The sequence below is a fragment of the Ischnura elegans genome, chromosome 8 (assembly GCF_921293095.1).
Source record: "Ischnura elegans chromosome 8, ioIscEleg1.1, whole genome shotgun sequence".
Taxonomy (NCBI): Eukaryota; Metazoa; Arthropoda; class Insecta; order Odonata; family Coenagrionidae; genus Ischnura; species Ischnura elegans.
Window position 1 is genome coordinate 69,912,318 of NC_060253.1, and position 72,089 is coordinate 69,984,406.

The window sequence follows — 72,089 nt, forward strand, 5'->3', positions numbered from 1 at the left end:
CTATGTTTAGTTATATTTTTGTACCGTAAATTGCTTTTGTTCTAAGAGGACATAAGTCCTAGAGCAATAAATATCTTTCTAAATTTAAATCTTTTTAAAATCAGAGCCTAGCGGACTGTACTGCTGGTGTACGCAATAGCTTACCCGCAACCTTTAATTTTTCTACCTCTTCGCACTGTAAACTTTAGCGCAAAAGGCGATTTCCCCTTTTATGAGCCCTTTATGGATAAATTGTTTTCGGCACTTCTAAGAACATGTTAAGTATTTTAGCTAATAGGAATATGTACTATGCTGGGTGTGACACGAAATTTAATATCCTAAAAAATACAATATAATTAAAAAAGAATAAAAAACCGGTAAAACTCTGTATTTAATCAAAGAATCGCAATAGAAACTTGTGCTCTACATCATTATAAAGAATATTTAGAAAAGTTTTTTTTTTTGTTCACTTGAAAAAAAAAAAGTTCACTAATTTTCAATATCTGCTTCTACACACTACCACACAAGCCACCTAAAAGGCGAGTGGCACGGGTTTTAATACACTAGTCGTTTACACAGAAAAAGGAAATGCGAAATTGCGATTAACAAGTGCTTCGGGGGAAAAACGAATTCTCATATCTATCCGTTCGACTAAATATCTCTCTTAATTTATCCCTTCTGTCGGACCTGGAAATATAGTGCGACTCTAATATTATGTTCTTCATGCCACTCTTAAAGATACCTTTTCTCAATTGTTCAAGCAATCTATTCCGTAGCGCGCAGCCTCCGAGTCTCCTGCGGCTCCCAGCCTAATTCGCTAAACAACTGGGTAACGCTGTCTGTACGCCCTCGAAGGCCGTCAACAGTCCCTCGAATGAACACTAAATGGAACTTTACAACAAGAGCTTGGGAACTTTAGAGCATCCGTAATTCGATGACAGAGAGTGCATTGCTCTCCTATTCATCTAAGCAGAGTTATAGATTGTTAAAGTTGTGGTATTCTTTTTTGATCGCACTGTATTTAGTCCCAATATCCAATCATCGTATGATTTTATTTTCAGAAATTACAATTCTCACTTCAAGTTAAAAATACGTTAATTTTGCAATCGAAATAAATTTTATGCTTCCAGTTACTACTCTCACTGACAGCTTCATCACACATTTACGTTGACTCATCCTATTACCTACCCAATGAATATTTATTTGTATCATTATAATTTATTTTTAAATTATTCTCATCGTGAAATCATTTACACTGAGTGTTACGTATTTTCCCCAAATATTAAACACAAATATCTTTAATACTTACACTTTTGACGCGTAATCAGGAATAAATAATCATTATGCACTCATTCTGACGCCCTTTGTTAAAAATTCTCTCAATACAAATTTTAAAAGGCGGACATGTTCCTCCATCAGGATGATTCTGGCATGGCTACAGCATTGCAATAATAATACTTCTGCCAGTATCCACCTTTCCTCAATCTAGGCGAAGTGACTCATTTATTTCGGCCGGAACGGTCGTGAATGGTTTTGAGAGGGTACGTATTGGATAATATAGAACTAAATAGGGTTTGATATTTAGGAATCATTCACCTATAGCTTCCTCTATGCATTGGTATGATAATGATTGTTAAATAATACAACTATAGCGGATGGATGAATTTTTCACGAGTTAATATGCGAGTTTGCGAAGCCACCATTCCGTTGACAAGCTTCTTTATCGTTATTCTGGATTTGGTGGAAAATCGCTCGATTTTTTTATCAAAATAAATGTCCTAAGTACCTACTTCCTCTTAAAACTCTCTCAGTGAACTAAAATATGAAATGCTTTGATATGTTGGCAAAGGACACTCACTGCAATCACCATCAATCTGCCATGAAAAATAGCGTGGTGAATTCTTAGGTAGTCGCGAATGAATGAATATAGTTTAAATTTAGTTTATTTAAAAACCTTGCATGCATGTGCTAAGGTCTTGAGAAGAAATTATTTATTTCTTATAAATAAACTTATCATGGTTATAAAAATTTCTGGGTTTGGCAGTTTTCAATGGTATATTAAGCAAATTACAGCAAATGACGCGGTTTGTAAAGTTCAATGGCAACTCCGTGCTTTGAATACATATAGAATAGAATGATATGTAAAGGGTACAAAGGGACAACTAAAAATGGAGTTTATAGTACTGTTATCTTATTTGGAAGAAATATATCAATATAACTCCCATTATTGCGTGAAAACGTATATTTTGCGAGCTAAAAATAAAAGAAATAAAAACTAATAATCCACTTTCAAAGTAAAATGATATAACCTCACAATCAGACTCAAGTTGATCTCTGCAGTTTATTCTGAATGACACTCACCCACTAACCTTTAACGCCGTTTTCCGTGTGTCTGTATTAAAGCATGCGTGGTTCATCATCCTTCCTAGAGCGGGGAGCCGTCTTGTCTGAGAAATAATGAAGTATCAAACCCTATCCTAGAGACAGCATTGATCACCGATGGCTTCAATGTAATTAATGGGTATGAAGAGGAAGACAGTCAATGTAAAGATACGTGTCGGATGGATGTTAATTAAAGCTCCCTTTTTTGGGTATAAAAAAAGGACATTTCCTATTCTCTAGTAACCCAGCAAAGAATATTGTCGTAATGTGTGACATAAATCATTTTATTAGTTGCTGAAATTTCCGGTACAGATGGTATGTCGATATGGCCGAGCACCACCAAAATGGTTAAGCATGATTTATAAAATCGTGCTTAAACACAACGGTCATAGGGAATCAATTGGAATAGAACACATGCTGTTCTAATCCGCATATAAACTCTTCTAACCCCACCGTGAAAAAGTGATTTTATAATTTTTTTTACCCTTCTTTCATTTTTACGTAAACACTTTTCAATTGAACCGGGAAAAATTTTCTCGCTCCACACACATTGGCGTAGGCCGGCTTTCTATGTCGAGGACCACAAAAATAGTTGAGTATGATTTTTAAAATCATTCTCAAACGCTACAATCATATTAAGTCAGTTGGTATTGAACACATGACTTTCTAATTAGCAAATAAATTCTTCCAATCCTACCGTGAAAAAAGTAGTTTTATAATTTTTTACTCTTTTCTTTCGATTATATCCCACTGTGTTGGAAGGAAAAGTTCATCTAAAATACGCTAATATACTTTTAAAGTTCTCATGTGATGATTATATCACCCAAAATCTTAAAAAAATAAGTGAAGCTTATTTTAATCAACCATGAATCAAAAATACCTGTGTCTATAGTAACACTCTTAATAACATATAATTAAATCGTTTCCGGCTGGACGTGGTGGAAATATAATATATCCATGATAAAATATGAAACACCAATAATAATTTCCACGATCTACCATGGTTTTGACACTTTTGAATTACGCTAAAGTGCCGACATCATGTCCGATAATTTAATTGTGCATATAAGTGTGAAAATTACTATTGGTGTTTAATATTTTATCATGGATAAACTCTTAAAAATATTTGGACACATAACTACTAATTAATGCCCTACCCACTGGGTAGCTAGCAGGCCTACACCACCACGGAGGAACACAGAACCCAAAGCCTGCTCAGTTTTCTTTTTCCTATCTCCCCCTCCCCTTGTCCGTCCTCTCCACCCACCCTTAACACCCAACCCACCCCCTTCGCACTCATCCCCGCCGCCGACGCTGTCTGACACAGACGATGCAACGATAAATAATTCAGCGAAAGAAAGTCTTCCTTCCCTTCTCTTTTGCTCCCTGCACAGCCCCCCGTTTCGGCTCACAACTCCTCTCGGTTTTCTTCCTCCTCACTCCTCACCTCGTCACACGCCGTGAATTGCAAAAACCAAGTTTCGACGGAATGATGAATGGCGGAATAACAGCCCCGAGTGAAGGGGAACATTAGATTTGACCCAATCATTTCCGTGAACACTTTTAAATTGAACCAGGAAAAATTGTCTCGAACCACATACGTAGGGGTAGACCGACTCCTCAAAGGGGTGTAAGGATAGATAACCCTGTTATTTCTAGTTCACAACAACCTAGCTGGGAAAAAATGGAGTTAAAATTTTAAAAAAGCCTTTTTAGTACAAAAATAACTTTAATTGGCGTAACTTTGGGTAGGGTAGTTAGTAATTTAAAAAAGCTCAGATTCATCTAATAATTAATTAGTAGCAAGGGAAATACTTATGGCGATCGAGAGATTTAAAAGCTAATTATAAGTCTCATTTATATGTCCATTTTGGCTGCTATTGCAATTCATTATTATATAAATGAAATTAAGGACTCACATCAAAATAACCTACATATTTTGAGTTCAAAGCATATTTCACTAATTTCAAATTTTGATTTCGTAGTAGCCCGTCCAAACTCAATATCTAATTATAATTCGTGGAATTTCCAATTTAAAAAATCCTTAATCAAGAAATCAAGTCATTTAATCAAGAAAAAATCCTTAAATTCCCGCGGAAAATATTATTTTCTTGCTTTTTTTGCATGTGAAAATATTTAAAATATTTTTGTAGGTAAACTTATTAAAAATATAAGAGAGAAAATATACCTACGCGTATTTGAGAGGATAGTTGAGAGGAGGGTTGTATAAAGTCTTATAAATTTATGCCTTCTCTATACCCTAATACCTGGAGACTGAAAAAGAATGGAAACTTTGTTATTTGATTTCACTGTATTTATGCATCCAAACCAACCCACAGATTAAAATACTTAGTGATATTAATGTCAAATACCTACATTTCAACTTGGGGTCAAGGTGTTCTGGAGAGTTAGCACCTTTCACACACATGATTGTGGGCTGTAAATCCACCAATTAAGCACTATCTCTCTTTCACAGAACATAAAAATGCAGAACCCATTTTGGTACTAGCACTGTGTATTTTAATCACAGTATCTTCGTCAGAAAAGAATATGATGATGAAATTTTGCGCAGAACACATGTCGCTAAAACAGGCTTGAAATAAAGTTACAAATCCAAAATTTTTCACTAACAATGATTACAAAATTCGAAAAAAATCAAGTCTGAAACGACCAAATTCACCCCAAAATTACACCGCGCTTGACCTTGAGCAGTGCACCTAGACGGCGAGATGATTAGAAAAAACCAAGTCGTCCTGTAGTCTGGCGACCGGGACATCCCACCCATGCGACGACGTCACAGACTGGAAAAATATGGCACTTGGACGGATTTCCACGACGCCAATCGTCAGCAACGGGGAGACAGACGGACATCCAGCCAGCCAGCTGAAGAAAGGGGGAAGAGGGTTGAATCCGCATCAATTTCCTTTTTCGATCCCGAACTGTCTCGTCACAACAAACCGCACTTTCACTACTTACTTAACGCTCCATCCTCCTCGCCTCCGCTGAAGCCTCACATAGTGCTCGGCCCTACCCTTAATATCGCGCCCCTGTGCCGTGATGACGCAAGGGGTAAGCTGGGAAAACATGATGAGAAAAACGGTGTTTCCCCTCATACTCTGCCTGCACATCTCTAATGGACTCGCGTATATCTACATCTACATTTACAATCTACTTGTAAGCCACTCTCCCACTTACAGAGGTAAAATATCGTAGGCTTTCCCAGTGAAGGCTATAGATAAAACCCTCACGTGTTTGGCACCGGGTAAGGTTATTTAAGACCTTAACGCTAATGTTTCTCGTTGACGTTTGAGACCTTAAATGGTTGGTGCCCTTAGACAATAAGTAGAAGACCTTAAATAATAACTTGCTTGGAGCACAATGCATGGTCGGTGAGAACTCACTCCGCCTGTTGGAATGTTCATGTGTTACGACCTTTTTTCAAAGAAATCGAAGACGTTGCTCGCTGCATGTTGGCGTTTACTCAACCCTTGCAAAATATACTTGAGGTGGCTTGCAGGGTATTATGTAGATATACCAGAGGTAGTAGTGGCTTCACTCCCGTCGCCGAAAACCAGTCCACACATTGCCACTGACACCTAGTGTGTTAAAATAAGATTGAGAGTCTCCAAAAATATAATTGGAACTAGGATGCATTCTCAGCATGCATAAATTGCTCTTCCAAATTCTTGAGACTCGATCTTTAGTCGCAAGTTGCCTATGCGAGCCAGGGTAACATAGGATCGAACACCGTAACAAAATATTAAAATAAACAATTACCATGCAAAAGGAATTGAAACTTATACTAAGTAATTGCTTTTTTTCTGAATTTTTACTTTCTATTCTGAAAGACGGGAGCTTTTCCTTTAAGAACTTGAAAATGGGGATACAAATATATCTTCTAAAATAACACCACTAAAAAGCGATATAAATGCTCGTATTTTTACATCATGGCTTTGTAGGTCTGATTCAGTTATCTGAAGGAGAGAATGACATCCAATTAATTTTGAGAATTCCTAACATGAGGCTAGTTTTCCTTTTAAAATAGACAAAATTTAATGCAAGAAAATACTAATCAGATTTCCAGAAAATTTGCCAAAGGTCATTAAACAACATTCATATTTTATACATCAGGTCTAAATAAGGAAAGGTAAAGCAGGTTTAAGATTAAGAAAGATTAGACTCATTTGAAAGAAATGCATCTCACCCTACACACTCATCGAATTTCTCATGGCATTTAATAAGTCATGAACTACCTACCATGCAATCTAATATTGTAATTAATTGTAATTGTCTAAACCACATCGCACATCAGCTTATGTCGAATGAGCAATGAGTAATAGCTTCCTTATCTTTTTACGAGAATTGATCATACTATTTACTTTGTTTTTATTCCATCGTAACTTCATCAAAATAAATCAAATAAATTACATTAGCCTTACTTTTTGTCATTGAGTTATAAATAATGCTGGTGAAAACTGATAAATTTATATAGTAATTACGTAGGTCACGCAAACGCCTCACATTAAGAGATTGTCGCATTTGCATTTTCTTGGAATATTACGCGAAAAGATAAAGTACATTCTTTATGTAATAATATTCTGATCTTGCTTGCCATCTCATGAAATTTTCCGTGGAAAAAAGGGAAACGGCGGCGAAAAAGTAAGACTCAGAAATATAATTCCTCTTATTCTAAATTTTAACTAATTTTCTAAGCTTTAAAAGAAGCGGAATAACAGTCGAGTAAATTACTCCCTTTCATTAAGATAAGAATGTCAACTTCTCCTAAATTAATTTTTCACGACGTAATAATAACATTGTTGCCGTTGTACCTACGTGACAAGCAATTAAACATCGTGTCATGCTGGATTTTTTCCATCCACAATTTAAGTATGTACCCTCTTGATAAGTTTTTGGAATCCAATGCACGATAAACTATGATGAGAATGATCAATTTGGCTCTTCTGGTCATTGACAATACATGTTACAAAGCTGATTATTCTCAAATTATTTAACTTGTATTTTCACTGAAAATTTCGTTTGCCACCTACGATTTTATTCTATAGAAAATTTAAATTATAAAATTTAAAAAAGGTATACCTCTAATGGCCAGCATAAATTTGAAAATTCGTTTACAAAGTGCAAGCCAAACATTTGAAATCAAGCTATAACTTAGAATAAGAGGCTGTAGAAGGCGATAGAAAGCTAAGGATATAGTTCCCTAAGGGATGTGCCTCCTCCTACTGCGTCAAGATATTTGTTACATGCAATTAAAATAGGCAATAATACAAAAAATTTCATTGCTAGAAACAGTGGTAAGATAATATTCAATCTCTTTCTTATCAGGGTATGAAACTCGACCGAATGCGATGTGAGGCCAACATTATTGCGACCATGCTATCCGATCCCTGCTATCTCTCTGTTTTCAAAGCAATAATTACGACTCTTTTCCTACCACAGTACGTTAATCTTCCATTCCGTAGTGCGTTGAACCTAATACTGTCATTTGAATCAAAATAAGGGTCCATTTTCCAATATTTAGCCGATAAAAATAGGAAATTTATCATTATACACCACAATAAAAATGGTTCATAATCCTCAATTCCACATAATTAAAAAAATATATCAAGGTTGAGAGTGATTCTTAGTAGCTATAGTCTTAAATACATATAAGTAGGTAATTATAATGTCAAATCCCACAAAGACATCACGTGAGATCTAAAGCTTCCAAATTCAACCAAGCAATGAAAAACCTACATTTCCCGACGGCCACCTATAAATAAATTAGAAAACAAAATGAAATATGCGGGTAGAGAATTTCTTGGAAATCCTAGACGTGACCATCGATCAATACAATGAATACTTGAATAGCCTTGTAACCCAGTGAATGGCACGGAACGTTAAAAGAAAAATGTCGCTTCAAACGCGGATCGCATGATAAGTAAAGCAATGTAAGAGATACAGATACAGGCAGGGTGAGAGAGAGAAGAAAAAATTACCCAATGGCTAGACAAAAAGGAAAGCCGCACACGAACGTCCAAACGTCATCCCTCATCACGAAAGCCTACACAGTCTTTGAGAATGAAGCAAGGGAAATAGCGGAGGACTGCGTTGGTTGACTCATTTCTGAGGATAGATAAGGCTATTGAAGAAAACCAGTTTTCTTTTTGATGCCAAATTGCCACAAATACGTTTATGAAGCTTGCAATAACTAAATGCACTCATTAGTTTATTTTCGAAGCAAGTTGAACAAAGCCCACTGACGGAAAGAGACGGGTGCATCAATGTAATTCAATATGGATGTAAGTTGGATGAAAAAATCATAAAACAAAACAGTAAATGGCATTGTACACGATTATGTTAACTTTACTTCATCCAAAATTATACGTTCTCTGAAGATACATCGTTCCTATCAAGGCCACTCGTAGAAATTCAATAACATTTGATCATGACCTCTTTACCACCCAGTGGAGCTGAATGGCTACAGGTCATTTTGAAGAAACAAGTTGACTGATCTCCAAAATATTTCGATAGATTAACAAAGATGACCAAGGGAGCTAAATATCTAATAGGGCTGTTTCCTATATTTTTTTATTGCCTAAATCGAAAAATTATTACTCCTGGTGTACGTATTAACGCTTTAAGATTTTTAAATGACGATATCTATTTTTCGCGATCAAATAAAAAGTTAAAATTTTCAAAGGCGCGAAAACACGACGGCTAAATACGAATGCTGGGAAAACCCCGTGCGATGTCGTTCTGGTTCCCACTGCAGCAAGTGAGGTGACCTAGGGGCGGGGCTTTGAGCACTGATACGACGCAGGATGCTAGCAGGTAGATGAGTACCCAGCTAGCAGGTAGCGCTTGGCTTAAATAAGGATTATTAATATCTTATCAAACGACGGAAACTTTCCGACCTTAGCCAGTTTAAAAGGTGATTATTAAGAAACGTTTCCCTGAGCTCTGTGCCTCATGCATGCATTGGTAATCTCAGACGATGTAAAACTCATATCCACTCGTATAGAAACTAGGTCCCTCTGACGTAACGTGGAGTGGCATCGCATGGTCGCCAATCTGGCCGTTATCAAATACGGTTAAAATTGACCATTGCCATTCATCTGAACTGGGATTTCTGAAACCAAATAATTCGTATATTATGAATACACTAATGGTGGGTAACGAATCGCAATCAATGCCTTTTGTTTTCTTTGATGAAGGAAACTACCCTATTATCATCAAAATGGCAAGCAGAACGTTTTCTGGGCGAAAATGGGTTAAGGTATTGAGATACTAGCTGGACTCAATTACTTACATTTACTTCGTAAAAAAACGTAATGAATTACGAGTGTAATTAGTAATTTTAACGAGTAATCGGTGACATTATAGTTGTGATTACATCAAGTAATATTATCTACATTTCTCTCTTGTAATATTATCTATTATATAGAGACCACCTGGCAAATGTCGAATAGTGCAGTAAGTATGTGGAATATTTAAGTAATAGCTATTGCTAATTGCAATTTTACTTGTTTTACATGCAATCATAACTGGTGTGACAGAAAAGGGGTTTTATATTTTGCACCCATCATGAGTAAGCTGTGACATAAGAGAGACTGTGAACCTAAACAGGCAAATTATGATACTCAGGGACTCGACGTTATCTGAATGCCTAAGTAAATTAGATGGATCAGCAAAGTAATTGTCAATTAATGGATAAGTGAGGATAGAGCCAAAGTTACGATTCATCTTTACCGTAGAGAGTAAATAAAAAACATTACATTTCGTAAAAAGTAATCTTTACAAGCAAAATTTTCTGCAAAAGTTATCGTGTAACATAATCGTTTACTTTTTCTCGATTACTTACCGGCTCTGGCGGAGGATACCAACTGGTGGGGGAAGAAAAATACTCAAATAGCATGTCTCATGAAGCATATAAGATTCACCCTCGTGGAAATCAACCAGGCTGAAAATTCTTCCATCTCCGTGAGATGAAAACTCACGCCCGCTCGCCGCCGCAGCCGTGCCGACTTAATAACCTTTAACGCTTTACCCACAGACGCCCACCTCCCGTGCGGGAAAACCTTGAGTGTGATAGTGTAAGGAAGTGGAGTGAAGGGTCGGCATTATTTGGTAGACAGGCGTCTCAAATTTTATGAGAGGTAGAAGGGGATGAATCGGTAAGAATGAACAATGATTGCAAAATATTGGTGTGTAGGGTAGGAAAATTTTGGAGATGTGGGATATTCTTGGGCTTATTGGGATACCTACTCCATGAGCGGTGTTCATCATCATACCTGGTCAAAAATCCTAAGATTGGTTTGACGCAGCTCTCCACTCAACTCTTCCATTAGCTAATCTTTCCAGACACTCATAATTATTCTCTTTCGCATCCTTCTTTAACTTTTCCATAAATTTGGTGTACGAAATAGTCAGTTATGAATTGTCGGGTTATCAATTATAGTGGTTACGAAATGTCGTGGTTACTAACTGTCCGTTTACGACATTTCGGTTACGAAACAGCCGTTTACGTAATGATGTGATACCATGTATTTTATTCGAGGTCTTCCTTTCCCGTTTTAGCCATCTACTAGTCTCTTGACGATTATCTTCATCAAGCCATCATGTCTCAAGGTATGGCTTTGGTGATATGGCTACCAATTTTAGGCCAGTGCATGCCTTGGTTTTACGAACTCCATCATCATCACAAGTGGTAAAAAATCCTAAGATCCACCTCTTCACTTAATTCTCTTATTAGCTAATCTTTTCACGCATAAGTGTTTCTTTTCTTTCAAATCCTTCTTTACCAATTCCATATATTTTATTCAACGTCTTCCTTTTCCGTTCTTTACAGACACTTGTCCCTCGATGATTGTCTTCATCAGGCCATCATGCCCCAAGAAACGGACTATAAGGTTGTTCCGTCTTCTAATCAATGTTTTCACGAGGCTATCTCTTCTCTCCTACTCTTCTTAGGACTTCCTCATTTCTTACTCGGTCGATGTATTTGATCCTCATCATTCTTCGTTAGCACCACATTTTGAAGGCTTTCATCCTTGATTTCTCCGCGGCTGTCATTTTCAATACCTTACTCCCATGCAGAAACATACTCCAAATGTAAGATCTGATATACTGTTTCCCTACTTTTAGGTTTAAATTTCCAGCTGTAAGTAGACCTTTTTTTGGTGATGAACAGTGTTACGTTGGATTAAAGATTTTATTCATTACACAAGTCATGCTTGCTTGCTAAATGACGAGGCATGAAGAGACTGAATTACAACACACAAGTGTTTTTAGTGTTCTATGCAGCATCCAGGTCTGCTTATAAGACTCGCTCTACGGCCGTTGTCGTCCACCAATCCAACTTCTTGGCTAGCAGGCAGGCCTCGAAAAAAAACGGGCAGACCCAGCTTGTAACGAGAGAAGTTCCAACCAAAATTCAAAGTGCCAACAAGGGTTTTCAGAAGATTTAATACATTTAAATATGAATTATTCTATTGATGTTGCTAATGCATTTAGCGATGACCGTAAATTTCAGGTTTTCATATTTTACACCAGGTTATAACTTCGTATTTGAAATTAGACACTAAAATATCGCACTGCCAACTAATTTTAATTTCAGAAATCTACCACCAGTGTTTTTTAAATTAAAATAAGTAGACAGTGGGATATCATAGTGTAACTTTTCACTATGCTCTTCTACGGTATCTCACTCGAAAAAGTTGACTTCATTAGCACATGAAATTAAAGAAGGCAGTTAAAGGCTAAGAAATAAGTGACTAAAGGTACGCGTAGGCAAGTTAAATAACTTAAGAGAAACCTCCAGCTTCGTCGTCATAAAATTTTTCAGATGAAATTTTAAATGGCAATCATAGATAAAATTTCATGGTGAGAAACTGTGGAAGGATAATAATAAATCTTTTTCTCAACTTATTCATCTAATAACAAAGCCTTCGGACAGCCAAAATAAAGCTTTTCAGCAAGGAATGTGGCCCAGGTTATCCAAATTAAATTTCATATAGAAACACTATTAATACCAGATTAGACGGAATAATACCAGACAGAAAAACTATTAATATCAGACAGAAAAACCACTAACTAATAGAAAAAATATTCATCGAATATTTTATAACAACGAATCACCTCAACGCTTATTACCCCTATTGTTGATGCAGTTGATGCAGTGAAAGAGGCGCTCATAGAAAAAATACATATTTGGGGGAATAAATATTTGGTAGGCTAACTTAAAATGGGAGGGAAAATGAAAAGTTTTAAACATGGGAGGGTGGAGTAATGGCTTTTTAAGGGAAATACAACGTCAACTTCAGGTGGAAATGGCTACCACTCCATAGCTCAAACGTTTTAGCAACCATGAAATTCTCATTGAACATCGTAACCACTTGATCATTTTATCCCAGGTATTTCCGAAAGTGTAACGACTCATTTGAAATAATTTCTATTGTAGATAATTCTAAAATCCTCAGTCCTAAAATTGACTACGAGGTTATTTACCATTTTTTCACATAAATAATTATCCATTCAACCGAGTAAGGACAGCTGCACGATTGAGTGGACAAAATTCCGAAGAGTGAGGAAGAAAAGTAAACAGTAAATGCTAAATTTGACGCAAAACTAGGTCGGCTGACGTAGGAAAAAACACACCGAGTGCTCGATTCTGATTCTGCTCGAGCGGCTGAGTGTCCCTCATGCATACACTTCCTGCCCTGACTTACTCCTAGGTACCATCCCCCTTCGACGCTAGACACAACCTCTTGACCCCTTTCAACCTCACTAGAAAGAGAAACCACTGTACATACTAGTTTGCTGCTCCTTTTCGACGCCCTACTTCCATTTTCCTACCAGAATTTCACGCTAGCTGAGAACAGAGACTGGTCGAGGAAGGTATTAAAATAAGACTATTCATCATGGGTCGGTGCATGTCGCTGTCCAACCATCTTTTCGCGTATATGATGATGTCAATATTTCGTGTCACCTAGCTGTCCCAGAGGAGACTCAAATATGATTTGCCTTACCGCCACTTTATTGGATTATGAACGGGAAGACTCTTTGCTCTCCCTTAAGCGGTTGTAGACATGATGTTTTCATATTTTCTCTATTTAATAGTGTATTAAATTGAAAAAATAATGATTTTGTCTTTCAAGAAAAGGGTAAACAATGTTTCAGAGATAAAATAGTAAATACTGTTTGCTATAATGCATAAAAATCAGGAATTATTTTCATTCTCATGTACAGAGCAGATTCCTAAAAAAAACACCAAATCATTCTCTTACCTTGATCTATACGCCTATGTGTGTGTTTTTTTAAAGAAAACTTTGCTAAATCGTTCTCCTAAAGCTAAATGCTTTTATGTGCAAAAAAGATAACTTTTCAAAAGTGTCACTGACCTCACTCACTCTACCAACGTATTCAGTCCACTTTTAACGACGAGAAATTGATCCAATAAATGCTACACTAAACCATCATAAATTCCTAGTATCTTACGAATCTCTTTTTCTCCGATTTCATTGGAAATACTTTCAATTCCATAGACGTATTTTATTTAGTTGCAGTAGCCTGCCATGGCAAAGAAAATTGGATTGTCTTCCGTATTAAGCAAGGCAATGAAGAAAGCACAATTGATTAAATTTACAACAATCTCGTGGCCATGACTCAACGCACGTAGGTCCCATTCCTCAACTAGATGAAACTCTTGGGCTTCATGCATCTTATTCCCGATTGGAAGCCACTAAGACCTCCTCTACTACTCTTCTTCCCCCTCCTCTCGCTTGATGCTCTCAGACATCCTTTCCCATTTCCTATTCTCTACTGAATGCAGAATATTCTACTCGTGAATTCGTGATAGAAAGGAGAGTGACACTTATGTCTTTTAGAGGCACGTACTTGTTTGAATCAGCGATATAAAAACACGCAAAATGAGTTTGGCTTGATTCTTGCTAAGATGTATTTTACAAAGGCATGGAACAGCGTTCATTGATTATCGTTTAAAAAATCCTCTTTTACGATTGAAACATAAAAATAATATTCAACTAAAGGATTTGATCTGGAAAACCTGGGATAAACCCAAACCATTGAATATTGGATTTCTACTATGAAATGTATAAGTTCTTCACTGACAAGGAGAGAATTAAATAATTGATACGAATTGTCACTCCCGCAGAAGTGGTCACATTTTGGATACATTTAGGATATATCAATCGTGTTTTATTATTAGTTTAAATTTTACCTTTTCATATTAAAATTTTCAGATTACATTAATTAGACCTATTTTAATGTTGCCTCGTAGTCTTCCGTGGCTTTCAGAATTCGTGTAACTCTCCATTTCACGGGTTTTCGCCGCGTTTTGTTGTCAGAGGTGATTTTCGTTAATTCTTCGTTTAAACTTTCGCGGGTACTCGTCATGTTGAATAAAACATTTTGGACTATGACGCCGCGTCATTCTTGGGTGGCCCCAACATTTCCCGACCGATTCTGGGATTCTGTTCGCTTTCTCAAGGGATTCTGATGAATTGGGAACTTAAATACATACTTAAAAATATACACAATGTTTAGGAAAAACGAGATGCACGTAGCACTTAATATAAATAGTTTTAAGTCAATATCAATAAACATAGCAACACAAAAAAGAAAGACTCACACGGGAAATTAACTTGGAAATTCATCGTTCTTACTCAGGTTGAGAAAGAAGTCAGTAGTACTTCGAAAGCTTCCAAGGGCATATAAATATGTAGGCATCTGTGTCAGGTGATGGGTGGAGGGGAGCGGTAGGTTGGAGGAGTGGGTTGTTGATAGCTTCTTCTGATTACGGGTTGCCAAGTACGGCTAATTTTAATGCCGGTGTCCCTGTTGAAATTTTTTTCCTCTTATTTAGATATTTCAATGGCCTCTCTGACGATTTTCTGTTTAAAACCTTTTACTTTGGCAACGATTTTTGCTTCATTAAGGTTGATTCTGTAGCTCAGCGCTGCGTATTGGGCTACCGCGGACTTAGTTGACTGCACCAGTCAAATAGCTCTCTCCTGCTCCTCTGGGCGTGTTTAGACTGATCTAGTGACTCGTTTGGTGGCCTGAGGAGCAAAGGTGTTATCACCTCTCACAACAAAACGCGGCGAAAGCCCGGGAAATGGAGAGATCTATTTCAATATTTGCCTGTACTTCAAGTACTATACACATTTGATATCAGGGAAAGCAATGAAGTAATCCCTTTAAATATAAAATGCTGACAAATGTTGACTCTGCAAATTCTGAATTTTCACAATATGATAGAATAGGTTACTTGGAATGTTATGTGTCACTTTAAGATCGGCCGAGTTGGAAATATGCCTCATTATAATCAGCACTAGCCTAGTACAGATTCTCAATTAAAAATTACTTCAACCACAAGGTACTCTAGGTATCAAATTTTGAATTAACCCTAAAGAAGATCACTCAAACACAAATTCAACGAAGAAATGCGCTTGGCAATCTTACATTTAATTCGCAGAAGATTTTCCAACATAGGCATCTAATTTATGAATGGTCCATGCATAGAAAAGTTTACCGAATCGCAACGTTCAATTGTTTTCAACATCTTCACCAATCCGTTTAAAATTTAAACGTATCCACTACTGTATTTCCTACCTCTTGAACTTTGGACGCATCTGAGGAGAGCACTAAAATACTTTGAACTGCAGACTTTGGGATCCTACAGAGAATGGAGGAAAATTTGATGGGAGCTCAAAAAAAAAAGAACGTGATCCGATGGCTGAATGAAGCTCCATTCTCTCGAGCTGCATAGCAGAATATAGAGGCGCACAAAAAATATATTGTTTATATCGTAAAAACGTAGACTGCAACAATTACGGGGACAAGTACATACCATGGCAATACAGGGTGAAACAGCCAGACATAAAAATTGGCCCACCCATTCGGATGCAGGAGGACATATATTTTTTATATTTGTATGTATAACGCGGGACCACATCGGAGCACGTTATATCTGTCGTCTACCACTTTCAGTATATCCCCCAGCTCTCTCATGTAACATATAAAATAAAACGGTAGGAACAAGAGGCGACGACGACTCTCACCAATGAATTCATTGCTACGCTGAATGAACGGAATTTCATTTGTTTCGACTGTGCTATGCGCGCCGACGGAGCAATAAGGTAACAACGGCCCATGTTTCGGAATCGAAATGGAAATTATTAGGGGAAATTTATTTTCCCGTTTTGCATATTTCAAAGGGAATTTTATCCCGGCGTACACCTACTTACTGGAACCACTCGAACAAACGCGAAAATTGATTGGATTTCATCGCTTATTGTAATTTATTTTCTCCATGATTGCTCGGAATGTTCAATTTGAGAGCGGTTCCCGTGGCTAGCCTATGAATGCAAATGAAAGTATTCTATCGCGACAATAGGGCCACTCAGATAGAGAATTCGAACAGTCACCTAAATAAGCTGATTATACAGGTAGAATACGACTCAACTACATTTTTCCATAGTTAAAAAATTATTCCGCTATGGTGTAAAATGGTATTAATCGTCCTAATGAATCTATAGAAATTTGCTCGCTATATTTTGAAACGAACTTCTGCCACCAAATCACATTAACAATAAATTTTCTCCCCAAATTTTTGAGAAGTATTAAATATTTTTGGTATCGGATTACGTTATGCAACTAAAACGAGTACTTTAGCCAGTGAAAATGGCTCGACAAATTAGCAATTTCAGTAGTAGACCTAAATTTATCCATGCGTATATCCACAGTATTTTTGAAATCCCAGAATATATGGAAAAAAGTGAAGCTGAAAGTATAGGCAGCATAGCGCAGTTACGTGGACTATCCTATTGCGTTAAATTCAATTATTTTTCTGTTTGATCAAGATCTCTATTTTTTAAGGATCAACTTATTTTAATGCAAAGTTGGCCATTAATATCAATCACTAGCCCTCTTTATAGGAAAATAAAAGTAATCCTAGGTCCTCAGAAGTACGTGGCACAAAAACCAGATGTAGAAGCAATTTATCAGGTTATCCCTATTAAGTGAGAAACAGCATACTTTTTGTGGTGAGCTATTATGGAGTAATGATTCAACTATAATTCAAAACAATCTACGAGTACTTACGACAATAGAATTTAGCGTGACCATTAATTTATAAATAAATTCTTCCCACCAAAATTAAGTTTATGGCGTTATCAAGCCATTTGATCGTAAATTAGCGGACCAAAAATTTATCGAGGAATTGCTTAGTGGTTTTCGCAGGATTTTTATCAGTAATTGAGAGCATAATTAAAGGCATCATCCATCATCAACGTATAATTGTGCAACTCTCAGAGAAAATAAAAATGTAAGAGCTCATAGCAACAAATGCCTTATATATGAACTAATGCATAAATGTTAGGTCTGTATGACCAGAATAATTTGTCAGATTTAGCAAAAAGTGACAAAGCTTAGACATAGGTTGAAAAAAAGCTAAATTATACTCAATGCAAGGATTAATTTTCAAATGAAAAAACAATTGGGCTTTCGAGTATAAACATTTCTTGAAAAACAAATGATTTCCTACCTTACAATCACACCAGAAAATCTTTCACGAGCGAAAAATGTGCAAGTTGACCAATAAAGTAAAAATGTCAAAACAAAAATATTCAAATGAGTAACCCGACACATTGTGAAATAACACGGCAGTTAGAATATGAACAAAGAAAATGATTTTTTTTAAATCCATTGCATGGTGATTAAGAACCCTGTGAAAATAACCTCACATTTAGATTTCCATCCTTGCATGCAGAAATTCCACTATACTTCGGAGTCCTGCTGTTTTGCGTGTTCTTGTCACCTCATTAAAAAAAACAAGAGTAATAATAAAGGGGTTGTCAAATGTAACCAAAGAAGGGAAAACCCTTGAACATTCCAGGAATTGAAATGATACCGCCACACCGCTCTCTCCAGCTAGGAGCCCCTTTAAAATTATGGATCCGATTCAAGTCCTTTACGATCGAGCTATGAATAATGAGAAAAAGAGATACTGAGTTGGAACCGAAAATGCTTTACGTAGGTATCTAAAAGAAATATCAACAAAATTTCCGTCAAATAATATTCCTGCTGGTTATTATGACTGCTATGTGTGCATCCTATAAATTTACATTACATCAATTTTGGCACCGAAGTCCCAATGAGATCTACCTGACATTGGAAAGTAGCATTCATAAAATTTTACATAATTTCCATGTACTAAAATATATTACTGACGTTTCAAGGCCTCACTCGAGTGCACGATACAAAAAAAAGCTGATGGAATCATGTAGCGGAGAAGCCCTTGCTGTGGCTAGACGATATTGATTGCCGAGAGTTGGAGCGAGAAATAGTTAACTTTAACCATTAAAAAAATCCTAAATAATAATAATAATAAATCTAGTATTATTTAGGATTTTTTTAATCGGTGGCTGGAGTTAAATATTTCTCGCTCCAACCCTCGGCAATCAATATCGTCTAGCCACAGCAAGGGCTTCTCCGCTATCGTATGCTATCGCTTTTGCAAGCGCAAATTTCTCTTTTAAATTAAAATTACGACATTTTTTATTTATACCAGTATATCACCTGAAACATTTGGCCCATTATATCCCAATGTTGCTTCTAAGAAACATCAAAAATCTATCCATTCTCAGATCAATTCAGGAACGATTTAAACTACGTGTTCTTTTGCGCTGTAATGTTTAATGGCGAAATATGTAGCTGTCACAATAATTTTGATTGAGTAGAAAATTTTCAGACTTTAAAATGATGTTCTTCAAATTTAATTTCTCCCAGAAGCAGCTCCGGGTTAGAAATCGTTAGGATGGAAATTGACAATCACCAGAGTTTTTTTTTACGAAAGTGTTTTTTTCACTCACTGAAAGCCATATCCTCTTGCCATATTTCGGCTTCGTTTGTCGTCGTTTTAACCTACGTTGACGTACCAGTAACAACGCAAAACAGAGGAAGACTGAAATTGGAATAACTGCCAGTATAAAAGGTATTCAGAATAGAACAACGATAATGTATACGTAGAAATGGCAATCAGGAATGATATCTGCCGAAATAGAAAAATTACGTTTTTACTCTCAAAAAGCAACGATGCTGATTTAAATGACATTTAGTCAATAGAGATACACAGAAGTAACGAAATTTTCGGAATAGAAAAGTAAATAAAGAGAAAGATGGCCTCTGGGGAAAATTTATCACCGCTACGTTGGCAACGCCGCTGCGGCTGCACAGCTGCGAGCAAGGGTTCGGAGAAAGTGCCCGAGAGATAGCGAACATGACATAGGGAAAGAGAGAGAGAGAGGCGGATGAAAGGGGGAGGAAACGGGTGGGGAAGGGGAAAGGAGGGATGATAGGGGAAGGAGAAAGGAGTATGGGGAGGGGAGGAGTGAGGGGGAGAAAGTTAAAATAGGGATGGACTGGTGAACAAAAGGGGAGGGGGAGGAATGTGCTACACAAAGAGAAAGGGCAAGGAATCAGAAGAATAGATTGGGGTAATACGTTCATGTTTATTAATATGGAGTTTAGGGCCAACTATTCATTCCTTTCTCCGTTTCCGATTGATAAATTGGCTGGCATAGGTAAATCCGGATAACGAATACATTTGCGAGGGTAAAAATAAAAGTCAAAGCTTTTTTACTAAATCAGTCCGTGTTTGAAGGCGTAACCAAAATTTCACATCAACAGACATAGCGTAATAGCATCGATAATCGTTTCAAGATTGATTCTAAAATCCTAAAATCACCATCAAACTCTTCAAATGCAAGGTCAAACCACCATTTTGCCAAAATTCACTTGATGATTCATTCCGTAGGATTATATGGTTACATGTGGAAAGAACTCGCCTCAGATAAAACCAAGAGCGTGTGATATCACACATTCAGGTTGAGGTAGGGTATTTCCCTTCCCTGGGCCAAATCGCAATGCGAGCCATTATGGTCAGAAGAAAAAAAAACCCGAGACCCGAAGCATGATCTGTTCACACAGCCTCCTGACAGCATAACTGATCTGTTTACTTTTAATTGACAGCATGACTAGCATTATTATGGCATCTGCTGAAAGGATATCTTCCTCGTTTCATTCCGCATACAAATAAAATGGAGTGTATCCTCTAGCTAAGCTACGGCACATAGAATAATGACCGCGATGGACAAGTCGAAAGGTCACATACTTAAGAGGAACAGCTAATGAGATTTGCGTGCTCATGTCGTCATCCTGATATCGCAATGACATCAACTGGAATAAGTGCAAAATCGTGCCATGAAATGCGGAAATAAAAACAAAAAGCAGTATTATTTCATGGCCTGTTACGGAATGTCAAGTACACATGCAAATGCTTCCTCGGTGGGTATGGTGAATGGCCATCTACAACAAGACTTTACAACAGTCGCTGTGGTTTGCATGCCTGTTTTCATCATAACACACTACTCGCTCTAAAATACAGTTATCACGGTCGAAAAGATACGACAAAAGAGCCGAATGGAATTTCTGTGACTCGCCATCGGTAACAAATTTAAACTTAGCCGCAGTCACCGACGAGTGGAATCACGAGGCGTCATTTGTCTATGTATATCTTAATCCTTACTTACTCAGAGCTACCTCTCGGAGAAATTAAATTTCAAGACTTCTTACTATTTTAAAAATGTGAAAAATTTTCTACTCGAATAATTATTGCGGCAGTAGCATATTTCGCCATTTAACTATACGGCGCAAGAGAACAAATAGTTTAAATCTTTCCTGAATATAACACAAATGACAGGTTATTTTTGTTTACATTTTGATCACTCAGTAATACAAAACGTGCATTGATTTGGATTGTTGAGGGTACAGCTCACCCCGGACTAGGTCAAAGGCGTTTGACCTTCACATATTCAGGGCAGGGTAGTTCCTTTCTTTTCGGCTATCTTACACCTCGAGAATTTTGATTTGTGGTGTCCGAAGTATTCACCCAAGATATGAACCCGGGACCCCTCGATCAGCAGGAAAATGTTCTACCCACTAGATTTCTACACTCCCTATAGAGAAAAAAATGTCATGAAATTTTTACACTGATTGCTTGATGCCAGTGGATTCGAAACCCTAGGGCGGGCCCGCAGGGTTACTCTCCTGGGCCGAATTCTGAAGCTATAAGCTTATCACCACTGCACCACAGAAGGGGGAGGACAGGAAGGAAAAAGGAAGGAGGCGCCGCCGCAATAGGGGCCCGACGACGCCTCCTGGGACGGGATAGGGAACGAAGAGATAGGACGAGGAATCCCGCACCGTCACAAAGGCGGGCGGGTCCTACCACTAGTGAAACCAGGAAAACCATTACTGTGCCAGCGATTTTAGAGGGTTATTCTATGAGGAAGAATAATCCAACGATCAAAATGGAACCAAAATTACCAATGATTTTTAGGTCGAAAACGCGACATATTTAAACTACTGAAACTAAGAGCAAAGTGCTTTGATTGGCCGCGCCTTTTCCTTGTTGCTGGATGCCTTGGATGCATCGCGATCACTTATAGGCCGTCGAAGCCATGAGTTGCCAACAGCGTCCGGCAACAGGGCAAACTCGCCGTAAATCGGAGCGCTTGGCTTAAAGTTTCTGTCGTTTAAAATGGTGCGTTTTCGTCCTAAACATCATCAGTAATTATGGTTTCTGCTGGCATCAGCAGTCCAGGGATAAAATTTCGAGAAAAGATTTTTCTTAACCCTGTATATTGGTATCATTTGGTAAATATTTAAGGAAACCACAATTGGATACGAAAAAATGTGAAAAAGCTCCTTTTAAAGGACCACGGGACATCCTCCTCAGGTATGGCATGGTACTTGGAGGTGGCGGCCGACAGCTGAGGTCATTGCGCCATGAGGGAAGGGTAGGTTATGAAGGATGGATAGAAACCCGGCGTCGGTTTTAGCTCTTAAAGAAAGGCGCCTATGGGACCACGGCTTAACGTCCCATCCGACTGATGGAGTGGTGCGCTTGAATTGTCCCCCGCACAACATTCTAGTAGAGACTGGAAAATCTCTGATATTTCTCTGCCACCGCCGGGATATGCACCCTAGCCCACGGGTTGGGAAGCCAACACTTTAGCCACCACACCTTCCCGATCCTCAGCCTCTTCAGTCCCGGGATATATTTACCGTTACTTTTGGTCTCAATTACTTTATTTTGCATTTTGTTATAATAGTTGAATAATTAGTTCCCAGGACCTGAATGAAGAGAAAATCAAATATGATTTTAAGGTAGCTCAACAAATGCTAGGTTCTTTCTAAAAATATGAAAAAAATATTGAATATTGAAAAATCAAAATCTATTAATCAACAACTGTTAAAAATAATTTAAACTTTCAAAAATGCATTGTGGTTTTGACAAAATATCAGTAGTTATTAAGAAATTGAATGAATAATTTGGGGATCTGGTACATACCCAAGCCAGTACTAACGTCTCATAAAACCGCGCCATTAGTTAGTAAGTATTAGTAAGGGTTAATAAAACACATTAGCGATTTCTGTAAATCACGCTTCTATATGAGTCTTTCAGCTGTCAGGAAGCACTGAACAAGTTGCAATAGCGAAATTTCACTTAGCAAGGCTGGAAAAAGTTTTAGCTTATATATATTGTATACAATACGCCAAATCCTGAAAAATTTCTAGTTTAGATATATCGTATACAATATGGCAAAGCTGGAAAAAGTTCTAGCTTGGATACATCGTATACAATACGCCAAAGCTGGAAAAAGTTCTAGCTAGATATATCGTATACAATACGACAAAGCTGGAAAAAGTTCAAGCTTGGATATATTTTATACCTACAATACGCCAGGAAGTTAAAAATAGGGATGGAGAGGAAGGAACGTATGAAGGTGCTAAGAAAATCGCTACACGGGGTAGGGGTGAGGAGCAGGAGTGTGAGAAGAGATAGGAGTAGATGAAGGAAGGTTTTATCTGCCAGATGAGGGAAGAGTACAGTGAGTGAGCGAAGGGGAACGTATATAGTCTGGAGGAGGAAGGTGAGAGACCGAAGTGGGGGTGGATAATGGAAGGAAGGGTGAGAAAGCAGTGGAGAAAAGGGGTCTGTGAGGGTAGGGGGCGAGTGAAAGTGCGGGGAAAGGGTGGTGGAAAAAGGATACGAGGACGAGTTCAAGAGAAAGGGAACTTGGATTACGCAAATGACGATTGCCTGGGATATATATACGTAGAAGGTGAGCCTGGGAAGGACAAAGAATACTTTCCCGAGGCATTTGACGTAAACTTTACGGGCCACGCCTACTTTTTGATTTAGGACCCGGTGATTCATCCCCTCGGTGTGGTGGTACATTAGCAGGAGGAGGACTTTTCCCCGGATTCTCTCAGGGAGCTCTCCGAGAGAGAGTAACGAGGACCCCCACACTATTCCGCCCGGCACTAATTACGGCTAGTCGTCACGAAGAGCGGCCCGAGATTAAGAAACTCCGGCCATGCAAAACAGGCGTCATGGTTTGCTGAGGTGGCTTGGTCATAAACCCTGAGTTTGTGTCCGTTGGAAAAGCGCACTTTTATGCTGGGAATGTCATGGGTTTAAAAAATCTTAATTCAACGTCCAGCAATTATATTATCAGGGCAATAGGCCTGTACTATGAAATCTAAAATTGGAATCCATTAAAAGGTTTTCATATGTGTTACGATGAAAAAAATTCTCCCCATGAAGTCGTTTGCCAAAAAACGGAATAACAAGTGTCTTAAGCACTCGACTATAGTAAATTTGTACTAAACGATCCTTTTGATGGACCGATGAAGTTAGCATTAAAAACAATGACTGGTGAAATGAATCGGAGTCTAAGAAATTGGCCAGTATTCATCGAGATGATCTGCAGTAATTTTTTAAAAATATTATAGCAATCCTCCATGCCATCCTGAAAAATTCAAAACAGCTTAGAAGTTGAAAAAAAATGAAATGAGTGAAAATGAAATGATTCTTATGTAGCAATCAAACGGCAAATTTACCAGGAGGTGCAGTCCAAATTTGCATTTGATATATTGCTTATTACCCTTAGTTTATGCAAATGTTGACTTTTATAAATAATTCCGAGTTTGAGACATCTCTCATACTCAGATATGCATTATTTAGGATATGGTCATATTTTTCTCAAGTCATTCTCGAAAAAAAATTCAGAAGAATGCGCAGTAACATAACCTAGCATTTTTTTACTCAAATTACCGGAAGGATGACCATTGAGATAATGCCAACGAAACATGATGTTGAATGGTAAATAATTATGTTGAATCACTCACTAAATATTTTACGGCTCTTAAGCAAGTAACATTTTTCTGAAGCAGTGTCCCGGCAGTACTGCCTTAGCTCAGACCATTCTTTGTTTGAAAACAAAAACTTTAAAAACGATGGATGAGACAGGGAAAAATATTTACATTAAATTACCAAAAGAGCTTGCAGCAATAATGTTATCGAAAAGTACACGCCGTGAAAGAAAAGTTCTCAAAACTCGGTGGACGCGCACACCTAGATAAAGATGGATAGACGTGAAGGTCATAAATTTTCACGCGAGAAGTGAAAGTAAAAGCGGAATCCAGAAATAACGCTGAGCATTACTTTAGACCTCTCTCTTCCTTCCGATGTGAAAAGGGAACATTAATTACGCCGCGTCCTTTTCGGGAAGTATTGCATGAGAAATCTAGGTGGGGAAGAAAAGACCTCTTTTGGCGATTACGTAACGTGTCAGCTCAAAACTCCCTTCCCCCCCGGTCTGTCTTGTACCTTCAATAGGTCCTTCGTAGTAAATGGCAGCCAATTATGGAATACCGTATCTAGTGAAATACTCCGACAGTGGCTTAGTAAGCACGACCCACGCCACAAGTGCCACGTGGTAGAATTGTGGCGTCAACATCTTGTTCGGTAAAACCCATCCCGAAGATCACTCTGCGAAAATTGGTTTGGTGGTTTAACTAGCTAACACACTTGACCGGCAATCGGGAATTCCGGGATCGTATCCCGGCTCAGTCAAACATTTTTTCATGGCGAACTTCATCCTTTGGTGCATTGAAATACGAAGTTCCAAAAGTAGCCGAATATTTAGGCAAAGATCCTTTAGCTACCTGTTTCTCGACGCTCTGATCTAGATTTACTATAATAAATGTAATATGCGATGTATTGTTATGTTCGGTATATTTGCACAAAACTATTTATCTGTATTGGTTAGTATATTTATATGGAATTTATATAATTTAGTTCAGTGTACAAATGACATATTGTAAAAAGAATTTAGTTTCTTTAACAGTATTTCTAGTGAAATACATACTGTATAACTTGGGTATAACGTCATTTAAGGGACCAAACAATTATTGATGCTATATAAGAGTGACAATATAAAAGGGCTATTTAACTTATAGATCAATAACACAAGGGAAATAAAAAGTAACGATTTTTCATGAAATACGTCCTTTAATGAGATAACTGGTATGCATAAAACTAAGTTTATGATCCATAGCGTTTTTCTATTTAAATTTTGTGTAAAAAATGCACTTATCTTAATTAGTTTATGTATTTTTGCATGAAATGAATGTAAGCAAAGGCACTGCAGAAATGACAATATGTTACCAAACGAAATCAATCGATCCGGCTCTAACTTTGTGAAAATCCATTTTGACATGAAAATACACAACCTTGGTAACTTTTCTCTGGAAAAACGTTTCCAGTGAAAGTTACCAAGGTTGTGTATATTACCAAACTATTGTTTCTGCGTATTTTTCTCTGCTCGAATATTTGGTTAGAAATATTTTAAGAGTAGAAAAATATTTTTTAAGGAGTGAATCACGTTACAACTCGCTATTATATAAACAATTAATATATTAAGCAAGTATTCTGCTTAATGCAAGTAATTAACTAACATTCATTCCTACGGGAAAGTTTTCGGTGGGGAGGAACTCTTGGCGAAGGGCAATGGCGAGTAGGAACAAGAAAAGGAGAGTGAAGAAAGCAGAAAAGAAGTGAAAGGAATATAGGGTCATGGGACAAAAGCAACCGTGCCCAAAATACCCCACCCCGACAGGAGAGACCCTCGCAAACCACCCAGTCTCCCCTTTAACTCTCTAGTCCTAAAGACAATCGCGTTACCGAAATATTTCAAACGCACCCCTCCTCACAGGGACGGTCCCTTGGTGGCCTTTCCCGACCAAGGGGGTGAAAGTAATGCCATTAACTGGAGTAAACACATGGGCGAGGAGGCCGGAGGTATGAAGGGGCAGGTTTAAGAGAGGTTTCCTGGTAGACGGTGTGTAAGGGTGGAAAGTGTTACGAATGTTTTTTTTTTCTTCAGGAATTAGTAGTTTAAGAATGTTTGGGAGTGGCTCACAGACAGCATATTAGGAGATTGAAAGAAAACCCTTTTTTCATTCTAATAGCGTCAAATAATAGTGAAGCATAATGTTTGGGCATTTATAGGACACTGCATGTATATACTGGAATGATCAAGATTCATCGATTCAGCTCTTACATCTACACCTACATATTACCCTTTAATCTACTTAATAGGTGTTTTGCAGGGGTTGAACCAAAAAATGCAACCATCCCCAACATCCACCATACACAACGTCATTTATGGAGATTCAAGTTTACTTTGCCGAACATGCACTATTGCATGTGAAACATTGGCTATGGGATTAATTTCTACCCTACTAATGAAGGCAATCCGCCTATGAAGCTTTTAGACCATTTAGATTGGGAGACGCTCCTAACTCGGAAGCTGTATTATAGGCTCTAATTGCCAGAGCCAAAAAAATGGATATCTTTCTGAACAGCACGAGAATATATTTTGAGAACCCCACTATATTTCCGGGTATGACAGAAACTGTAAAATGAGACAGATATTTTGCCGAAGGGATAAGTATAGAAATTCTTTTTTCCCTTAAATAATACATGCCTGGTTGATTTCGGCAGTCATATCTCTCACAATTATGTTAGCCTCATTGCACAGGTAAATACCTTGAGCCTTTAAACTCCCCCAACACACCTATTGAGGCGGCAGGTGGTGACGGAAGAATACCATCCGCGTCTTATACGTGAATCCATCGAGATTGCGAAAAGACCTAATAACTTTAATAGGGAGGATGGGTATAACCTCAGCCGTATATGGAGAGGGTTCCTAGCACAATATAATGGCCAACGGCTATCGGCTAAAATTCAAATCCGGCACAACAATGAGTAGCGAAAAAAACATAAATAAGCTCGGGACGAGTATAAATTCCTTCCATTCTCTTGATAACGCTCCCAGTAGGAGGAGTGAAACGTCGAGTTAAAATGTTTTCTACACAGCAATACCCGAAAACCACCAGCAACATAGATATGATATAATTGACGCAATGATAGCAGGCTGCTGGCCACAGAGGGGCGGATTTATTTTTTATTTCGAAATCTTCAGAGCATAGATTTTTTTATTTAAAAGGCAGCGACTCCCAAATTTAAATACAAAGTATTTCGAGGAAGTAAAGGTCAACGGCTAGTATCACAATGACATGGCTGTAAAATGCAGGGATGTATTTTTTTTAAGCATAAAAGAAAAAAATGTATGAACCACAAGAAGAGTGCCGCAGTCCGACCTTCACATTGCTTGCTACGAGACGCTCGCATTAAGAAGTACCTAACGTTATGCTGATGTACCGTCTTGCCCTACGCCACCTTCCTGAGCGTGCAACACACTCGTTTAATTCACATCAAGGAATCATTGGGAGAATGTCTTTTGATTTCAGAAGGACTTTATGCATTTTTTGCTCAGAAACACTAGTTCCTCTGGCAAGATTTTGAAGTCCACAAGTGTACACTTTACCCACCCTTCTCCTCTGCGTCCTGGCTTCACAGTCGGGGTAACATGTTGGAGAGTTCGTTGACTCCAGAGTCTAGATCTTAATGCATCCAGTCGTAAGCAACACGAGTGAGCCACAATAAGAACAAAAGTGAGATTAATAGTAGTTTCATTAGAGAAGCGAATGCTTAAGCATAAGGAAAAGTTTTGAAATCGGTAGTCAATATTAACTGAACAGGTTACTTAAAAATGGACAATTTCTCAGGCAATAACCTATGGTAAATTGTAATATAAAGTGAAGGTGATTAATATGAGACATATCTCTCTCCCGAGCAGAAATTATATGAAGTATCACATCATAGATTGAGAAATGAAATCAATGATATGATGAATTGAATGAATTGCTAACAGTTACTTTTAACAGGTCGTATATTTAGGATGAGAGGGTTTGAAAGCCCAAATATCATTCCGAAAATCCTCATCATAATAATGAAACCCTTTCTTTCTAAACCTCCGTTTATAAGCTGATGGGTTATACCTTTACGGATATTGGCTGTGGAAGCAATTATTATCCTGGTAATTATGAGGTCTTACTTTATATACTGACTTATAAATCCCAGGGAATCACTAAAAATATTCTTAATATCGAATGCGTTATTTTAATTCACTACCATTCCAATAAATAATATTCGTTCAAGCATTCATCGCCATTAAGATAGCGCTTAAAAATTAAAAACGCCGATTAATTATCGAAAAAGAAATTCCGCCACCTCGAAGGAAGTTACTCTTTCCGTGGTAATACCCTGATAGCTTACGATAAATACCCGTATAATTCATACTGACCAATCGAGTGCGCATTTATCCGGAATATCCTGCTAGCAGCATACAATTTGACAGTGAGTCATCAAAGTCAACATAATTTTCGAAATATTCACATTGTCGGGGTTCTCTATTCGAAAATTAAGTTATGAATCCATCTTATCGTATTTTTCCGATCCGGCCCAATCTTAACAATGAAGCAGAGTAAAACAATCACACATAAATTACCACACACTTATTTTTCAGTTTCAATTCAAGTTTTATTTTACAAGATATACCTACACGTCGAATATCACGGTCTTCTTTTGAAAATTGTCCATGTCTTTTCATCAACTTTGCATTGCCGCCAAGGTGTCTTCTATGAGATAAGGTTTCATTTTTACGCGCGTGGCTACTATGAAAAGAAAACCCACCGGTGCGGAATCACCTAGGCACTCAAGGGCACAAATCGATAGAGCTCTTCTCTACCTATTCCCAACAAAATGCTGTCGCTCCTCTCACCTCAGCCAACGTGCCTCCATCCACATTTACCTTTAAGTTTGTTCAATCCAAAATAATGATAACAATTAAATTTATTTCCGCTTAGAATTTACTAAGTAGTTATTCCGATATCACAGCCAAAAACTTTAACTAGTATTAAATATTGCTCTGTTTAATGCAAGCGTTCGAAAAAAATTCGAGACACTAATGCATCCCATTTGGTATTGCTCACCGTAAACAGACTAAACCAGCCATTGGGTATTCCTCACCTAAGGCAGAATAATATCAATCGCACAAGACAATAGGTAAGGATTGAAATAAGAATTCAATAAGTTACCTAGCCAAAAATTTACTAAATGCCGGCAATCATCAATTGATTCAAGATATTATTAATCTCAGAGACTGCTGTCTATTTAGTTTCAGTTTCACCGCTGTAATGTTTTTATATTGAGAGACACATTTACGGATAAGATTTGAGCAGTCAGTTTTCATCCAGTAGTTTCCAGAAGTTTCAACAGCAATTTTTATTGATTTAAGCATCTCTATTTTAGGATCCTCCGCCATAATATTTTACTACTCACCGACATACAAGGACTGATCCGTAATCAGCTATTTAGTTTTCAAATGAATATATAACGTATGGATATCATACAACCTTGCATAATTTTATTGTTGTTTAGTGGATTACAAATTGGTTTAAAATACGATATTAATATTATAAAAAGAACTGTGAATTTTGCAGTAAAATCTTAAGTGAGCAGATCTTAAGCAAAATTTCCCTTATGCGAGTGGTCACTAGCATGAGGGCAATGCCCATTTTTTCGTCTTAAATTATACACCTCGAGTAGTCGAGTCTTCACGGCTGCAATTATCGAGCCTGCTGTGAATAACTGATTTTCTCCACTTCATGTCCGATAATTACACATTTCTAATACATATTTCTTTCTTTGCGTGACATTTGGCAGATGTTTAGATTCAATTTATTCAGGCTGCACGATAACTAGTATGCTACTGCTTCATAATTACTGCTAACTTCAGTTTAAATATTAATGCTAACCTTTCACGAACTACAGTTTTGAAAAATAGAGAAAACGCTAAATACACGTCTCAAGAAGATACAGGTTTCTTCTAAATGTTAAGTCCACAATACACCTAGTCCATAATTATATACGAACACTTACATAAGCTAAAAAAAATTTCTCACTTCGAAAACATAATGCATCGCCTAATCTCCGAAATAAATAAAACATAATTAAATCTGTACAATCTGTATTAATTATTGTTTAGTTATCTTATTCTTGTTTCTATAAAAATATGTGTCAATAAATATCTTTAGAAAAATATAAAAATCAGGTATTTTGTTAAATAAGCCATTACTCTACGAACCTTGTAATATACACTTAAATTCCTTCATTGGTACTAGCAGTAACAAAAGAAACGATATTTATTTTAAGAACGAAAATGTTCTCTTTGAAGCCAATATCATGGTTATCAGAGAAATACCGTAGCCCAGGATTCGGGTGCTTACTTGCTAGTCACAGCCATCCATTGCATTCCTCACCACACAGGCACGACTGTATGATGGCTTCACTTTCACATGACAGTGGTGAGTTCCATTCCCAATAAAAATGTACTTCTTATATAATATAATGTAAGAACAGAGACGGGCTTGCTCAGTTCTCAATCGATGCTTCATGAAGTTAATTCTGCAAATACCAAACCCCAACAAAAAAGAATATGCAACTATACAGATTAAGTGGGGGTCGTTAACTAAAACGCAAATCGTTAAAAGTATTTGGTAGATGGCAGGGAATGATAAGTAACGGCAAAAAGACAAATTGTCGAAACATGAACAATACGATCACCACGAATTCCAAACTTTTGCTACAGAAATCAAAAACATTTAGTAAAAGATATAAAAACAAGATTTTCCCAAACTCAGTTTTGAATGACTAAAAGGTAAATAATTAACCTTTTCATCGCTCCGAAAAAAACTACGGATGCTAATTACGTTTATTGGGTATGAGTTTAGGAAAGCATAATTGGTGAGTAAGGATCGATAAGTAATATTAATTCCGAAACGTGTTTTATTTATTCCTCTTGTAATTTTGTTATTTTCTACCTTTTAGAGGTGAATCATATAAGCAGTAAAATCAGAGCTGTTACATAAATTTCTGTCAAAAAATTATTTCTGTCGTCATCTATGTAAAATAATTACAATTTTTATTCCGTGTAGAAATTTAGTTAATTCATTAGAGCGCACTGGAACAAAATTCAAAATCCTAATTCATGAATATTACGTAATCCTTAGAAGCAAAATTGCCAAGTGAGTAGATTTTCAAACCAATCCGACAGTGGGATAAGGGTTAAAAAATAAATTACAAGATACCAACAATGGGAAATACAAACAGACGAAGCAGGTTAAGAAAAAGCGCGTAAATATCTTCGGCATTCATCCATTCTCCCGTAATCATAAAACAAGAATACTTGAAATTTTCCACTTTCCAAGAGTTTGTGACGTCATTGGAGTTCTGGTTCGTTATTCGCGCAGATTGGAGCGCTCATTGCAGGACAGAAGCGCTAAATAGTGTTTAAATGGTAAAATACCACTTGAGGCTTATACCGGAGGAGGAGGAGAGGCGGTAAAAAATGATTGGCACCCTCTTGGCACGAGCGCATGACGTCATAATCCGCGGAGGGATTAAGTCCGTCGATATGCCGCTGACAGAAATCAATCACTAGATTCCATCAATGGAACAAGCAAACAAAAAAAGCCGTTAAAAATAACCATGTGATAAATAATAATCGCAATCGGTTCTCCTACCAAACATTCACCTCAGCCGTGGGTAAATAATTTTAAATATAATGATGATTTTTATATTGCTTGGCAACTCCTACCGCATACTCACTACTCCTACTGCTACTCACACTTCTACTGCTTACTTCCATTCTGATAAGTATGTAATAGTCAATTATCAGGCATTTCAGATTTTATTTTTGCATTGCGGTCTGATTAATGAAATAAATTTCTATTTGGAAGAACAAATTTAATATTCCATCGATGAAGCAGACAAACAGACTAAGGAAGTTTTTAAAAATCGTGTAATAAAAATCAACCTCAATCAGATCCATCTTTCTTACAAATATCCACTACAGCTATAATTACAGCAAATTATATTTATAAATGACAATTTTTATACATATTGGATAAGATTCCATCTATGAAACCAGCAGACGAAGCAAGTGAAGAAAAAGCATGTTAAAACATTACGGAGCTATACCCTTTTTCCCAACTGATTGTGGGTGACATTGAACGCGCTCGAGGCCCACCCATTCTTCTAGCCAATCACAGAAGAGTGGCAGGTGAAAGTGTGTAGGAGGCCGCAGTCTCTCTCCGACTTTCGTCCAGTGTAAATCGCTCTCCAGCTCGCAGTGTTGCCAAACTTAATCTGTGGAGATCTCGCTTGTACTGCCTCACGTAGAGTTATTTCCACTGGCAACGCTGGTCGGCCGTATGGAGGGGAAAAGGGAAAAGGAAGACGGGGAACGGTGAGGTGGAAGGGGCACCGCTTCTGATTGGCTACTAGATCTCTACCGCCCAGCCGCCAACAATTCGGAAAAAGGGTATAGCCCATTTTTGCACCGTAGTCCCAGTTTCCCAAGAGTAGCCTGATGTTTTCCATGCAAAAAGCAGATGGGGGAGAAGGGTGGTGGAGGGGGAAGGGAGGAGAGGGGGTGGGTGGAGGGGAAGGGGGGTGAAAGAGAGCGCATACACAGAGAGCGAAAGTGCACTCGGGTAAAAGGAGATGGTCGCGAAAGTAAAAACGCAATGATCAATACGATGACGAAAGCGTGTGGTAGGGTGGTGTGGGTGGTTCCACCCCTTGTGAAGGAAGGAGAAGTATGCACGAAATGGCGTGGAAGCACACGGGTTAACCTTTAACTACTGTCGCGGGGTGATGGTAGATCCCCAGGCTGGTAAATTTGTTGTTTGCTTCCAGCTACTCGCCCCCCTCCCCCCCAAATGGTTTTTGTCGGTCTATCTCATCCTCGTGACGTAAAAATATTATGCAAAGGGATCCGGGGACTCGGTATGTCCCCGCGCCACTAGTTGTGTCATAGATACCTCCTTTTTTTGCATTGAAGTAATTACCATTGTGAAATGAAATGGTGTACATTACTTTATTTTGTAATAATTGAGTTATGAGTTCCCAGGGTCTGAATGAAGAGAAAATTAAATATGATTGCACGTTTTCACGAAAAATGCAAGTTTTTTTCTAAAATGTGAAAAAATATTAAATAATGAAAATATCAAAATCTAATAGTCTATAATTGTTGAACATTATTTGAACTTTCAAAAATGTATGGTGTTTTTTTACAAAATATCAGTAGTTATGAAGAAACTAAATAAATAGTTTGGGGACCTGGTATGTCCCAACGCCAGTACTAACGTCTCAAAAAATCGCGCCACGGGTTAACGGTGAGAAGAGGAATCAGGGGAAGCTGTCACATAATTCATTCAGAATGGAATATAACATATATTTTTTAACCTAAAAATGCTCTAGGAAACATTAAATTGATTATGGAAAAAGAGGAATGCGTCATTACAGGGGTTAATTGTATGAAGAGGAATCAGGATGTGATGCAATGATTTGAAAACGGAATAGAATATATTCTTCTCGCTCTAAATTTGTTCTATACTACAAGAAAAATATTAAAGAAAAAGAGGTATGGGGCAGCATAGAAGTTTATGTTGGGAAGAGGGAGAGATGTCATACGATGCATTGAGAATGGAATAGAACATATACTTCTCGTTCTAAAAATGTTCCATGCAACATGAAATAGGTCATAGAAAGAGAGGTATATGCTCAACAGGGGTTTACTTTGGGAAGAGAAATCAGGGAGAGATGTCATTCGATGGATATGAGAATGGAATAGAACATATAATTCTCGTTCTAAAAATGTTCTATGCAACATGAAATTAATCACAGGAAAATTGTATGTGGCTGATATAAATTGGAACTAAATATTAATTCAGAATATAGAAAAAAACGTACAAAATAATTTTTAGCATTTGTAAAGCAAAATTTTTAAATAATTATAGAGTTAAGCAATGATGATGAGGAAAAAAATGCTAAAATAAATCAATGAGAGTAAAATTGCAGACTTTCAAGAAATATTTTATTTGAACGATCAACAACCATGACATTTTGAACTAGATATGCAAAATATTTCCATTCCAATTGGCTCAAACATCCACAATTCAATTTATAAAAGGAAAAGAGACAGTGGGAGGCAAGAGGAAAGTATGAGAGGGGTGAGAAAACGGCTGAGCCGCGTCTACCCGATTCGTTGCCGAGGGGGAGAGGGATGGGGATGGGAAAAGCCCGGGGGAAACTGTCCGCTCCCGTTCGATCACGGAGCCAGCCCACCGCGTGCCCTCCAGGGACCAGCCGGGGAATATTTGGGTTGTGCGATGCGGGCGGGTTTGTGGGTCCACCCCCTTCATACTCCCACTGCCACTGATGCATTCGGAGTAGGCATGCTGCCGTTAAAGTGTTGCAGTCAGGAGTATATTTAAAGCGATGAAGGGTAACCTGCAGTGACGTAGCGAAAGGGGCCTCCTTATATAAATTGAATTATGACTGTTACAGCCATTTGAAATAGAAAAATTTTGCATATCTAGTTCAAATGTCATGGTGGTTGATTTTTCATATGAAATATTTCTTCTAAGAATGCAATTCTATTCTCATTTATTTATTTTAGCATTTTTATTCCAATCTTTGTAGCTAAACTACAATTTTGAAAAATTTGGCTTTATGTACGCTTAAGATGATTTAGCACGTATTTCTTCCTTATTTCGGATTGGATTTTATTTCGGCGGGGTCCGAGCGCTGGACTACTCCAAAATGTAAAAACGCAATTAGTTTGATTCATCGTAAAAGAAAAAATGCACTAAAAATCATGAATTGATTACAAATTTCTCTGAAAAATGAAGTATTTTCTATTGTGAAAATGTTAGTTAATTTGTAAAAAATTAGTTTAAACTCTCTATGTGCCTAATTAATACCCTGTTCCCCGGAAAAATAATCCCCGGACCCTCCTGGTTTTGGATTCTACCCCCAAAGCGAAATTACTGGCTTCACCACTGATGTATACATAAAAAGGGCCTTTGTAGCACATGTAACTGCACTCCTCTGGAACAAGTTTCACATTACAAATACTTAGGTATAATCATTGATCAGTATTTGAAATTTGATAGACACATAGTTAAAATGAACAGTAAACTAAGTAAAATTAATTATCAGATGTATCAAATCAATACCCTAGTCTCAACAAAAACAAAGGTTATGATATATCACGCGCTGGTTGAATCAATATTACGCTACGGAATTACCATTTGGGGAAGTACTGCTCAATACTATCAGGACACTGTTAAAAACTCAAAAAAAAAATTCTCAAATTAATTCAAGCAGGGATTGAATCAACAACAAATCATAAGAATGCAGGTATATCCCTCAAGGGTTCTCCTGAACATAATAAATCTTTGTATGAATAACTCGGTATACTAAAGGTTACTGACCTGTACATTTATGTGTTAGTAATTAATAATTATTTCAACAATACATTAAAGATTCATAAAGATTACAACCACTCCATGGAAATGAGAAATCTTACTCATTACTATGTACCTAAATATAATAACAACTATGGTAAAGGTGTAATGAATACTAAAATTCCAATGGCAATAAACGAGTTACCAGATAACTTGAAGAGAATAAAATCAATTAGGGAATTAAAAAGTAAACTAAAAAAGCACCTACTGGAGAGATCGTAAAACTGATGTCTTATAATTTTCTTAGATATGTTTTTGAGTGTCATAATGTAATACTACTATGTGGCTAGGGAATTTAGGAATACATTAGTGCTCATATGTATGATGGGGTATATGTATATTGTCTGTGTGTAAAAACTTAATAAATGTTTTGTAAGAGTAAAGATAATAATGGAACCTGCTGATAAGCTTAATACTTAGCAGGACCATTAAAATGCAAAAATAATGTAGTCTTCATTCTAACGTAAATATTTAGAGAACTTAAATGTTTTATTGGAAGATATACTTAACTGAATTGAATTATATAATGATAGTAGTACCTGAGAGTAGTTGTCGAATAGATAACGTATATACTTATACCCCAGGCTTCAGCCTAGCCAATCATGAAATCACAAAAGGGAAAAGACGTATTTTCATTCCTTATAATTACTCGAACAAGTAAAATATAGTAGGATAGATAAGTATAGTCTACTTGGATAGACGACGTTTTCGGATTATTCTTTGGTAAGTATGCTAGATGCGTATCACGTTACTTTTACCTATAGGTACGGTTAGTAGGGCTACAAGTCTTATTAAAACTGGTAAAAAATAAATGGGCCAGAATAATTATATGAACATCTCATTACATCAATTGTTTTCGGATAGTCTGCATTAAAAATTGAACGGTAAACACGGTAGCTATATAAAACGCACGATAGGGAATTATTATTTTAATGACTTTGTTCTGAGGAAAAATTCGGGCTCTTGAGCCAGGTGGTTTATAAGAGGCAGCTTCAATGCTTTCCACTGATTTATTGAGTATTCAGAAGATGAACTCGGAGCTGCATAACATGAAGAAGCTTTAACAAGACAAAAACTGAATTTCACAAGGGTACATGCGTTATAAAATATTCCTCGCCATCAATAGACTTCTCCAATTATAACTTGGACTGACGAACGCTCAAAGATGGTTGCAAGCAATAAGCAAGTGAGGCAGTCACCTCTAAGAATACCATCAAGGGCGCCACCTTAGAGGAGCAAGATATTGTAATTTCACACCTCCCAGTTGATGAAACTCACGGCAAATGTTCGGAGTTCCCAATGCAGAGAAAAAAGTTTCAGAGCAAGGCCTTCGCTATAGTATGGCTAATGGAGACTTATTGAGGGAATTTGAACCTATGCCCAATTGGAGAAATCAAGATGCTGAAGTCACAATTGGTGAAAATTTCACTCGCAATTGTTGTAAAACCACAAATAATAATAAAAGTATCGATTGTGTATACGTTAAATTTAAGACATAATGATCACATGTTCCCATAAAGACGTTTCAAGGCAAACTGCAGAATAGGGTAGTTTCCTTCATCAAAGAAAACGAAATTCATTGATTGCGATTCCTTACCCACCATTAGTGTACTCATAATATACGAATTATTAGGTTTTAGAAATCCCAGTTCAGACGAATGGCAATGGTCAATTTTAACCTCATTTGAAAAAGGCCAGATTGGCGCCCATGCGATTCCACTGCACGTGACGTCACAGGGAGCTAGTTTCTATACAAGTAGATAGGAGCTTTACATTGTCTGAGGTTACTAATGCATGCATGAGGCACAGAGCTCAGGGAAACATCTCTTAATAATCACACATTAAAAATACCTCAGTTCGGAAAGTTTCCTTCGTTTGATAGGGGAATAATAATCCTTATTTAATCCAAGCGCTACCTGCTAGCTGGGTACTCAGCTACCTGCTAGCAGCCTGCGTCGTATCAGCGCTCAAACCTCGCCCCAAGGTCACCACACACGCCGACAGCTAGAACCAGATATATGTCACACGGACTTTTCCCGTCATTCCTACTTAGCCGTCGCGTTTTCGCGCGCTTGAAATTTTTCACTTTTCGTTTAATCGCGAAAAATAATGTCGTCATTCGAAAATCTAAGAGCGTGAAATACGCACTCCAAGAGTAATAATATTTCGATTTAGGTAATAAAAAATAATAGAAAACCACCCTGTTATAAATGATCAATGACAAAACTATGCAAGTACTTGACAAATTAATGAACGATCATACCAAAATCAGTAATCGGTGGAGCCAAAATCAGTAATATTGACTGCGTCATTTTATAACCGAACACACACGTTTTCAACTATTACTATTTGCTACAACCATTCGCGCAAACCACCATGAATACAATAGGTGACAGTAATGGAACGGTAACCAAAAGAATATTTACTATCAAGTTTCTTTTTTAAATGCGATTTAAAATAGAATTATTAATGGACAGCGGTTAAAAGAGCGAAGATTAAACATCAAGGAGGCAAACCTCGAACTGAAAGGGTTCAACCTAAAATAAGGCTTTCGTGCTATATCGCTCACACATGTCACTTTCTTATTAGACTTTCTGCATAAACTTCGATATTTTCCGTTACCCTTACCTTTCGAATCTTTCCCGCTCGACTATATTGCTCTAATGAGAGAGTTCCCAGGTAAAGAAATACCTCAGCAAATTAGAATGTTTCACGTGGTTTTGGACTGTAGATATGCATAGGCATCTGTGGTAGCTGGTAAAATATTAAGGGCTATTAATAGCAAAAGTATCGATTCGGATATACCCAAGGAGAGAATTTCACTACGGCCCATTGTGAGTAAAATGACTCACCTACTTACGCCATTGTCAAGTGTATGGCTAAAGCCCTCCATCCATTCACCGAAACAACGGGAACCTACCTAAATAATTCCCCTTTTTTCACTGAAATCATCAAAACCATCCTGCTAGGCCCCAAAGAATTGATGGTTAGTTTTGATGTGAAGTTTTTATTGACCAATGTTCCTGGGGATGATTCCATTAAAATCAAGATGTTTACTATAGGTACAAATTCCAGAGAAATTATCTGAGATTATTGAATTATATCATCTGAATTCATACTTTTGGTACTATCAACTATTTGGCTACTACCAGCAAGCTTATGTGCTAGGTATAGCGTACATGCTCCGAAGAGCATGTTCGTGGAATTAAATTTTAATCCTCTGGTGCATGTTGGTGATGGGTCAACACCTACGAAAAACCTATATAGGTGACTTGCAGGGTGATATGTAGATGAATATGAAAAAAAAGTGAAGGGAATATTCAAGAGGATGGATTGGTGGCGGTTGTCCTTAATAGCGGTTGGTTTTTAGGGTGAAAGTCTTATGACGCCAAAGGACGGTTGACTCTCCATATCCACCCCTCTCGGCGATTTCTCCGTTCCTCCCACTATCCAATCCCTCCTCTTTCTATCTCTCATCATATCTCTCTTTCTAATTTCCTTTTCCTCCTTTGACGTATCTCGACCTCAACCCCTCCTCCCCTCTATTCCATTTCATCTCCCTCCGACTCTGTCTCACTTCCTCACCATCCTGGCTTTTGCTTCCTGCGACATCAAAATGATAGAAACCCTGACAGGACCACGACCAGACGGAAAATGAGCGGAGAGGTAGAGGAGAGAAGGGAAATGAAACTCTTACTTCGAGTTCCCAATGACATACCAGCTCATTTTTATGGTGCTTCCATATGAATTTGTCCTTAATATTCTGCTTTCGAGCATGATATCACTCAATGCTATGTAAAACTAATTTGGTGCATTATATGTACGTTAATTCCTTAACATATTTACAAATTTGCATAATTTTGATGCGGTTTAGCCGATTGTATAATTTTTTCACTTTATTTTTTACAGCAAATTTATTATGTCAAACCATAATAAGGAACATTTACAGCAATACTAATAAATAACTTGTAACTTACTTTACCATGCTAAGCACTTTGTAATTAGAAGCTCACAAGGGAAAATAAAAATTGGAAAACTCAATATATTGATTGATAACATCAAAAAAGGGCATTTTTTCATAAGCTTTCATTTTTTCAATGTAAGTGGTAAATATTTTTTCCAAATTATTTTTTGTATTAAATACAAACAAGAGGAAGTTAATGAGTTAGTATTACATTCGTACTCACATACTTTGATTCTATATGCAACGTCAAACTCTGCTCTTAACTTAATCCACTTACTTTCAGTAATTGTTAACGGCCAGTCAGAATAAAAATCACAATTTCTGGCTGGAAAATCACAGTTTTACATTTCGCATTTTTTCGGATACTGTTTTTGAATCTTTCCTGGGGTCAAAATGAGAAACGCAACCTCCATAGGAACGGTAATAAAAGGATATATTTTACTTTTATTCCATGCTTTTATCCGCGTAGAAAGGGAGGGAAAGCTACCTCATCATCAGCCACTAACTAGAAGTCGCCAGTTCAATCTATTTTTTTTTTTTAAACACCATCATGAATATTTCCCTCCACTCAGACAAGGGGAATTAACCCTGAAGAAATCTTTATATTTTTTTTCATCACAAAAATTTTTTATTCGAGAAAGTCGCCGCTCACGAGAGTTGAGGGTGCAAAAAAAAAGAGGTCCTACCTACCTACCTACCTACCTAACTCCCCATTCCCCGGCGATCTTTCACCACTCAGGAATACATTTTCGTAATTAAGTCTTTTTCTAGCTTTTTGTGGGCTGCTCTCCCCCGTTTCTTTTCTTCCTTATTCCTCCACGCCTAAATCCTACCTATTCCACTCATAATTTCTCTTTTTGTACTCTTACAAACCTCCCACATTTCCCAAAAATATTCTCTTCCTCACTGCTGCTCACCTTTTCTAATACCCCCGCCCCTCCGTTTTCACCTTCCTAGGCAATGCTTCTCCTCCAGAATAAAAAATAATAAAATCCTGCTTCCTCCCACGCTTCCTTCTCTTCTCCTATACCTCCGCGAGTCCTTTTCCCACTCCCTTATTATTACCCCTTCCTCTTTTCCACGAGACGTGAGTTATCGACACGGAGTGAGCGGGTTCTTCTCTTTCGTGTCTTCAATTTTATTCCTTTCCTCTTTTGAATTCTCGAAGAAGTAGAGTAGCAGACGGAGAAGAAGGGGAGCTGGCTTATATGGTGGTGAACAAGTACCGATAGGATAGAGGAGCACCCTCGTAAATCAATGTGCTATGGCGGAATGCGCCAGGACTCATTATAGAAATAAATTTAATAATAAATAAATTATTTGACTTCGTAACTTGTAGATAAAGGTACGTTCTTTACGCCAAAAGATTCGGAAAGAAAGAAGGCAAGTCCAACTCATATGAACATGTTGTCCCACAGTATTAAAAAAAAGAACAATCGCAACTCGATATGTAGCATTATAATCACTCCTGGTGTTTCTCCGATTACAGAATGCACCAACAATAGGGATATTTGACATCAAAACTTGCAAAAATTGCACATAACATTTATTGCTGTTTTATTATAGTGCGACCATGGGAAATTCCAGCTTTTTAAACAATTCCTTGACATTTCGAGTTAATTTCCACCGAGTATTAGATTCCCTGACTATCCCGGTTTTTCAGTGTGATGGAAAACCTGCTGTTTGTTTGGAAGTAACCATAGTTCCAAAAAGCACCAGTATGGGGCGCTGCTATCATTTTGTTTTCGGAGATTACTCATCTCTCCTTTGTATAAAACCTGTGGTGGTCGTGGTTTACGAATGAAAGTTGGAAGGAGGTAGAGGTTTGACTGGGGAGGAGTTTTGGACGACGACGTTGAAAAACGGATCTCACGAAAAATCCACCCTTCCCTCCAGTTCCAAGTAGTATCCCCTTTTCTCCCCGAAGCCGAAGCCCACGTGAAAAAGGCCGAGAGAAAGGGAAGAAACGGAGGGTTTCCTACCCCCTTTTTAACTCCTTCACCCTCCCTCCCTCTCACAGTCTACTACCCCTTCTGGCGCGAAGGGAACGGCAGACACTTTAATATATAGATTTAGTCTAAAATGGCCAGGCGCGCGCCGCGCGATGGGCCCCCGGGTCGGAAAGAAAGGCGATTCCAACACACTGACAAGCATACAGCTGACCCGGGGCGGAACCGTGGGATGGCGCGGAACGGTTGGGATGGATTCAAGGTGAGGTGCGACGCCGGAACACGATTCGGTTCCACCCAACGATTGAGGATCGATAGGAGTACGAAAGTAGCTGCATTAAAAAGCTCTCCATGTAGAAAATAGACTCATAGAATAACTATGAACCAGCTCATACTATTATCACATTATTCTCTGATGAAAGTTTGAAAAAAAAGCGAACCTTTGGTCAGAAAAGTTTTATTTTGGCCGTAACACTAATAGCATAACGGAAATTATATGAGTTAAAAAGAGATGAATGAATCTAAACCTACAAATATCTATGCAACGCCATTGCGATTTGCACTTTCGATTTTTCTTAGTGCATTTGAATATAGGAGTCACGGCCCTCTGAAGGGGTTAGGTGGGTTAGGGGACTATTTAGTCTCAACCTCGCACTAATTAGGGCATCTATTATTACTATTATTATTATTGTTACTACTACTATTATTATTATTATTATTATTATTAAGATTATTACTATCACTATTATTAGAACCATTATTTAACTTATTTTTCCATTCTTCCATTGCATCAAATTTTTTTACCACAGTAACCTTACTTGAATAATTATATATTTAACTCTTATTCGTCTAGAAAATTTTTCCATATTTCCAATCTTTCCACATATTTCCTTGACCTCGCATTGGAAAATATTTTGTTAACAACACCAACATGATGTTTTCTAAAAGCACGTTTACATGTGAAGCCCTAAAAATTTTTATGCACGCAATTCACGAGGAAAATCTTCAATCGATAATTGAAAAAATCCGCACGATCAAAAAGTATGGATAACGATTCAGTTCCACCGGTGACTGGTGATCGATAGGTGTGGGAACGAAAGTGTACGGAAGGCTGCCTTAAGGATAAAGATCTTCTTCTTGATAGAACCGCCCCAAAGAAGTTGTCACATTTCTTGCCAACCTTTTCTATCGTCCGTAAGTCTTTTCATGTGTCCATGGCGTCCTTGCCCTATTGCGTACGATGACAATCCATTCATTTTCCTTTCCCCTATTTAGTACATATTCACTTTTCTTTCAGTAATTTCTGCTTGTAAACAACTCATTATTATACTGTTATCTCCATGGTTCCGGGTTAGTTGCGTCGAAATTGATTTCGAATAACGTGTCGTGGCCTATTCTGGCCACATCTTCAGATCTAGTCTGACAATGAGTGCCGATAGATGGATGATGGGCGTAGACTCAATACAACCTGGAAGAGGCTAACTCGCAAAACACACCAAAATCGAGGTGCTCCACGCTGATTGGTCGCGCCACTGGTAGGTCACGCTGAGGGAGATACATATAGAGATTCATTTAATGCCTTATGTAATTTTTTCATTTAATAATCTAAACATAATATTTTTGCGTAATTTTTGCATAGACATAAGGGATAATGCAAACTTAATCGCGTTTTCCGTAAAAATGCGCAAATTGAAATTGTCATAAATTGCACTAAAATAGCACGGAATTCTGAGCATAATGGTCAGAGTTTTATTTTTATAATGTTTATACTAATAGAGAAATTTTGAACGGTAATTGAAAGGCTTTATCTCTCATTGATTGAAGTGAAATGCCCAGTATTCCTATCGGCAAAAAGGCTGATAGATGAAATATCAAAACCAATAGGTTCCGGCTAAGTAATACCTAAAACTAAACCTTTAATCCAGAGACAAATATTCAAAAAATCTACAGAGAAAAATCAAATATCATGCTTTATCAGTTCTAAAGCTATTATGTGTAAAGAAAAAGTAGTGATTATGCCTAAAAGAGGAAGATGCTCAACGCTAGTCAACGCTCGATATGCAGAACGCAGTAATGGCCGTGGAAATGTATCAGTCCTAATTTTGTGGCTTGAAATGGAATCAATACAAACTATAGTTCACTGAACAGCGAAATGAACTTACACCAGGGCCATTGCAGATGCCGCAAGCAAGCAAATTGGCTCACGTTTCCAACTCAATTCACGGTTTCGAAGGCCGGCGCTTATCTACCGCGACAGGTTGACCATTAAATACGGTATGGGATTCTCAGTATTACCCTGCTTTTCTGCTTAAGTTCGTAAATAGCAACTTAGGCGGAATTAATAATAGGATGATCCTACTTCATTCGACCGCAGTAACAGCCGAGGCAGCCTGAGATTAAGCCTTGGAACGAAGGTGGCTCTGTGGAAAATTTATTGACGGGATAACCTGCCAGTAGAAATAATATATCCCATATATCTACAATTTATTTTGAACACTGAAATTGTCTTCTTTAGCTTTATATTTTACTATTAGATCGATGAATAGAATTGAATAGAGGCGCATTCCATTGAGAAGACTACTATTCCAACTTAATTATGCATGTAAGGGTCATTCAACCCAACTTAACACACGATTGTCCCTAAGAGTTAGAGATTGTGACCCAAATTTCTTTACGACGATTTCAAGCCACACATTCCATGATCATTTAGTGAAATAAATGCAGCAATTTTTACTCCTTTAACTTTTGATACATTTTTGCCAAAAATGTGCAATAAATCATAATATTCCTTTCATCTCTTCATTAAGCCGTCGTATAAGACTTGCCATCTGTAGAGCGATGATTTTTGTCATATTTTAAATCAAAAATGTTCCTAAGACAATCATTATTCCAATAAAGAGTTTGTACCAATTATTTAATATCCTTTCCTGGTATCGTAGACTTTTTATGTTAAGAGAAAGTGTTAATCATTTATTCTTAAACATTCCATTTTAGAATCGAGCGAAATTTCGTAATGTAGCCCTTCCTAAATATCGAGATCATCATAACTACTAGGAAATGGTATGTACTTATAACTATTATTTTCAAGTTTTCCTTATTTGTTCCTTAAGGAGCGTAAACTAATGTCATGGGCATAAATCTGCCTTCGGATTCCTCTGTTCGTCTAACAATTCAATGAAAATGAAATCAAATTTTCCAACTAAAGGAAAAATTTTAGAACATTTGAAACACCTGGTTTAACCGGCAACTTTATTGTTTATCTCATATAAACTCATTTCCTCATTAAAAATGAAAGTTGGGAATGAATGACTGATGGGTTGATAGGAGCGAGAGGTTGCTATGTAAGACAAGAACAAATCCAGCGAAAATTTAGGGAAATATCGGGTTGAAAGCAAGAAATCAAATAAAAAATGGGGGTTTTGAGACAAAGAGTTGGCTAGGATGGTAAGCATTAATAAAAGGCATTGTCTCACTCTATTAAATTTTTAGATGAATATCTATCCCACCACCTTACTTCGCTTTGGAATGGTCTTATTCTAACCTGGAAACATGGCCGCAATAATGAATGTTTTCCAATATTTGACTCATGAACAAATTTTCCTTATTCTCTAACGTGTGTTATTGTATGTAACCACCATGGGTAAAGCAATAGATTCATTGAATCTAGCCGAGTCATACAGAGCAACACTGTAATGGTCGGTATAAAAAATTATCCTGAGGCAAAAATCCCCATTAGCATTCGACACGATGTAAGGAAAGCGACGCATGAGGACGACGGCTGCCTGGGGAATTGAAAAGGAAAAGTGGAATTGCCGGAGAGCAAAGCAAGGGTGTAGTGAAAGGGATCACAGGTTCATCGCAAAGGGTTAATGCCGACCGCTAGCTCCATAAATGGCTCCCTTGAGAATCTGAAGGTCTTCGGAAACGTTTTCCTGCGGAATATTTACCCTGAATTCGCTAAGTTGGAAAACTAGTGGAGGTTATGGGCAGAATATTTTGTTTGATTTTACTAAAAGTAGTCCGATGGTTCCGCAGATTTGCATATTATTTCTTTTCTTATGTAAAACGCTGCAAAGCTTCTCTGAGCTTTCGGTTAATCAATTACTTACGTGCCTATTTATCGAAAACAATGGGTAAATTTATGGTTGAAATTTTCGCCACAAATTGGGTTTGTTATAATCTTGAAGTTTTCTCAATTTACTAATAAGATCATTTTCGATACATGCAAGTAGGTACGTAAGAAAACTAAATTAAAAAGACGCAGCCATCAGGTTATATACACACTCCGATTACTAACAAAACAAACATACTGTTTTTTATTTTTAAGATCTACATTCGGTGGAAGTTAGTTGTATAATAAATAATAATTTTAGGCACATTTATCCAAGAGAGAGAGAGAGAGAGAGAGTAGGATAACATGTGCTATGTGATCGGGCAAATCACCAACTACTAATCTATAATTATGCGTGGTTTTTCACTTCTGGCCCGAACCAGTAGGGGATCAAGATGGTGTGGTTGTGATTGCTGGTTTACCATCCGATGGGCTCGGCTTCAAATCCCGGCGGCGGCAGAAAATTTTAAGAGACTACCCAATCCCTGCTTGAATGCTATGTGGAGGGCACTTTAAGCGCAACACTCCGTCCGTCAGATGGGACGATTAGTCTCCTAGACGCTATTCGTTAAGATAAATCTATTACAGGCGTTGGATTTCTTTCCACCCTCCCTTCCATACCCTTCCATCTTTGCGCAAATGCCATCAGCCAATCGCCTCCTATAACTCCATATAATAGCATACTATTCCTAGCCAGAAAATTACCAAAACGACGATTTTAGGATGAATTTCAGGGAACAGTGAAGCTAGCAAGTGTAAGAGAACTTGTGAGCAGGGAAAGCATACGCAAATAAAAAGTAAAAGTAGTTCTTGAAGAGAAAGGGAGGGGGGATTCGGAATGAGTCTAGGACTAGACAAGCGGATGTTGTAGGTACAACTGAGACAGTTACCCAAGAAGGGGAAACTATAAAGAACAACAACGTGCTAGGTGATCGGATAAATCACCAGCAAGAAATTCAAAATTTTGCGTGATTCTCATCTGGCCCGAGCCAGATAATGCCTGATAATATAATGATTTCAATGCATTTCAGGGAATAGGTTAGGTGAAGAAAACTTGTGAAGAGGGAAAGCTTGCGGGAAGTAAAAAAAAAAAGTAGTTCTTGGAGAGAAAAGGAGAAGGTATTTGGAATAGACTAGTAATAGACAGCGGGTGTTGCTTGCCTTTTTTTCTGGAATTATATCAAGGACAAAGTCTTCACCACAGCTGTTGCTGACGACGACGAACTGAAGGCTAGGATACAAGCTGTTATGGATTCTGTGATAAAACACAAGTTACAAAACACCTGACGGTAATTGGAATACCGCCTAGATAATCTGAAAGTTACCAAAGGTCTATGCGCTGAATTTTACTAATGGAAAAGGTCTTGAGAAAACTAATAACAATGACCTATGTAATAGCATCAAATTAAAACTTTATGTCAAACGGTTATCCTGTGATATATTTTTATAATCAGGGCAAAACTTGATGCTAACCCAGTATTTCATGGACCAGTCAAGGTGGCAATGGAAAGAAAACTTGTGAGCAGGGAAAGCATAAGGGTAGAAAAAAGAAAAGAAGTTTTGTTTGAAGTGGGACCGATAGGAAATATTATTGAGATAGGTTTTCCAATAGAGTCAAATATCTAGGACGACATGCGCTAGGTGATCAGGAAAATCATTACTAATTAATTCCTAACTATGCGTGATTGTTCTCGTCAAGCCCGAGCCAGAAAATTCCCAATATGAGGATCTCAATAGATTTCATATAATAGTCAAGGTAGCAAGTGTGAAGTATAACTTGTGAACCGGGAAAAATAGGGGGAAGTAAAGAGAGAAGTAGTTCATGAAGAGAAAAAGAGGAGTTTTGGAATAAATCTAGGGCTAAACTAGCGTAATTTGCAGGTGGGGCTGATAGGAAATGTTATAGGCATAGTTTTCTAATAGAGGGAGAGTATCTTCGAGAATATGAGCTAGAATGGGTAATCGCCCGCAAGTAATTCTTAATACTGCCCGGTTGAGAGGGAAAGTATCGAGGGCAACACGTGATACGTGATGAAGTAAACCACCGGCAAGTAATTTATAACTATACTTGGTTGTTCACCTCTTGTCTAAGTCAGAAAATACCAAAAAATTACGATTTCGATTCATATTTGAGGGAACAGCGAAGGTAGCAAAATGTGGAGAAAACTTGTGATCAGGGAAAGCATAAGGGGAGCAAAAAGAATAGTAGTTTTTGAAGAGAATAGGAGGGGGGATTTTGGAATGAGTCTAGTCCTAGACGAGGTGGTTGGGATAGGGGAGCTAAATTGGGAGAGGGTCGCGTTGAAGGTCCTGAGAGGGACTGAGTGGGTGGGGTAGGGAAGCGCTGAGAGTCGGGGGAAGACCACCAATGGTGGGGGAGGGAGGCGGGCAGACAGGAGTTATACCCTCGACGGTTTGGCCAGCCAGCCAGCCACCTTTGCCGATCGATCGCAGACGGCTGGATCCCGACGTGACTGTAGGGAGAGAAGTGGTGTGGGGAGGGGTAGGATGGGACCGGAGACGGCGAGGGGTAAGGGGTGAGGGCAGAGAGACGGGACAGAAAAGGGGTAGTGCAAGAGAGAGAGAAAGGAAGATTTTGGCCGGGAGGGATTAGGGGGACACTCTGTAGGGGCAGGGAATCGGACGATCAGGCGGGTTAGACATGGCTGCTCTCGGCGAAGGGGAAATCAGGGGGGAATGCTGGGGATAGTTAGGAAGGGAGCATAGAAAAAGATAGAAAGATAGTCATTGCCCTAGGAATTAAGACCTTTAAGAACACAAATAATTTACTGCACAAATATCATAGGGAACATATAAACTTAGAATAAATAGAAACGTAGTATCATAAATCAACTCACTTTCTCGTAGTGAGCGATAAATCTATTGATCTAGGACTTATGTCCTCTAAGAAAAAAAATTTTTCAGGGAGGAAGGGAGAATAGAAAAAGAAATAAAAATTATAGCCCTAGGAATTATGTTCTTTAAGAACAAAAACATTATACCGCAATAATATCATTGAATTAATAGAAGCATACTATCGTGTTATCAGCTCACCTTCTCTGTGTGAGCGATAAACCTATTGATCTAGGACTTCCTCCAAGAAAAGAAAAACAATTTAACCCACAAAAATCATAGAGTAAATATAAGTTGAATAAATATAAAAATGGAATCAACTCACTTTCTCGTAAGTGATAAACTAATCCTCCGGATTTCGACCTTAATTCCCCCTTCTCCGAGAGCAGACATGCCTAACCCTCTTGATCGTCCGATTCCCGCCCTGTACCCCTTCGGGGTGTCTCTCTAATCCCTATCTAATAATATAATTGTGTATTGGAATTAGTTGTAGTTGATTCGATGTTTCTACTAGGTCTATGTTTACGTAAACTCTTCGTACATTTATTTACATACTTCACACACCACCAAAAACAGCACTGTTCGTCCTTTACATCGAGGTTGATAACATTTAACAATCAGGCGTTCACAAGCATCCATGCCCTGTATAAGGTAACTTACCCATGCGGAACTTGAACCAGGAACCTATGGTTTTGCAGGCGAGGACTTTACCCCTCCACCACCGAGGCCGGCGATTGAATTGTTTAATTTTTATCCTATGTTTATATTTACTCTATGGCAGTTGCGTCACTAGGAATATGCTTCGGAGAGGAAAGTGACCCACCCCCAGGCAACGGGGGATAAACCAACAGGACAAAGATACACGTTTAGATTATTAGATATGGATTAGATAGACACTCTGTAGGGGTATGGGGCGGGAATCAGACGATCAGAAAGGTCAGATATGGCTGCTCTCGGCGAAGGGGAAAATAAGGGGTATCGTGGGGATAGGGAGGATGAGAGTATGAAAAAAAAGACATATGCACATATTTATTGCTCTAGGTTTTATGTCCTCTTAGAACAAAAAAAATGCTGTACAAACACCAAAGAGTAAATATAAACATAGGATGAAGATAGACCTAAAATCAAGGAATCAACTCACTTTCACGTAGTGAGCGATAGACCAACGGCACAAAACGAATTCCATTGTACAAATCTCAAATAAAAGGAAAACATACAAAATGGTCCAAAAATTATAACTATTTCAATCATAGTAACTACTAGTAACATTACAGTCCATCAATTTCCGAGCCATATATCGTAGAAAGCAGAGCCAATGGGGAAGAAGTTACAGGAAGAGTTTTAAGTTACATGGTGATAAGAAAAAACAATCAAAGAAATATAAAAAAATTGACATCTTTCTTCGTGTCACTAATAAGTTATAATGAGGCGGCTAGCAGTCAACTACAAGGGAAAGTCAGTTATTATCCGCAATTTAATTATATATTTATTTATTTTGGTAGTACTATGCTTTTACGTTAACGATGCATGCTTTGTTTCGTTGCTGATACATCTTTGCAAGTTACAAGCTGCTTAGTTTGATTTCGTTATCGCTGTCGTGCTGTTAATTATGGCTTCTCCGCTTTTGAACGTTGCACCAAAGAAGAGCTACGTTCAGTGATCCGTTTTTAGTGGTCGGAAGGCGTATAAGAGGCCGAAATGCATCGAAAGCTTTCGGTACAGTACGGGAATAGTGTATTGCCACAACGAATGGTCAAAAAATGGATTGAAAAATTCCAAAATGGTCGCAAAATTTTACTTACGTTAATGGCGAGGTGGCATATCATGGGCAAATAAGTCACGGTTCTGTCGACGAACGTTATACAAAATTCGTAGGCAGTATTGTAGAATTATGTATATAAAATGTTATTACTATATTGCGGGTAGTAATTGAATTACCCTTTTATCATCATCATCACTGGTCAACAATCCTAGGATTGGTTTGACGCAGCTCTCCACTCAGTTCTCCTATCAGCTAATCTTTTCACACCTACGTATTTCTTCTCTTTCACATCTCTCTTTACTTGTTCCATATCTTTTGTTCGAGGTCTTCCTTTTCCATTCTTGCCTTCCACTTGTCCTTCAACGATTGTCTTCATCAGGCCATCATGTCACCCTTTTATAACCATAGTAAAAATAGAACAATATAATCATAAAATCAACTCACTTTCTCGTTGTAAGCAATAAACTGACAGGAAAATAATAATTTCACTATTTCAAGTCCAAAAAGTAAGAAAAACATATACACAACGTACCAAAAACTTGTAAGTAGTACCATCGTAGTAATTACTTGTGACAGTACAGCCTATCAATTCCCCAGCGATAAATCATAGAAAGCAGAAGATTGAGGACGAAGTTATCGGAACAGTTTTAAGCTACATGATGATAAGAAAAAACAATCAAAGAAACAGAAAAAATGTACATTTTTTTATCTCACCATTCAGTTATTAAAAAGTGGTTAGCAATAAACTATAAATCTTGCCTTATGCGATTTCAAAAACCGAATATTTTTTACTTCATCTGATATATTTTTCCAGATATTTGGTCGTACTTCCTGTATAGGTTTCTCGAAAGATGTTTTATGATGTTGTTGGAGGAGAGGATGTAAATAGGGCGCCCTAAATACATTATTAAATTTTTTGGTTTTATCATTTTATAGCATTTTATCATTTTGATTTTTTATTTTATTGTTTTATCAAGTTTTAAGTTTTATCTCGGTCGTTTTTGCATTGCTGCAAGGGATTTTGTTGAAAATAAATAAACATTCATTAGGGTGTTTAACGACGGTAGAGGGCACATTGCATTAAGTTTAGTGTTATTTCTTCATTCTTATGTTTTAATTAAGTTTTAACCCTTTATAGCCCAGAGTTGCTTCTGGGAAAAAAAGTATTTCAAGATTTCACATGCTAAAAATGGGAAAAAAATTTCCTCCATCATAATTAATGTGGCAGCTACAAATATCGCCATAAAACTTTACAGCACGAAAGAACGCATAGTTTAAATCTTTCCCGAATAGACCTGAAAATGTATACATTTTTTATGGTACTTAAAAGTAGCATTGGGTTATAATGGGTTACAACATCTCTTACTTTGGTGACCCCGGCGGTTTGCATAAACGACCCATGCAAAAAACTACAAGATAGAGAAAACTATAAAAAATAAAACAAAAACGATAACATGATGAAGCCAAACATTATAATAATGTAGTAAGGACTTTGTACAAGACACCCTGGGTAGAGGGAATGGGGGAGTGTTTGGGAGGGGTGAGCGGAAAAGCCCAGGGTGTTGAGAGAAAGGGATCGTGCCTGGGGGGGGGGGGAAGGGTTTTTCGGCGGTCGTTAGGAAAGGGGGGAGTAGGGGAGGTAACAGTACTGGCGTCTGCAGGAGGCGGAGGAGTGGGGATAGCAGCGTGAGCGAAGAGAAAGTGACTGGGATATACGTATATATATATATATATAAGGGGACGCCGCCGAAGCCGCCAGGGGGGGAGGGAGGGTGGGAGAAATTCTGGATGCAGGCAGAGGGGAGGATGGATTGTTGAGCGATGCATGAATGAGATGGAGGAAGAAAATATTGTGTGCGAGTGTGGAGAATGGGAGAAAGAGGAAGAGAAAGCGAAAAGGAGGTAGGGAGAAAAACAGACGGATACAGAGAGGGGCGAAAAACATGTGGAAACGGACAAGGGAAAAAAAGGTACCACTGGCACTGGGTAACACTTGAAAGGGAAAGTATTCGCGGAGAGGGAGAAAGAGGATGCCAAAATATAGAGAAAGAGAGAGTTGAGTTTTCCGACTGTCCAACTTTTCAATTTTAATTTCGATTCGTTTTGGTTACGGTGAAACCCAAGGGGTTTTCATACTGTCGTAAATAAATGATCGAATAAAAAAACAAGAAAAAATGGCTATTTTTCAAGAGGAAACCATAGAATAAGAAGGTTGTATTTAAATATGCATTAACCTTGGATTTGCTATGGTTACGGTGAATCCCAAGGGATTTTCATACTATCATTAATAAATGATAGAACAAAAAGAAGAAATGTAATTGGCTATTTTTCGAGAGGTAATGATAGAACAAGATGATCTAATTCAAATATGTATCCACAATGGAATTTGTATAGTTACGGTGAGTCCCAAAGGGTTTTCATACTCTCGGAAATCAATTGATGATTTTTTATAAAAGAATTTTTAAAAGTTGGCTGTTTCTCGAGAGGAACAGAAAGAATGAGAGGAACGTATTCAAGTATGCATCAACCATGGATTTACTAAGAAGCATATAATTTTCCATTAACATCTGAAATTGATTAATTACATCTGGCACCATTTTATAGAATTTGCGGCAGTGATACTAGCCAAAACCAAGAACAAAGGAGACTGCAACAATTCTCGTACAAAACCTCAAACTCCCGAAATGTATCTTTTCTTACCTCTCGATTTTTCAGTGATCGTCTAAGTCCATCCATTTTCATTTTTCTTTCTTCTCATAAGGTGTACTAGGGAGAGGCAAATGATGCTGTTTTTATTATTCTACCATTGAATACCAACATTTAGATTTCCTCCCCTTACTTTCTTTAGAGCCGACCCCTTAGCGGAGCAAATAAGGATACATATCACCATTGGTACGAAATACTAGACATTCTACCCTTTTCATCAGGGTATTAACATGAGAGAACTTGAATATCACGTGAATTAAATAATTTTCAGGGCATTCACTACATGCCAAATGAAAAACGTCATGATATATCCAGGTTTTTCACGAGCATTGCATTGTTTGCCAGGATGCTATCCAGTCTTGAGCATAGACTTTTTTGGCTACATATTGCTCATGGGGTAGAAATCACAGGCTACAGATATAGTTGTTAAATTAATCTTGTTTCACAAAACAGCCTGAGATAATTTAAGTATCTATATCGATTCTACACAAGCAAGATACCCAAATTAGATGAGGCTAGATAAACTTCAACACATTCTATAGAACTTCAGGTCACGTCATAACAGGCATTATCACATTAATCTGTAAATCAATCTGATAATTATCAATCTGATAATAATCTGATAATCAAATGATACCATCGCGGGCACACCTCTAAACATCCTCCGATAGATGTCTTTTAAGAGCATGCCTTAAATACCCTCAGCATGGCACTGAAATTTCCCAGATATAAACTGCAATGACCTAGAACTGATCCCGGTTCTTCTGAACAGTTCCCAAATGAGATAGATGTGAACAGAGTTAATAACATCAAGATGATAGAAGCATTATCATTAAACAATTCTTTTAATCCAGTTTACAGACAAAGTTTTCGGGAGAGAGGCTTCCAGAATAGGGATAGCTATTTCTGGGATAATTAAGACAAAAATAAAGTGAAAATCAACTAACATTTCACCTCATTTTGGGTGAGTTGCGGCAATGAAATACATTAAATCTTTTATAAAATAGGAAATCTTTTATCATACGCTGCATGTGTCAAAAATCTATTTTTCCAAGGATCTTGCCAAATGTTTTAAGTTTTCTTCAATACTTTGGCAGAAGACGGAAATTCCCTGAGTGTCCCATGGTTTCCCAGTTTTTCAGGCCAATTCACACTATGGTCTTACGTTCACTACACCTGTAACATAATGCTTCATAAATAGGGTCAATCTCCTCTAACAATGAAGATAACGCACAGTGCTTCAAACCGAAGATTAGTTTGCATATCAGAGATATAGATAATTTCGGGATAAGCTACTGGCGTGAGAATTTCACTCACTTCAGATAGAAGCTCAGTTGATATCCCAAGATCAACATTCTCTTTAGTATTCTCCTATTGAGGGTCCTTTGGATACACTAAATATTACAACCTCGGGCATTCAGTCGTTATTTAAGCGATATATTCGCCAAGCCACCGCGCTTTACAGAGCATTAGGCTCTATTTTTGGCCTCGGGTACGTACAAATATTACGCAAGCACTCCTTGGGGAGGAAGAGTGACTAGTTTGCTCAGCTATACTGACAATTGGGAGGCATGCTACAGCATTGCTTGCATAAGACAGTAAGATCTTACTCTTTAGTAAAGATAGGAGTAATGGTCGAATTAATGCTCTGGTTAGTTTGTTCGCTAAAAGTGGTCGTTTCCTGAACTATACAAAATTCCAGGGTAGTATATGTGTCTCAAACCTTATTCTCAGAAAGAGCTACGTAGGGTACACCGGGTGCTGTATTTGCAGGCCATAGGACGATGGATTACTGGAGCATTGAAGCATCGGCTGCAGTTAAAGCGGTGGAAAATGTGAAAAACCTCCACTGATCTCATAGGGATATTTTTTCATTCTCCCTTCTGGCATTCCAGTTAGAATCCATAGCAGTAGACACAAAGCAATGGCTAGGAAGGGCCTCATTGAGCACTGTCCCGCGTTTTCTGCCCTCAGTGGCGCGCAAGTGTGATTACGGGGTGAATGAATCCTATCCACCGCGTCCATTCCTGTTGCGCTCCCTCAAATTGCAAATGTTTAGCCTCTTTGGCCTCCCTCTCAAGTTCCTCTCTCGAAATTGTTAATTTTCACTCTGATAAATCTCTACTTCCTCGTTACGAAGGAAAGAGATGACCAGGCTTTCAACCACGACAAATCTTCCATTGCTGTCTTGACAATTTTTTCCATCGCTTGTAGCATTACGTGATGTAATAACAGTAAATCATTGCATTCGGCAATAAATTAAATCAACTTATAATAACAATACAAGTTATTTATTAGTACGCTTTTCTAAGATTCAATATTTCTTAATAAACACTTAAATGCTATAAATTGTTTGGTATCCTACATTTAAAGTGAATACATAGAAAAGAAAACAAGAGGAACCACTACGTGCAGTACCGTGTGACGTTATAAACTTCTCAGCGAATGAGCCGTCGAATTTTTCCAGTTCATTGGTTCACATGGGAAGAGCAGAGGGAGGGAACAGCTCAAAACAACTTAAAAAAAAACGACGAATAGCGCGAGGCCGATGCGATGAAGAGAGGAGTAACCGAGAAGTGTTGACCTGCTTGTTGATGACGTCCCGACGAAGTACGTGACGTCATAAGCTTATCTGCGAATGGGCCGTCGACTCTTCTTGGTTCATTGATTCGCTTAAGAAGAGCCTCTGTTAGAAGGGAGGAAATGCTAGCAAAAGTTTAAGTAACGACGAATCACGCGAGGCCGATGCGATAGAATTTAAATAGATGTCATAGAATTAGCTCTCTCGAAATGATCTGAAACCTTAGGAAAATTTTCGTAACAATAAATGTTCTATATATTTTTTATCAAGCTAAACTTAGATAAAATACCGAGAAAAAACGATCGTTAAGGAACACAAGGCAGACAAAAATTATAAGAAGTTAAAGAGTGACCACCAAAGTGCTCGGGCCTTTTTGGGAGCAGAAAATCCATCCCAGAGAACGAAAGCGAATTATTGGAAATATAATTATAAGGTGACCATTCGGGTGGTGAAATGGATTGGTTGCACCCATGTTCAGAAAGAAAAGAAAATGAAAAAGACCCTAACCATAGCAGCTGAGACGTGCATATTTATCACGCCACGCAGAAACGCGTCGAATTGACCGTTGTGAATTACTAGAAAAATAGGCGACACGACAGATCAGAAAGCGTTGAAATGCCTGTACCCAACCTTTAAAGCTCTGTAACAATCGTAAAACAAAAACCTGGCGAACGATTCCATGCTCAAATATTTCGTCATGAAGTGCGACAATGTCTCAAGGAGGTGCTCGGTAGCTAAAGTCATTTGTGCCAAAAAAAGGGGGCAGTGAGGAAAGGGTGGATAGAAACCCGGCGTCGGCATTAGCCAACTCTCAAAGAAAGGCGCCAAGAGGACCGCGGTTTAACGTCCAATTCGACGGACGGAGTGCTTGAAGTGACCTCTACAAGGCACCTCAGCAAGTTTCGGGCAATCTTTGAAAAATATTGGACCGTTGGGATTTGAACCAGGGCCTCTAGGGTGAGAGGCCAACATATAGGCCACCATACCCATGAACCCCTTGCGTCATGAAATACGCTGCCGCGCCACCAAGGAGAAAGCCAGAAAGCAACAGGAGACCGGGACCTCTCATACCACGGCTTCAACTTCCGAAATTCACCCTGCCCCAGAAACTGAGTGTATATTCCCCTCTCCTAGCCCAGAGAAAAAGAAGAGGCTGTTGCAAATTCGAAAAAGATTGCGCTTAGAAACTGTAAATTAGGTGGAAAAGAAAATGTAAAACCTTACAATACCTACACCCGCACTACTCTCTAAAGTACTACTAGTAAATAAATCCAGATGTTATTTTTGTTAGTATCACGATTAATACTCAATATATTTTGTATGCACGACAAGTTGAGTGCAAACAAAAAAATGTTAACTTTTCTTGCATTTATATTTGTTTCGTATTTGGTCTCATATTGCTTATCTTTTCAACTGGTGTTTTCAGAATGTGCCTTGAGGTATTTCGATAGAGGCAATGCCGTAAACGGAATTACTAATTTATTCTTGTATTTTAAAAATGGAAAATATGCTTGTAATGTTGATTTCACGGATAGATAAATATTGATTATTATTATTCAATAATTTGCAGCGCCATAGGTGCTGAATAACAGATATTTTCTATGAACTTCGATTATAAATGGCAATTACAGTTTTTTAATGACATAACGCTTCGAATATTGAAAAGAAGCCGATATATCATTGTTGCAGTGAATATCTATGCAAAAAGAACTAAATTCAATACCTCGAAGTCATTACTGCGCCAATTTGCGGCTTGAAGGAGCTCACCAAGAGATTAAATCCGAAGGTTGTCTTGGATATGTTAGGCTAGAGCTCATCCCGAACATAAACGCGGGGATTTGAATTTCACACATTAAGGTTAAGGGGTTATTTCCTCTACCTGGGCCACCTCAAGCATCGAGGATTTGGCCTCAGGGGCGTCTGAGAGTTTTATATAGTATTTAAACCCGATATTTCTCAGTCAGTAGCCGAGCCCTTTGCCAACACCGTTGACACTGGTGAAAAAAACATTAAATGCCGTGCGTTAACTGATGAAATAGTCATGAAAGGACATTATGTTATGCATTTTCTCGTACTCACTGTTAACGCAGGTTAAAATGGACATGTATAGTACATACACTATGGTAATTATGTACCCGTGAAAGTCCAACAACTACAGTAATTGTCGCATGAAAATAATATGAAGGGAACATAAGTCTTTTGATATTTTCAACCAAGTAAAACAATTTTTTTATATTTATTTTACTATAAGTATATTTTTGGGTACCACTTAAAATATTTAGCCACGCATTGTGATTAATTAAAAAGACTGATGTATTATTCTCAGCATCCAGCATATAGGTCACAAAAATTAAATGAATAAACTCGACACAAGAAATGCTACCAATGTAATTGGTTCAGCATTAATACCTCCATATGAGCATATAGAAAACGAGTCTGAAGTTAATAATAAAACAAAAAAAAGAAAACCATACTTTAATTTCATCGTGAGTAAGTTAATGAAATACTAATAAAAACATAATTGGTAATAAAATACCGCTCATTTTAAGGGACGGAACCAAAATGCAACAGGAGAGCACGAGATTTCTTACACCACACTTCAACTTCCAAACTGAAATTCGCCCTACTACCCCTAAAATTATCTTGCCCCCTTGGCCGAATTTATATTTCTCCCCCACAAGCGCTTTATCCAGAGAGATCGAGTGAGTGTGGTGGCTATTTTGGTGGCTTCCCACCCAAAGGACTCGTGTTCAAATCCCGGTTGTGGCAGAGAATTTTCAGAGGATGCCCGATCCGTACTTGGGTGCCTTGTTGTGGGTACTTCAAGTGTAGCACTCCGTCCGTCGGATGGGACGTTAAACCGCGCTCCCATGGGCGCCTATCGTTAGGAGTACGGTAATGCAGACGCTGGGTATCTCTCCACCCTTCCTTCCATACCATACCCTCACGGCGCAAATAACCTTACCTGTTGGGCGCCTCTTCCAAATACCATACCATGCCAGCGATTTATCCATTTGACGGACACGGGTGAACAAAATTATCTAGGATAGCGTTAAAACCAAGGAGAATGCATAGAGGAGACCCAATTCCATTCCATTGAATGCTAATTTCTGTTGCCACTTTGGTCGCATTTTAATCGGGTTTCAAAAATGTCCGCGGCGCGGTGATGAGTGCAAAGCGATCCACATTTTTCCAATATTTTGCATTATAATGTTTGTAAATGCGAGGAATAGTATTGAAAAGTTATGAATTTAATAGATCACATCATCATGTGCGTACATTTTGGCTCAAACCCCTAATTATACATTATTTCTCTCGGATACTCGGATCAATTAGTCCGTCAGCGACGTGAGTGGCGACTTTTGAAAACCCATATAAATACGCGGGGGGTGACAACTCATTTAGAGGCAGACTTGAGAATCGCAGCCTTGAGGACGATGATCGAGTCGGACATCCTAACGTCGGCAGATATGGAGTTCCTGAACCGGTGGCGATCCCGACAACTCTTCACCCAGACTTGATAATCCTCTTTTTATAATATTCGTGGCGAAAAGTACTGAAATTCTTCTTATTGGTGATAAATAGCGACTCTTGGTGATAAAATAGCGATTCTTGGTGATAATATAGCGAACATGGTCAGGGACGGAACCAAAACGCAACAGGAGGCAACGAGATTTCTCATACCACACTTAAACTTCCCCACTGAAATTCGCCCTACTATCCCTCCCGTTGATCTTGCCCCCCCCCCCCCCCCCCCTCTCCCTTGGCTGAATACATATATTTCTCCCCCACTACTTTCCCCAGCTGAAGAGAGGCAACTGACGCGGATTCTGGTAATCCAGCGCTATGTGTTGGTGGATAACGAAATGTCAATACTCTCCAAACACCCCCCTCTTTCCCCTCCCCCACCACCATAGGAGAAGGTAAGGCTAGCCAACGCCACCGCAATAATACCGATGCCTCCGCGCAGGGGTGCAAGAGAGAAATGGGAAAAGAGAAGGTGGAGAGAGAGATGGAAAAATGAAAAAAATTAAAGAAATAACAAATGAAAGAGAAATGAACAAAGGGAGAAGGGGGTAGGTAGGGAGGAAGCCACATAGGGAAGGGGGTATATTTAGCGGGGTGGGGAAGTGAGGCAGAGAAAGACCTAAAGGGTCTGTGAAAGTGAAAGTCTAGTGCGGAGAGAGGGGAGGGTAAAAAGAGGAGAGGGGGTGAGGGAGGGCTATCCCTTGGTGGTGGTGGGGGAAGGGGGAAAGAGGGAGAGTAAAGGGAGTGTGGGATGGGCGAATAGGGGAAGGTGGGTCTCAAAAATGAAGGGGAAATGTGTATATGTGTATAAATAAGGGAGTGAATGACGGTCGTTAGAAAAAGTACGCAGTCAAAGATTTGGGGGACACATTGACACATGGGTGTCGTGTGAATCTCATATTAATATGATTATAATTGTCGTCATTGATATAATTATATTTCATTATTATCATCATTTTTATCTTTTATTGTTATTACTTTTAATGCATTTTATATGCTACTAAACCCTCTTCCGACCACGGACTTACCACCGGCTTACTCGCACAAATATTTAGAGAGAACGAGACGAGACACGATACTAAGTCATAGAATTTACTCCCTCGAAAATGATCTGAAACCTTAGGGAAAATTATCAAAACACTAAATTTTATATCTTTTTTTTATCGAGCTAAAGTTAGATAAAATACGATCCTTAAGGAACATAAGGCAGACAAAAATTGTACGAGGTGTAAGAGTGACCAGCAAAGTCCTCGGGCCTTTTTGGGAGCAGAAAATCTCTCCCTAATAACGAAAGCGAGTTATTAGAAATATAATTATAAGGTGACAACTCGGGTGGTGACATGGATTGGTTGCACTCATATTAAGAAAGTATAAAATGAAAAAGACCCTCACCATTCAGTTTCATTTATTCTCCTCAGGAAGGCCGTTAGGTTGCGCGGGAAATGTTCAAAAACTACTGCTCCAATCCCAAATTCCCCGATGCATGAAAAATTAAATTTATTTGTTTAATTTACTTGTAAAATAATATTTTGCACACAACTTAGACCTAAACTAAAAATTCAATCGATCATTTGAAGCTATAAAGTTAATCCCTTTAATTATTACGTTAAATAGGAAGACGACAAGTGGTTTGGACGCCATATTCTAAAAAACATATTTAAAAGAGAGTGATTTTTTTTATTTCTTGAGGTTTCTATGTCCAACCATTACTATAAAATAGCTTACATGTCAAAACATGTTCAATCATAGAAGATTGGAAAAGAAAAAAAAAACATTCTAAACATTCCATGTACCTATTTGACCAAAAATTCCTGATGAATTTCGATTTTGCTTAGATGGTATCAATTTTGCTTCTAACGCATAATTGGGACCCAAATCTAAGTTTTACCTAAGCTATTTATCGCGTAATGACGCCAAAAGTTCCGTAGCCAATAGAATATGTAAGGAATATGATAATTTTTGGAGCAATTATCACTTTAATAAGTAGATACTTGGCCCATGAGTAATCGCCCACTTAGAAATACTACACCCACTAAGTTTGTACCCGCAAAAAAACAATCAATTTCGCAATGAAATTTCTTCTTGGGCTTTGGAACAGTTGAGAAACTCCACGCAATCATAGGCAATGGGCAATCGTTGTATGGTCGTGGCGTCGCACAGAAAAATCACATTATAACTGTCTCCAACATTAAAAAAAATCCGCTTAGGAACATTTTTCTAGTTGCAACAAGGGATAAGTTGTATTAACAGTAACTCTTCTCTATAACGAGCATGGAATCCAACCGAGTTTTTAATCTAACATGCATAAGCGGTAAATAAGTCGTTCGAGAAAGGAATATATTATCATGTCAAAATATTCTTGACTGTGTGCTTCAATTTCCATTTCGGTTTGGCTCTGCGAAAATCCGTGAACACAATGCTGTAATGATACAAATGTGTCCAAGTGGTGATTTTTTGTAATTAAACCAGGTTTCCACTCGTTAATCGGTGACTTAGGAATAAAAAAATAAATTGCGGTTACTCCATTAACAATTCATTTTAATGAGATATAAATTTACTTCCTTGCAATACACAACATTCCCAGCAAACCACGTTCAATATTCATGGGAAGGGCTTCGAAGCCAATACCATTCTATTTTTACGGCGACAATAGTCAGGTTACGTATTTCGCTAGAAGAAAGGTCTCTGAGCTGAGATAGAGGAAGGACGACAGCGGAGACAGGGGAACAGAAGGGAAAGTGAAAGGGGAAAAAGGTAGCCAAAGCCTTTAAACCCTTAAGAATAGTTCTTTGCTAAAATAGGCCGTTTATGCGTTCCTTTTCGTAGACATCGCCTGGGATTTAGGCATGGGGCTAATTTCGGGCAGACGAGCCAATTACATTATCTACTTCCCCACCCCTGCGGAAGTCAAAGACGCTAGGGATTAAATTAAAACGAATTTGTAGCATCCCCTGAGGTAGCTGGAGGTGAGGGTTTTGCGTATATTTATTGGAACTTTAATGCGAGCTGGAGCAATTTAAGTGATTGGATTACACGAACCAACTGCCAGCACAGGTGGATATATTGACACTAAGCCCAAGTAACGCTGAAAAATGGAACCAAAATTGTAATTGGGCAGTTAAATTTCACTTTAAGTTCACTTGTGCCATCTTTCTTTCTTTTTAATTGCTAAAAAAGGAAAAAATTACGGGAATTGAAATTGAGAGAGGGATAATTGTTAGCTTTCAACTCAAATCATCGTTAAGCATCCACACAAAGTCATAAAAATATATCTGCAATTAGTTTAGCTTAAATAATGTGCACTTATGCATCTCTGAATGCAGCGTATAATTCTTTATTGTGTTTACTGATAAATATCTTAGATAATGCAACTTCTTCTCTGATAAATTTATTCTTCGTGAAATTACTTATTACTCTATACAATTAAGGAGGAATTGAACATTTCAAAACCTAAAATTCAACCAATTTTTTTTTTTGTTTCTAACTCATATACTTTCGCTTCAAAGAAATCCAAAATAACGCCCGAGTTATACATTAAGAATATGGAACCATGTGAGGGTTTTATCTTACATTCGACCGTTTTCTATTGACACATGATTGAATACTCCCGCAAATATTTTCAAAGATAATAACTAGGATATTTTCTACGACGAAGTGTTAAAGAAAGCCCTTAGACCTTCAAAATATCAAGTACTGAAGAATCCTAAGATGCCATTTGGATGGAGGACATCATTTGGAGTTTTTACCCGTGCTAATTAAGTAAGTCAACGTTAAACTATGCAGAAAGTAAGAGAAATGGGAAAAATATTTCCATTTTTCCTCGTTAACGCCGCATTATTTATATGTTAGTTTCTCTAATCTTATCAGACATTAAACTGGTTGCTCAAGCTTCCAATTATCGAGGACTTGGCCGCAAGAAATTTTTCTATATAATGAAAAATGTCCTTTATTAAATCTTGTTAGCATGATGCACCTAATGTCATGAAAATTGAATGTCTTTGACTTAGTTTTTTCTTATATTTTCTAGTATCTTCTTTTATTCCACCCCTTGCCCCTTGTTGTAGTAATTGATTAAGTAATCCATACTCAGTCTATAAAAAAATCACATGCATGCCTTGGCACCTCACCCTATCAATTTTGAGAATATATGATTCTCATCGGCGGAACACGTTTATATTTGAAAAGGAAAGGACATGATCTACACAGTTGGATAAAAAATCCACTAATTAGCAGCTAATTAGAAGAAAATATGGAGGGAAAGCAGATATTTCGAGACGGCGGAGTAAATAATCCACCAAAATTTGCCACAAAGTTGCTGAGCAACAAAATATTCGCCGCATCACCACCACCGCCACCCCACCACAAACCTCTCCCATAGCCAAACACCTTTAAGGAACACTTTGGGGAAAGGGGGACACAAGAACTATGCAGCGGAAGGGAGAACTGAACAGCACAGAAGAGTGAGAGGTAAGGAATACAGACAGCGCGTGTGTGGGAGAGGGATAAAAGCCGGCCTTCTGCAATCCTTCCACTCCCGTCTCCCATTCTCTTCCACCAGACGCCTCTTCGGAGTAAGGCTTCGCAGCAGAGAGAGAAAGGGATAACGGGTGAGTACCCTCCCAGTGATGTCACGGTTGGAAACGAAGTGATGTTAATTAACCGTGTATTAAAAGCTCAAGTTGAATACGCTTAAAGTAACTTCTGCGGTTTTAAACAAATACAAACCGTGCTGTACTCACAAATTGAGGATGAACAAAGTGCTTTCATTCAGTATGATGCTTAATAACCAAATATCGCCTTAAGAAGATCATCAATCAAAATATACAACATTCAAATACACATACTCCAGTAACTACTTATTACTCAATTAACTGTGCATGAAAAGCTGAATTTTAAAACCCTAAATAGTCTCTTGTGCTATTTTAAAATGAATATGAACCGTGCATTACAAATGAATTGAGGGTAAACGAAGTAATTTCATTTTCCATGATGCCTTATCACCAAAAAACGTCTTGAGAAGTTCATTAAACAATACGTCCCACATTCAAATACATATAAATCAATAATCACCCATTAACAATTAGATACAATTAAGAAAGGTAAAATATTATTGACTTTCGAGATAAATTTTACACATGAACGACTAAGGTTGCAACTGCAGCTGTGCTTTGATACGGATTGTCTGAGCAGGGACCACGTCACCATTTTTTCACCTGTTCACGTTAATTGTAATTATAAACATTCCTTGAAAATTTTAACTCCAAAGCAAGAAAATACAAAACTCCCAAGCACAATATAACATTTTATTGGGATTCATTCTGAACATATATGTCACATAAATGGTGTAAAAACGCTTACAGGGAAAGCTCATTCATAATACAGCTATCCTAAGATTTTTCCCCTTTCTCCCTTCTTACGCAAATTCCTTCAGTTCTAAAATGTACTTTCTCCTTGCTATCTCCTTTATCTGTTCTAAGCACTTCCATCACGGGCTTCTGCGGAATATTATTCCTTCAAATACTGCTCCCATTGTTGTTATCGTGTAATAATTGTCTTTTAAGGCGTGGCCAATCCTCTGGGTCGTTCTATGTCGCACGTTGTATCCTTTCTTCTCCAATTCTTTGCTACACTTACAATGAAGGAGGCTACACAATATGCCAGCCTGCAACTTCACGCCATAATTGCATTTTTTCAGAAAGATATTCTATTAGCATCATAGTGCTGCCTCCTAAACACGTATTATAACACTATCTCGTTTGCTAAAACTAAAAATATCACGAAACCTTAATCTTAGCTATTCATATAGGCCATGATTAAGCAACCCAGTGAGAAAAAAAATACATTCATTGATTTACTCCCTCTATTTATATCCATTTACAGCGCCATACCCTACCCTGTGAGAATTTATCCACCTAACAACTCATCCCCATTCCATTCCACATCCCATTCTACCTTGACTCCCGCAGAGTAAGGCACGTGTAGAAAGAGAAAGGAAGAGTAAGGGGTGAGTGAGTACCCTTCTAGCGGGCCCAGTGGTTTCAAACAGGGGATGAGGGAGGGAGAAGAAGCCCGGTTTGGGGGAGGATCAGGCGATGGAGCGAAAGCGGTGAAAGATATGGTGGGGTGAGGAGGCCGTTTTAAGGGAGGTGCAGACGGGGAAAGGTGAAAGTAGAAAGTGCTGGGGAGGAGAGGTGTGATGCCTGGGCAGGTTGCGCGCCTGGCTCGGAGGAAAGGTAAAGGGAGGAAGGGGATGAAACATGGAAGAGGGAGACTTGGGTGTCGAGGTACCGTCAGGATGGGGTGGGTGTGTCGGCTGTGACGGGTGAACGAAAGAGTGGGAGGTTTGGGGAAGCTAGGAGGCGTTAGAGTGTAAGGATTGATCTGGTCCTAGACCTAGAACAGCTTGCTCCCTTAGCCCACTCTCCTAGGTCTCCAAGCCATATAGCCTAGGCACAGAGAAGACTTCCCCTATGGAACCTTCTCTTATCGCATGTTGTACACATTCACATACTCTTATTGAAATAATGTTCTAATAACCAGATCATATTCTTGGATAATAACACACCGTCTCGCCGTTTCTGTTGGCATTTTCACCGTTGGATTTTAAGGATTGATCCGTTCCTAGGCCTAGAGCAGCTCGTCTGCTTCCTTAACCCAACCTCCCCGGTCGTCAAACTCTCTATCCTAAGCACGGAGTAGCCTGCCTATCTGGAAGGGTAGGTAAGGAAGGGTGGAGAGAAACCCGGCGTCGGTATCATCCTTCTCTTAACGGAAGGCGCCAAGGAAACGTCCCATCCGACGGGCGGAGTGTTGCGCTTGAAATGTTCTCCACATAGCCTGACCCTTAAAGTTCTCCATTCTTCTCCAGGCCTACGCACTAGAGAACTCCATCTTATGTCTCTGTTTGTCTTTATTAGTGCGCGAATTATAACTTCCGATCCCAAATTCAAAGATTCATTCTGGTAAGCGCCCATGTGTAAAAAGATTGAAGGACAAAAAGGTGATGTTAGCTTAGCATAGAAGTAATAACTCAGGCATTAGGAGACGAAGATGAGATTATGAAAATATAGCGATAGGAAGCTCAAAGAAGATTCCAGACGCGACGGTTCACCTTGACCCAAAGTTGCAAGGAAGCACCATTCTTCCAGTTGGCTTGAGGCCAGCAAGAATTTACAAGTGGTGCAGTACGGCGCCATAGTACATCCAGGAGATAAAAATTGTATCGGGACTTCAGTGCAAATTTCTTCGCAGAGACCTTTTCACAGAAACATTTACCCTAACCTATACTTTGTAAGAAAATTTTGGAACACTTTAATAAATTAATAAACTCGCAAACGCCGCAAACTAGATGGTAGAATTCGGTCTTATAACGGAACTGATAGAACATTTTACAACCGTATTTTTTTATTTGCTTTTCATTTCTTTCTCATTTAAGCGATAACTGTAGCATTCATTTCTCCAGGAGTTTTAAATACAATTGATACATATTTTCTACTGTATTTCAAAGGCCTTAAATTAATACTGATAGTTTACACTGTGATTCTCGATTTTATCGGTGAATAACTCAAGTATCACAATGCCGACAACAAAAGACAGTTCTCTATTTCAATAAGTATAATTTGATATTTATAACCATTTATTTGATCGATTAGAAGACTATTTTTGATCTTCAACTGTCCTCGTTACGCGACGGTTGCTGCTAATTGCCAGCTTAGGTATAAACTTTCTCGTGAGATGTCTCCTTTCTAATATTATCTAAGGTTAAATTTTGCTGTTGCTACGCCTAACACACAAAAAAAGCTTCTAAAAGCATAAAATATTTTCAACTGTTATTATTTAAGATGGTTCCGCTCATAGTATGGTAGATTATACTTTGAGCACAAATAATAATATATATATGAATGGATTATATGAATCATAAACTTAGATTTTTCTCGTTTCCAAGAGCGATGGGCTTTCCAATACACCAGTTTTTTATGTTCAGTAGAAAGTATTTTTTTTGCTTTCTAACAATCTGATTTTGTATTTTGTTTCTATTACAAAAAGAAGGTTGCGTTGTACATCCCAAAGGAGAATCACTTCTCATTACACTATTTATCAAGTAAATAGTGCACTTGATTTTGGAAACTACGCATTGATGCAGCAAAACGTTTCCCTGGTAATGAGCCACGATCTTTACCGCGAATCTATGGCATTAAATAACTTTTTGAATTATTGGTGTAATTTTACTAATTGTTATTTCTCAAAAGTTCATAATAGAATAAAAAAGAAGTAGACTAAGAAAATACTACCCCAACCGGACACATCGTTCTTGAAAAAATCCACGCTAATTCGAGAGGGACCAAACAACAACGAGGAAGATAATCGATTTAATCGATTTCGACGGACTATCTGGACATTGAGGAGTAGGGCGTAACATTGGTGGCTATGGCACATGCTGTGGAATTGCATGAGGTAAGTAAGCCATCAGCCACTCCAGGACAACACGTGGAGTAAGCGATGCAGACCCCCAACCTTGAAGCCCTGCAAGTGGCGCATTGTCTGGCCTTAACATCGGCGGTGGAATTCCATTTACATCTACGTGAGTGTCCAGACGATGTTACATGACGGTCCCCGGAGAACGGTACGAGTGCTGATGTAAAGAGTTGGAAATAGGATTGCACTTATCGGATCAAGACCAAGGTAGTCGTAAATAACAGCCATCACGCTCCGTTCATTTATGTTAATATTCACTAGCTCCCTCTCAATTAATATGTCCTAAAGATAAAATTAGATCAAGATAGAAATAACTAATAAGAATTTAATTATGTAAACCACGAACAATAAATTTAACATTAAACTCTAAACTTAACATGATTATTCAGGAATCTGCACCATCCATGTTTTACTAAGCGTTAGAACCGATATATCATGGGTATCACCGAAGAAGAATGGGGAAAGGTTTAACACCTATATCGGCAAAATATATTATTTCACTGAGACAATGTTCTTATTAGAGCAAAGAAAATTTTAAAATATTCGTCGAATAGAAGTTAGACCATTTATCCGGAGAACCTCTTTAAGGTCCTTGAGAAAAATAGAAGGGTACATAATTCTAAGACACCAATCACTTCCTACACAAAGCACTTCCTACCACAGACATGTTTTGAAACAGAATTAGACATAATTTTAATTGTTCTCAGGCCAAATCACAGGAGCAATACAAATAATGTGATCAAGAATGCCTCGTTACATTCACATGTTTATTGTTTTTTATCTATATCTGTATATTTCCAATTGTATTGCTAGCAATTTTTTAGGCTGTGAGTTCTCTAATATACAGCTTTAGCGCGTAAACAATGCTTCATGGACGTCATAAATTGACGCAGTGACTTAGAGCAAAGCGAGCCAAGTGGTGAGTATAAAAGCAAACGGGTAGTTATTAAGATATTTTCTAACTACTTGGCTAAAAGCTTAATTTTACAAAGAACATTACAAGCTGTAGCATGAGGCAAAGTAATCCTTTAAGTGAAGGAGATATATTGATCAGACAATTATTACAAATAGGAAATGGACTTTATTCATTAGGCATTTCTTCATATTTATCTAGTTGATTTTATTATTGCAATTTAAGCAAATTTTATTGATGCACCATTAATTTTATTGATGCAATGCAATTTAAGAATCACAACTGTCTCTCCAAAAATGCCAACGTATGGAAACCGCAATGCTTTACCAATTACCACAGTATTCAGGGATTCAGTCTCTTGGGCAATCATACACATGATACATATTCAGTTATTTATGAATTCAGGTTTGTTCCCTTGATCATGCGGAGTCTACTAAGGCTTATGTGCAGACGAGAAACATGCAGAATGCGTCATTCGTCCTCTTCCCCACGTACTCTAAACGTAAACTTTTCGATGAAATTGGACGACATAACTTTCTCCAACAACGAAAACTGTTTTTCTTCAGTTTTGCAAGAGAGAGAGGTGGAGTTGACAACAAACGGGCGCACCACTTCAAGTATATGGTCGTCCTCTTCGGAAAACGTGAAACACGTCTCAAATCAACGCGAGGGTATTTTCAAATGATAGGGGTTTGGATTCAGTCACGGAGGCGGGAGTGAGAGAGCAAGAAGGTCGGAGTTAGCATGTATTCAGTTTCACGCTCCAAGTGATCCAAAGTGCTACCGTTCCATAAGCCGTCCCATTTCATTTCCTTAGTTTAGATATTTCCGATATCCCTTTAAAATGCTCATGACCTTTAGAATTTACTTAATAAGTCATCCATTTTTTCAAGCAGAAGTCTCAAAATTTTCTTTGTGAGAAAATAGACAAATATTTTAGCATAAGATTCTATCACACCATAACGAAGTTTAAATGACATATGCATCATTTTCTTGGGCTCATAGCGCGTTTGCTGTATTCTTAGTTTTTTTTGTAAAACTTCAAGTAGAAATGTTACTGAAAACTAAATGAAAGTCGAGGAGACATCAACGATGCAGGTGTTTTAAAGTGTATTCGTTCTGAGTTTTTACCTTTCAATCAAACTATTCAAAATTCAATGTTATTTTGCTAAATTTTCAAAAGAGATGTAAAGCTATAAACTGTGCACGACTTTTTTCTTCTGAAAAAGATGAATTTAAGCAATGTGACGCTCTATTTACTCTATTTTTAATACTGTGACACGTTCATATTTATGCACATTATCCTTCGTTTACCACTCCTCCTTCAAAGAAGAAAGAAAGGAGAGGCTTCAGTTTTCTGTCTCCGGCTGACGATGGCGGTTCGATAAAGCCACCAAAACGTTGTCTGTTGTCTGTGGTGTTTTATCTTATTATTCATTTATGTGCTATCGTGACTCCACTAAGTTGATTTCCAACGAATTTATGAATATGTTTATGTCGACAGGCGAAACGCTCAAGTTCCACCAAATTTTTACACTTATATTTTGCGTAAATATTTTACTAATTGCGTCAATCAGTATTTTTCATTTCAGGCAAGGTCACTTCATATTCAAAATAACCTCTAAATTCTAATGAATCTCTTAACTCTGAATCTCTGAATCTCGGGGTATATATTCCGCGTCCTTTGGCATGTGGACTACGGCTTTGCTGAGGAAACATTCAGCAAAACTGTTGCCCACAAGCCAACTGACGCGGAAGAAAACAAGAGAAGAATGCAGATATCAAGTCATCGCCTCGTAAACCTTCGTTCTAACAATATAGTAATATAGTTCAACGTTGTTTTAAATGAATAGGAGAGGGTTGTATCGAGTGGAGAGTTGAATAAACAAGGAATGGCCCGAAAGAGACAAAGGCATTGAGAACTACAGAGGTGGAGTACGGTCGGATAAGGAGTGTCGTCGTGCGGAACAGCCGAGAGAAAGCGAAAGGGAGGCGAGGGGAGGTAGAGGGAGAGAGAAAGATATAGAGAGAGGGGAAAATCGGATATTCTTCCTACGTGCTCTATCTTACCGCTTGGACGCTTCCTTTCGGCGGAAGAGCGGCAGACGTGGAGCTTGGAACGGGAACGAGGAGAGGGATGGATCGAATCCAGTTTTTTTTATCTGGAGGAACTGAGATTTTAAAAAGGAAATGTACCAATTCGTTTGGAGGGTTCAATACTATGGAGCAAAACTTGATAATCGGAAAGTAATTTCAGCAAAAATACTCTATTCTTGCATTCAAGACGTAAGAAACACTGAATTTAAAATATTTAGTGCCAAAAAGGATTATAACGAATTTTTCGAGTTGTGTGAATTTCGCCCATCAAACATCGTTAAAAAATCTCGAAATATCCGTAAGAATATGAATTGTGTAATGCGGTATGCTTAAAATTCATGTTCTTGACCAATATTTACAACTATTACGCGGTATTTCCATTTAATAATCCACATTTCGCGAATATATTATCTAAAATTAGAAATAAAAATTAAGTTTCAAGCCTGATTATCCTAAACGTCAACGATAAAATGAATGATTTCTCAAAAAGATTCCACATATTTATCCATACATTGTTTAAGTGTTGAAATCACATATAACTTCCATTTTCAATACATTAACTTTAATTGTATACTTTAAATAAATTGAAAAGCATAAAAGCGAGCATGACTACGGTAAAGCAAAAAAATTGAACATTAGATTGACAGCTGCAGGTTTTTGGAGAACAAATAGGGATTGAACGAAAAAGTTACCCTTAGGAAGTAGAATTAGATTAATCTGCAGGACATAGGAGTTTAGAACAGCTGAGATACAGCTCAAGAGGGCATTATATTCTAGTGAGTAGAACGTTGGGAAAATGATCGAAAAATCCTGAGTAGGTACTGAGAAGAATCCAGGTAGATATCATAAAGAACGTCAAAGGATAATAAATCACATGTATTCACAGAGAAAATGTCCCTAACCATTTCCTCAAGTTTCTATTCAAGGTAAACATATTTCTTAGATGGTTGAGCCAGAGCCACTTATTCTCATAGAGAAAACATCGTCTAGACATTTACTGTTTTGCGGAAAATACTCCCTTATTAGTGAATGTATACCAAAATATATACTAGATGTGGCATCGTTAGTAAGTAAT